Source organism: Chiloscyllium plagiosum, unplaced genomic scaffold (assembly GCF_037043375.1).
Source record: "Chiloscyllium plagiosum isolate Xiang-an unplaced genomic scaffold, Cpla_swu_hap1 HiC_scaffold_27, whole genome shotgun sequence".
Classification (NCBI taxonomy): Eukaryota; Metazoa; Chordata; class Chondrichthyes; order Orectolobiformes; family Hemiscylliidae; genus Chiloscyllium; species Chiloscyllium plagiosum.
The window spans coordinates 81,324,202-81,396,290 of record NW_028270165.1 but is presented as its reverse complement, the minus strand read 5'-3'; the positions used below and the strand labels follow the sequence as shown (position 1 = coordinate 81,396,290).

General features: G+C 46.5%; 1 protein-coding gene and 1 long non-coding RNA gene across 3 annotated transcripts; one reads left to right on the top strand and one right to left on the bottom strand.

Moving 5' to 3' along the window:
* The first annotated feature begins 40,787 nt into the window (after positions 1 to 40,787).
* On the top strand, positions 40,788 to 50,863 carry LOC148144690 (uncharacterized). Of its 2 annotated transcripts, none has more exons than XR_015751583.1 (3): positions 40,788 to 41,054; positions 46,558 to 46,662; positions 50,254 to 50,863. It is a non-coding gene; the product is annotated as an uncharacterized LOC148144690 (long non-coding RNA). The 2 variants fall into 2 exon arrangements; XR_015751584.1 differs by having other exon boundaries at positions 40,813 to 40,911.
* Positions 50,864 to 62,724: 11,861 nt separating this feature from the next.
* On the bottom strand, positions 62,725 to 67,723 carry LOC148144689 (uncharacterized). Its single transcript, XM_087975043.1, has 3 exons — positions 67,367 to 67,723; positions 63,850 to 64,879; positions 62,725 to 63,778 (listed from the first exon to the last, which is right to left on the bottom strand). The coding sequence occupies exons 2-3, from the start codon at positions 64,470 to 64,472 to the stop codon at positions 63,181 to 63,183; spliced, it is 1,221 nt and encodes a 406-aa protein (XP_087831169.1). The 5' UTR covers positions 64,473 to 64,879; positions 67,367 to 67,723; the 3' UTR covers positions 62,725 to 63,180.
* Positions 67,724 to 72,089: the final 4,366 nt, after the last annotated feature.

The window sequence follows — 72,089 nt, the reverse complement described above, 5'->3', positions numbered from 1 at the left end:
TCTGGCAGCTCATGCCATCGCTCAAGCGACTCCGCGTTGAAAGCGTCAGGTCTGGTGCACCAGATGACATCAGGATAATCTTAGATCATTCCAGATCGCTTCGATACTCAAGTCAGTGGCTTTTCCGATCAGGATGTTGTACGTGGTCAAACAGGTCAGTGGGTAGGCGATCCCCCACCTCTTAGTTCAAGTATCTCTACGGGAAACCCACTTGCTGGAGGGTCCCTTGGAGACACTTCAACTGGACTTCATTGAGTTGGAGAAATGAGTTGAGTTGCTATCAATATGTTTTGCTTATTGTTGATGTCTTTTCTAAGTGGATTGAAGCCTACCCTCCTCCTAACACTACTGCTGAGACTGTGGTGAAGATTTTGTTTAAGGAAATAATTCCCCACTTCAGTGTACCTGCGTACATTAGCTCGGACAATGGACCACACTTTGTAGGTAATATTAACGGAGAACTCTGTTCCTAGCTTTGTATTTGTCGGCAACCGCATGGTGCTTATCCTCAGGCGGCCGGCCTTGTTGAATGTTTTAACCAGACTCAAATCTAAACTTGCCAAATTAATGGCCAAGTCTGGCCTCTCCTGGTTATGCTAATCCCTGTGGCCTTATTCCAGATGCAAACCATGTCTGCAGGCAAGATGCTACTGTCTCCAGCTGAGAGTCTCTCTGGTCACCCCCTCCGTACCCCTTGGAATGATTCAGCTCCCTTCTCAGTCCACGTCCACCACATGACCAAAGCAATGATTGGTTATGTTCTTGCTCGAACTAGTGTTATGCGTGCCTTTCACTCCCAGGAGCGTGCGGCCTACGGCGATGTTCCCTCCCTTTCAGCCTCGTCACAGGTAGAGCCTGGTTCATTGGTGCTCATCAAGAACTGGACTGGCAAAGGTCTCCAACCTCGTTGGAATGGCCCCTTCGAGGTTTTATTTCCCACCCCTACAGCGATCACAGTCGCTGGGCGCTCAGCTTGGGTCCAACTGCACCATTGTAAAGTAATTGACCGCACCAATCAAAAAAGGGGGGGGGGGGGGAAAAGAGGAGGAGAGAACCCTGGAATCCCAACAAAAGGAGTGGACCCTGTCCAGTTGGGTTTTTGAATTTTGCTGTTGTTCTAATGTTAATCTTATTACAGATACTTGAACTAAGAGGAGGGACATGTGGGGGATCGCTTATCTCCTCACCTTTCTGGTCACGTCCAACATCCTGATGGGGAAAGCCACTAAGTATGGATGCGACCAGGAATGATCAGAGATTATCCACCACCCATGCTGAAGAGATGTCGTCCAGTGCACCGGACCAGACGCCTTTGACGTGTGGAACGTGATGAAGATTGATTATTGCAATGGACTCTTACATCAGAAAGACCAGATGGTCCATCTGGACAGTAGAAATCAGTGAGAGTTACCATGTTTTTTTGATTTTACCTGCAGACGCAAGCCTAGTGAGGATAAAACTGATCCATTCCGTTTTGTGGTAAATATTTTAAGGGCGCCCAGGAACACCATCCCTTTTTGCAGGACGGACCGACTCGAGAAAACGGAAGCCTGATAGGCGAAACTCCTCAATCCACAAACAACTTATTTATACAGGCCCACAGAACGCTCTTCACCCCAGAGGCAGTAGTATGTTACTCCTCTCTATCGGGAGATGACTTACTTGCCCCGTCCCCAGTCCCCGATTCCATTCTATTCATCAGACTCCCTACTGCCGACCCTCCGCTGAGAAATACAGTATCACTTTCCAACACCACATGAGCCTCCTGCTACCTGTTTGCTGACATCTTTTCACTCTACTGCATGGTCATATGAGAATTGCTTTAATGGAACCGGCTATGGGTGTGCAATTGTTTATGTTCCACATAACATCACCTGCCTACTTGAGACCTGTCACGCCCACTCGTGCAAGACAAAAGGAGTCTTATACCTCCTGCCCATGTACAAAGATGGCTTGCGTTCCACCGGCTGGGGAACAACAGGCCTTATGCATCATAAGTAACTATACCCATCTCCATGTACACACCTGGAACGGAACTCTTCCCTTGCGCATTTATAGGTCTTTTCTCATTTCAGAATGTGATACTGTCACCACGACCATGTGCAATAGAGTTAAGGGTGAGCCTAATGGGAACAGAATTCTGAGGACCATTGTCTACCAGATGTACAGCACAGAAATAGTCCCTTCGGTCCAACTCATCCATGCCGATCAGATATCCACAATCACTAGTCTCATTTGACAGCACTTGGCCCATATCCCTCTAAACACTTTCTGTTCATATACCCAGCGAGATGCCTTTTAAATGCTGGAATTGTACCAGCCTCCACCACTTCCTCTGGCAGCTCATTCCTTCCATGCACCGCCCTCTGAATACAAGAGTAGGGCCCTTTTAAATCTCCCCCCAACCCTAAACCTATTACCCTCTAGTTCTGGACTCCCCCATTCCAGGGAAACACCTTGTCTATTTATCCTATCCATGCCACTCATGATTTTATAGAAATCTGTAGGGTCACCCCTCGGCCTCTGGTACTCAAGGGAAAACAGCCCCATCCTGATCAGCTCAAACCCTGACAACATCCTTGCCAATCTTTTCTGAACCCTTTCAAGTTTCACAACATCCATGACTCTATGACATCCTTCCTAAAGCAGAGAGGCCAGTACTGCACACAATGTCTTGTACAGCTGCAACATAATCTCCCAAATCCTGTACTCAGACGATTGGGGAAGTTTTCAAAGCCCACAAAAGACAACCAGGAAAACATTGAGGTATCAACACCGGGGGGGGGGGGGGGGGGGGGGTAGTGGAGAAGGGAAAGGAAGCCAAAAGTGCTGGAGCCAAGGCAGAGGAAGAACAGAGGATGCACAGCCGGCTTGAAGCTGCATGTGCTGTATTTATACCTGTTGCATTTACTTGTGGAAATCGGGTGCATTTTGAAAAGGAAAACAGAAAAGATATCTACTCCTCCCAATCTCTGTCCTCCTCACCTGGTAACTAACTCCCATACCTGAGTTGACAGGGTCTGCTCCCTCCCTGGAATCACTCCCGTTGCTACAAGTGAACAGATTTTCCCGCCCCAGGATTAGCCCAGACGGAGGGATTTTCATTCAATCAGTGTCACTTCCGCGTTGTGACGTCACGAAAGGAGCGGATGGGCGGGGCCAGGCCGGGGGCACGACCTGCGCCTGCGCTGTCCTGCACCGTTTGCAAATATCCCTTCGCTTCAGAGAATCCCCACAGTATGGGAGCAGGCCACTCGGCCCAACGAGTCCACACCGACCCTCTGAAGGGGAACCCACCCAGACCCATTCTCCTACCGCTCTACATTACCCTGACAAATACACCTAACCTGCACATCCCTGGGCACTATGGCCAATCCCAATCAAGGCCAGTGAGCAATGTCGTGATGTGGGAAATGAACATCACAGAATGATGGAGACAAGGAGAGTAAATGTACCAGCAATTAAAACTGGATTGCAAAGATCAGAAAAATGTAAACCGAAAACAGTGTGTCTGCATGTGTGCTGCTCTGTTACAAAAGTGAATGAATTGACTGCACACATTGAAGAGAATAATTATGATCTGAGACTCCCTACAGAGACATGGCTTCAGGACGACAAGGATTGGATCTTGAATATCGAGGGGGTAGTCAAACGGGAAGCTAGGTGAAGGTAGAGGGTTGGCATTGCTAATGGAAACACTGATCACAGTAATCCGGTGTCAGGTCGGATTTCAGGTCCTGGTTTCTCTGTCCTCTGTTGATCTCCTGTTCCCACAGAGTAAGATGTTGGTCTGTTCTCAGCTCTGCTGAAGTTTTGATTCTCCAACACCCCACCCCCCAACCCTTTACACCTTCCAGAACAATACAACATACAGTCAATCGAAACCCAATCCACTATCTCCCAGCCTGACAACCGACAAGACACAGAGTGTCGTCATACCAGGGAATCAAACAAGAAAAGTGAAACAAAAAAATAGAAATAAATAGGTGCTCATGCTTAATGTTTGTCAATAGGAAGTAAACCAGAAATAGGGGTCTCCCAGGATAGTGCCCTACTTGAGGAATTCGCTTTGCTTTATATCTTACTATTAGTACCCAGCCATGACTTACAACAATAGTTATGCCAACAGAAATAAAGCATCTGTTACCAAATAGACAGAGATACACAGCACGGACATAAACGTTTTAGCTGTAAGCACACACAAGTCCATGGGGTGAATTTGCATTTGCAGAATTATATTTTCAAATAAATTCTATTTTGCTCAAAAATACACAATCTGCAAGCTGTCAGAACATGTTGTATTTTATAAATTCCTACTTTAGAAACAGAACTAGTCAGATTCAAGGTGGGGATAAAGACAGACTCTGACTTTTAACGCATTGTCTGAGCTGAGATTGGATTAGATTCCCTACAGTACGGAAACAGGCCCTTTGGCCCAACAGGTCCACACCAACCCTCCAAAGAGTAACCCACCAGGCCCCATTCCCCATATTTACCCCTGACCAATGCATGTAACAGAATGGGCAATTTAAGCATGGCCAATTCACCTAACCTGCATGTTTTTGGATTGTGGGAGGAAACCGGAGCACCTGGAGAAATCTCATGCAGACACGGGGAGAATGTGCAAACTCCACACAGACTGTGGCCAGTGGCTGGAATTGAACCTGGGTCCCAAGCGCTGTGAGGCAGAATTAAGAACCACTGAGCCACCATGCCACCCAGATGTTGTTACCTTTTGTGATAAAACCTTATGTTATCGAGATTTACATATGAATGATAGTTGCAACCCACTGTACAAGATGAGAGGTGTAACAATCCAGGTTTGTTCAATATATCATTTCAGTGGCAGGACACTTTAATCTTCTTCCATAAATTCTGTGCCTTATGATCTTGTACTCCACAACCACCTGATGATGGAGCAGTGCTCCGAAAGCTAGTACTTCTTGGTGTTGTGTGATGTTTAACTTTGTCCAGGTTCGGGTGGATTGACCATGCTAAATTACCCAGTGTTCAGTGTTGTGCGGATTCGGTTGGATTGGCTGTGCTAAATTACCCATGGTGTCCAGGTAGGGTGCAGGTTAGAGTGGATTCGCTATGTTAAATTACCCATAGTGCCCAGTGATGGGTTAGCTGTGGGAAATAGTTTCACAGTAATAAAAGCAGGAGGAGAGAGTGAGGTCTGCAGATGCCGGAGATCAGAGCCGAAAATGTGTTGCTGGAACAGCGCAGCAGGTCAGGCAGCATCCAGGGATCAGGAGAATCGATGTTTCGGGCATAAGCCCTTCTTCAGGAATAAAAGCAGGAGTCAGCCATTTTGCCCATCTAGCCTGCCCCGTTCTTCATTGCGATCATGGCCGATCTATCCATCGTCTCAGCTCCTCCTCGCAGCATTGCCCCAACTACCCTTAATTCCCCAACCATGCAAAAACCCATTTTGAACATATTTAATGAAGAGAATTCCATAGATTCACCAGGAAAAGCAGTAGTCCTCACTTTCTCCTCCTCATCTCTGTCCTAAATCTACTCCCCCTAGTCTTGAGGTCTGGTCTCACCCACCAGCAGAAGTGACTGGATAGGGTTCGGCTTCATCCCCACAGTGCAATGAATTCCCATTTTTTGCCAAAATTGCAGATGTACTCCCTTTACCCAGTCGCTGTCTCACAAATGCAAGATTTCATTGTAACTTCTTCTGCTCCCAGGAAGGACAAAACATCTTTGAAAGCTGCTCTGAAAGTCCAGTCTTCACAACCACACTTCTGCTTTCTCCAAAGACGATTAGTGTCATACAGCACTGAAACAAACCCTTTGGTCCAATTCATCTGATCAGATATCCAAAACTAATCTAGTCTCATTTGTCTGCATGTGGCCCATATCCCTCTGAACCCTTCCTATTCATATCCCCATCCAGATGCTTTTCAAATGTTGTAATTTTATCAGCCGCCACCACTCCCTCTGGCAGCCCGTTCCATACATGCACCAATCTCTGCGTGAAGTTGCCCCTCAGGTCCCTTTGAAATCATTCCCCTCTCACCTCAAACATATGGCCTCAAGCTTTGGACTCCCTTACCCTGGCCAAAAGACCTTGGGTCTTCACCATATCCATGCCTCTTACAAACATCTATAAGGTCACCCCTCAGACTCTGATCCTTCAGGTGAGGATCTAAAATTTGAATTTAGGTTATTGTCACATGCAACAAGTACATGTAGATTTTTACTAACCACAAAATGGCTTTTCAATTTAAAATAATACAACAAAATGGCCGAGAATAATGATCGAACTCTGTGAACGTGTCCTGCTGTTTTGCAGAATTAAGCTAAAATCCAAAGATAAGAGGACAATGGAGTTTGTTTAAAATGAACACTGACACATTAATTGACCAATTGAACTAACCTTGAGCTGCTACCATGCATGATGATTTACGTAATTAAGACTCCTTTCCCAGGAAATATCATTGGATTAACCTGCTGTGAATCATGTCACCTTATTATATTTGATTGATATTTTCTTGAAATTAAGGCTGTACTGTGTCTTAAAAAAAACTTAAATAAATCATGTGTAATTTTTGAATGTACTTGCACAACTTCACCATGGAACACAGAAGCTTTAACCGCTGTGTTGCTGGACAGAATTGTGTCAAGATGCCTTATTAAACTGATAACCTTGCTTTGTACAGACGCATTCCATTGATTCTTTAGACCAATCGCGAACCAAAAGGCTCCTTCACTCTGGATAAGTTAGTCTGGCCAATTAACCCTAACCTGCACATTCCTAGGCACTATAGGTAATTTAGCATGACCAATCCATTCCTGGACACGATGTGTAATTTAGCACAGCCAATTCACACAAACCTGCACCTCCCTGGACACAGTGAGCACTTTAGCATGGTCAATCCACCCTAACCTGTACAAAGTTAAAAAACATCTCACACACCCAGGTTATCGTCCAACAGGTTTATTTGGAAGGACCAGCATTTGGAGTGCTGCTCCTTCATCAGGTGGTTGTGGAGAATAACATCATAAGGCACAGAATTTATAGAAAAACAGTAGTGTCCTGCCACTGAAATGATATATTGAACAAACCTGGATTGTTAAGCCTTTCATATTTCAGAATGGGTTGCAGGTATCATTAATATGTAAATCCCAGAACTTCCTGTAAGACACTTTCTTGAGATAACTTAAGGTTTTATAACAAAAGGTGTCATCTCAACTTAGACAATGCATTAAAGGTGTGAGGTTTGAGTCTGTCTGTATCCCAATCTTGAATCAGACAGGTGGTATTTCCAAAGTGGAATTTACAAAATATGACTGGATTGACTGCCTGCATGAACTGCCGAGTCTCATCCACCAGCTGAAATAACTGGATAGGGTAGGGCTTCATCCCCATAGTGCAATGAATTCCCATTTTTTGCCAAAATCACAGATGTACTCCCTTTACTCAGTTGCTATCTCACAAATGCAAGATTTCATTGTATTCTTCTGCTCCCAGTAAGGGCAAAACATCTTCGAAAACTGCTCTGAAAGTCTAGTCTTCACAACCACACTTCTGCTTTCATCAAAGACGATTAAGAGCCATACAGCATGGAAACAGACCCTTAGGCCCAACTTGTCCATGATGACCAGATATCCAAAATTAATCTAGTCCCGTTTGCCAGCATGTGACCCACACGGTTTCAAACCGTCCCGATTCATGTACCCAGCCAGATGCATTTTAAATATAATTGTACGAGCCTCCACCAATTCCTCTGGCAGCTCATTCCACGCATGCACAACTGTCTATGTGAAAAAGTTGTCCTTCACGTCTCTTTTAAATCATTCCCCTCTCACCTCAAACATATGTCCTCTAGCTTTGGAGTCCCCTACTCTAGGGAAATTCCTGATGAAGGGCTTTTGCCCGAAACGTCGATTTTCCTGCTTCTCAGATGCTGCCTGACTTGCTGTGCTTTTCCAGCACCACTCTGATCTAAACTCTGGTTTCCAGCATCTGCAGTCCTCCATTTTGCCTAGGTCGAACCCTTTACCTGTCTACATCTATCCCCACTTCACCAACCAGCACACCCTTTATCTGCATCGCCCCCTGAACCCATCCCCAATCCTGAAGAAGGGTTACACCTGAAACGTTGACTTCTCCACCTCCTGATACTGCCTGGCTTGCTGTGTTCTTCCAGCCACCTACCTGTGTATTTTGCCAATTGAGACACAAACCTGGCGCAACGTTTCCAGAGTCTGTCCGAATCCCGACTCACTCTCTTTCCTTTTAGTTGCTGCAAGTCAACAATTGAATCCCAGAATGAAAAAATAAATGGAAAAGGTGGCAAGAGAAGAGTGCCGTACTCATAGATAATGGACAGAGGAAGGAATGTGCAGTCTGGGATGAAGCTCAATGTTCATTCAGACACGAGCAGCAACAGCTTCAGAACCTCATGGTCCAACTTCTGCATTCAGACAATGGGGTGCCTCTCATTGGCAGGAGGACAAATGTCCTTCCGGTCCTCCTGTGCTCTCTATTGGTCAATCAAAAGAAGGTCCCGCGCCTCTTTTGCCAATAGTGATTAGCATGCGCACTATTATTTGCTGACACCAGCGAGCATGCGTACTGCGTTGCTGACACTGGCAAACATGCGCAGTATGCTCTTTGAGGCTGCTGCTGTTATTGACAGATTTTAAGTGTCCAAATGCCAACAGGGAAAAAAGGGGTGGAGCCACAATTTTTTTTCCCTGTGGTTCGACATTTTATTGCTTCTGCATTTTGTCTGGTTACTCCACTTTTGTATGTCTTTTGCCCTTGTTGAGAGAGAGTGTGCCCCAGTGAGCTGTCTATGGGATGGAGCTGTAACCAGTTACACAGACTGAAGTAATATTATAGTATTCGCAGCAGGGAGTAACTGCACACATTTCCTGAGTGTGATCACAGTTTCAATTGTTCATCAAAATCCGGGAGCCAAAAGGACACCAGAACGACAGAGAAGTCGTGGAAATGCGGGGAGTGTGCTAACGGATTCCATTCCCTGTCGGTACATGAGATTTATCAGCTCAGTCGCAGTTGGGAGAGGCAGTTCTTCAAAACATTATTACAACATTATTTCCCGTTGACAAAAACACATTCACGCTGCCTGAACTTATACAAGTGCCCTGTCATCACATCTTTAATCATAGCTTTGAACATTTTCCCTATGGCATATGTTAAGGTAAATTGTCTGCAGTTTCCTGTTCTCGGTCTGCCTTTTTGAAGAAAGGAGTTTTCCAATCTACAGAAACCTTCCCAGATACTAATAAGGTTTGGAAAATTAAAACCAATGCATTAACTATATCACTAGCTAATTTTTCTTTAAGGGTCTAGAATGAAGTCCTTTGGACCCCTGGGACTTGTGAGCTTGTAGTTCCAACAGTTTACTCAGTACTACTTCCCTGGTAATTGTAATTGTCTTCAGTTCCTCCTTCCCTTTCAGTTCCTGATTTCCAGCTAGTTCTAGGGTGTTACTTGTATCCTCTCTACTGAAGACAGATTCAAGCTCTTTTCAATTCATCTGCCATCTCTTTATCCTCCGTTATTGAATCCCCAGACTCATTTTTTACAGAACCAACACTTAGCTTTTCTTTAAAAAGTTAACAAAGTGACAAAACTTTCCTTCCTGTTTTTATACTTTTGGCTAACTTTCTAACTCTAATTGCTGTGCTCCTGTCTCCATTATTTCTGATGTTTGTGCCAGCTCTTAACCAAGGTCAGTTCCATAGAATATGCAGTCAGGTTGATGCGAGAGTTAAGTGTTGCAAAATACACAAGGGCAAATTTTTCATCTCCAGAAAGTCTTAGTACTGAACACGATAACATTCACTTTGAAATATTGTTCATTCAAGCTTCACAAGCACACCCTCTAGATTCAAAATCCCACAATGACACCAAGTTTTGTTATGACCTTTAATTTTGAAGAGAAATTTGAATATTCAGTGATTAACTGGAAGAACTGTTCATGAAATTTTCACATTTTTAAGCAAAAAAAATCAACTGAATTAATTTAGCAGAATAGCATGTATGACCTTAAATTGTAAATCTAGTTTTGTTTTGAGTGACGGAGCAGATCCACACCAGATGAGGATCTAATACCTAGGTTTAGGCTGTTGTCAGGAGCTTTTATTAAACACAAAATGGCATCTCAATATAAAGTAATATAAAACATGTCTTCAGGCTGCAAATTAACACTGTGTTTAAAATGGCTAAAAGCTGCATTTCTGCATTCCTGAGCTAACTGAATCACAGATTAAGCAAACAATGCCTTCTTCATAGTATGGATCTAATTAAGCTAGATAGGACATTACTGACCATCCTAGCTAACCTTGAAGCACAAGTATGAGGAGATAATGCGTGTGAAACAACATTATTTCCCAGGAAATATCATTGGGTTAATCTGTTGTCTATTATGTAATTTTATTACATTTTATTGGATTACTCTGTAATTAAGGCTGTACTGTCACCTAAGAAACATATGAAAATTGATATTTTATTCCAAGTTAATCTCACAGTTTCTCCAAGGAACACAGAATCTTTTAATATCTGTCTTGCTGGACAAATCTTTGCCCGGCTATTACAAATTAAAGCGTGAAACCTTGCTGAAGCTTGCTGTTGATTTGACCAATCACAGAACTGAGAGAGCCCTGCTGGGGGTTGAGATCATCAACTCTTACTGTGCTTTTGGTGTGACCCATGATTACAGAGACTTGTGGGAACATAGAGGATTTGTAACCCCCACGGGGCAGATGAATAGTAATGCTGTTTTGTCCAATCAATCTGGCAGCTATCAAGATGTTCAGCTCATGCTGAGGCAATGGATACAGTCTCCAAAGGAATGAGCAGATGGATGCTGCTGCCAAGCAGGCAGCCTGACACCCCAAACCTTTGGTCCCATTGGGTCCCCAGCAAAACCCGGATAGAGACAATATGGGGACAGGTATGCCAGGCCTGGGTAAGGGACTGAAATCACAGAGGAAGCCCCCTCCTGAGCAGCACAAACTATGGCCTCAAATAGGGTACTCCCTCGATACTCAAACCGAAATGTGGGTGAACCCTGATAGACTGGTTTGTGTTCCTTCTTTGCTGCTGCCTTTTTCAATTGATTATGTGCATTATTGTGTACACATGGGCAAGGAGGGAATGGTTAATACTGTATTACAAACCTGGTGTCACCCAGATTTCCAGAAAGCAGCTAGGAAAAGAGCTGAAGCCTGTTTAATTTGTAAACAAACAAGATGCATAGTTTAAGAGGGATGCCCTGAGGTTGTTAACCACCTCCTTGCCTGGTCAGCCTTTTTACTTGTCTACAACTTGTTTTTAGAGTCATAGAGATGTACAGCATGGAAACAGACCCTTTGGTCCAACCCGTCCATGCCGACCAGATATCCCAATCCAATCTAGTCCCACCTGCCAGCACCTGGCCCATATCCTTCCAAACCCTTCCTATTCATATACCCATTCAGATGCCTTTTAAATGTTGCAATTGTACCAGCCTCCACCATATTCTCTGGCAGCTCTTTTCATACACATACCACTCTCTGCATGAAAATGTTGCCCCTTGGGTCACTTTTATATCTTGCCTCTCTCAGCCTAAACCTATGCCCTCGAGTTCTGGACTCCCGACCCCAGGGAAAAGACTTGGTCTATTTATACTATCCATGCCCCTCATAATTTTGTAAACCATTATAAGGTCACCCCTCAGCCTCCGACGCTCCAGGGAAAACAGCCCCAGCCTGTTCAGTCTCTCCATGTAGCTCAGATCCTCCAACCCTGGCAACATCCTTGTAAATCTTTTCTGAACCCTTTCAAGTTTCACAATATCTTTCTGATAGGAAGGAGACCAGAATTGCACGTAATATTCCAACAGTGGCCTGACCAATGTCCTGTGCAGCCGCAACATGACCTCCCAACTCCTGTACTCAATACTCTGACCATTAAAGGAAAGCAGACCAAATGCCTTCTTCACTTCCAATCACGATCCTATTCTTCACTACCTGCGACTCCACTTTCAAGGAGCTATGAACCTGCACTCCAAGGTCTCTTTGTTCAGCAAGACTCCCTAGGACCTTACCATTAAGTAAATAAGTCCTGTTAAGGTTTGCTTTCCCAAAATGCAGCACTTCACATTTATCTGAATTAAACTTCATCTGTCACTTCTCAGCCCATCGGGTCCAGACCCTGTTGTAATCTGAGGTAACCCTCTTCGCTGTCCACTACACCTCCAATTTTGGTGGCATCTGCAAATTTACTAACTGTACCTCTTATGCTCGCATCCAAATCATTTATGTAAATGACAAAACGTAGAGGGCCCAGTACCGATCCTTGCGGCACTCCACTGGTCACAGGCCTCCAGTCTGAAAAATAACCCTCCACTGCCACCCTCTGTCTTCTACCTTTGAGCCCGTTCTGTAACCAAATGGCTAGTTCTACCTGTATTCCGTGAGATCTACCCTTGCTAATCAGTCACCCATGGGGAACCTTGTTGAATGCCTTACTGAAGTCCATATAGATCACATCTACTGCTCTGCCCTCATCTATCCTCTTTGTTACTTCTTCAGAAAAACTCAATCAAGTTTGTGAGACATGATTTCCCATGCACAAAGTCATGTTGACTATCCCTAATCAGTCCTTGCCTTTCCAAATACATGTACATCCTGTACCTCAGGACTCCCTCCAACAACTTGCCCACCAATGACATCAGGCTTACTGGTCTACCACCCTTCTTAAACAGTAGAACCATGTTAGCCAAGCTCCAGTCTTCCGGCACCTCACCTGTGACTATTGATGATAATATCTCAGCAACAGGCCCAGCAATCACTTCTCTCGCTTCCCACAGAGTTCTAGGCTACAGCGGATCAGGTCCTGGGGATTTATCCACCTTTATGTTTCAAGACATCCAACACTTCCTCTTCTGTATTTTAGGGTGTAGGTTAGGGTGGATTAGCCATGGGAAATATGGAGAAAGGGGTTAGGTATGGATGGGATGCTCTTCAGAGGGCCAGTGTGTAATAGATGGGCTGAATGGCCTGCTTCCACATTGTTGGGATTCTATGACCCTCCCCACAAAGGAGCATTTTATTGGCATCTATCCTGTCAAGCCCCTTTCAGAATTCTACTGGTTTCAATAAGATCACTTCTGGTTCACAGAGGTAGACAGCACAGAAACAGACCCTTCGGTCCAACCCGTCCATGCCGACCAGGATTCCCAAAATAACTAGTCCCACTTACTTACATTTGGCCCATATCCCTCTAAACCTTTCTATTCATGTACCCATCTGAATTTCGCTTAAATGTTGTAACTGTACCTGCATCTACCACTTCCTCAGCAAGTTCATTCCATATGCAAACCACCCTGTACCAAAACGTTGTCCCTCAGGCTCCTTTTAAATTTCTCTCCCCTCACTTTTAAAAATATGCCTCCTAGTTTTGAGCACCTCTACACTAAGGAAGAGCCCTTTGCTATTCACCTTACCTCCACTCCTCATGGTTTTATAAATCTCAATGACATCACCACTCAACCTCTTGCACTTCAGTGAAAAGTGTCCCAGTCTCTCCTTATAACTCAAACTCTCCAGTCCTTACAACATCCTGGTAAATCTTTATTAAACCCTCTCTAATAGTATTCTTCCTATTACAGGGCCACCAGAACTGTACTCAGTACTCTGAAAGTGGTCTCACCAACATCCTGTACAACCTCAACATGATGTCCCAACCCCTATACTCAATGGTGTGAACAATGAAGGCAAGTGTGCTAAACACCTTCTTAACCACCCTGTCTCCCAGTGATGCAGCTATGCACCTGAATCCTCCCATGTCTCTGTTCTCCAACAATGCTCAAGGCCCTACCATTACCTGTATAGGTCCACCCTTCCTTGTTTCAGCAAAATGCAACCCCCTGCTTTTATTCATACTTCTCTCATACATATACACACACATACACCCCCCAACACTCTCACAGGCTTATACTCTATACCAAGCATGCACACAAACTCACATGCACACACACAAATAACTCCAAGAAGTGAATTTGAATTGGCAGAATTATTTGCAAGTACATTCTACTTTGCTCAAAAAAGTGCAGAAACTACAGGCAGTCAATCCATGTAATATTTTATAAATTCCTACTTTGGAACTAGAACCAGTCTGATCCAAGATTGGGGTGTGACAGGCTCGAACCTCACACCTTTAATGCATTGTCTGAGCTGTAAGCATTTTTAAAAATAAAACCTTAAGTCATCTCAAGAACGTAACTTAAAAGATGTTCTGGGGTTTACAGATTAATGAACCAAAACCCACAATCCATTCTCAAAGATGGAAGACTGAACAGCAATCTAGGTTTGTTCAGTATATCCTATTAGTTGCATGACACTGTGAGCTTTTGCTATCAATTCTGTGTCTTTTGATCCGGCTCCACAGCTACCCGATGAAGCAGCAGCGCTCCGAAAGCTAGTGCTTCCAAATAAACCTGTTGGACTATAACCTGGTGTTGTGTGATTTTTCACTTTACCCAGGCCAAGTCCACCACCGGCTCCTCCACATCGTTTCCACTGAACACAGCCCACACCTCCCGATGCTGCCAGTAAACTTTACAACGCCGATGAAATGATGCACTCTACAATCCTGAAAAACTTACAATTTCTAATGATAATGGCTCATTCACTGCTCCATCTGATAGACAACATTGGAAGCTTAGTGCAGGAGGCTGAAAGAAATGAGCAGCTTTAAAACAAAACCTCTTGGAGCTCAAAGCTTTCAATGAGAGTCTGAGCCCGGCGGTAAGTTCAGATAACTTTTATTGCAACCCAACTTTGTTACAGCTTCAGATCCCCCTGCAAAAAGGCAGAGAAAAAGTTGCTGCTTTTTAAACAGCTCAAGGTCAAAGTACATACATTTCCCCCCCCCCCACCACCTCACATTCTTTACTATTGGTTAGCACCCAGTCGTCCCTTTGTAATTGGATCCTTGGTCCAGCTGTAACCCAGAGGAAGTGTTGCCTCACTCAATAATTTCAATCCATACTCTGTCTCCAAGTAAGTTTCTCCCCTCTCATTTGCTGAGTGAGGAGGGGTGGGGCAGTGTAGAGTCAACCACACTGCTGTGAACCTGGAGTCATGTGTCGGCCAGACCAGGTAAAGGATGCAACTTGGCCATCACTGTTTCAATTCCCCTACAGGTGAACTCGCTGGTGCCTCCGCAGGGCAGAGGAGCAGGTGTAAGACTTCCTGCACTGACAGCAGGTGAATGGTCTCTCACCTGTGTGGACCCGCCGGTGGGTCAGCAGGGTGGAGGAATTGTTGAAGGCCTTCCCACACTTGGGGAAGGGAACGGCCTCTCCCCGGTGTGGCTGCGCCGATGAGAGTCCACGGTAGATGGGAAACAGAAGCTTTTCCCGCAGTCATCACACTTCCATCGTTTCTCCAAAAGGTGGGATTCCTCGGGTTTCTCCATGGCCGACGCTTCAGTTACACGCAAACACGCATACAGCCCCTCCCTGGCATCAATTCCTCTTTCCAGGCTGTATAGCGGTTACACGCTCCACACTCAGTGCGCTGTAGGGTCTCTCATCCAGTCCCACTGACGCTGAAAATGTACCCAAACAGGAACCAAAAAGCTTTGCTCCTTCTCGCAGTATTACAGTTGAAAATTGTTGCGGTCCGAATGTCTGTCAGACATTGATGTCAAAGTGAGGACTGCAGACGCTGGAGAGTCAGTGTCGAAATGTGTGGCATTGGAAACTCACAGCAGGTCAGGCAGCATCCGAGGAGCAGGAGAGTCAATGTTTCAGGCATAAGCCCTTCATCTGTTGACTTTGAATCTTCTGACTTCAGATTTTCAAATACTCTGCAAAAAGAGATTACAAAAGTCATCGCTATCAGTGCAGGGTAGAAATTCAGAACAAGCAATTCTACTTCCTGTGGAATATTCTTTTGTCATTCCACAAAATTGAAAGCACCATCCCACACCCTCTTCCCCCTCTGTTCTCACTCCGCTCTAACTAATTCCCCTTAAGGTGCTGATTCAGGATCTTACAGGGGCAGAAAAGCAAAAACATCAAGACTGACATCTCTCTGAATTTTGGATACCTCCATCTGAAAGTTAATATCTTTCACAACACTGGGATCCTGCTGAGAGTGAGCAGGTCTGATTTTGGGAAGTAAACAAAAAGTGTCAATTCAGGGTGAACCTGCAACGCAGCTTCTTGAGGAAGGACCAGATGCAAAATGGTCAATGACCCCAGGAAGGTGGGAGCAAACGGAGACATCAAGGCATTAACACCGACACACTTCAGTCAAACTCTTCTGCTCCCAGTCAGGGCAAAACATGCTCTGAAAGTCCAGCCTTCACACCACAATTCTGCTTTCACCGAGGACATTTAGAGTCACACAGCACGGAAACAGACTCATTGGCCCAATCTGCCCGAGCTGCCCAGATTTCCTAAATTAATCTAGTCACGTTTGCCAATACTTGGCCCCTATATGGGCCGGGTGCTGACAGCTGGGACTAAATTGGGTTGGCTACCTTGTCAGCAAGGACGGGTTGGACTGAAGGGTCTGTTTCTGTGCTGTACATCTCTATGACTCCAGTCACATTTGCCATCACTTGGCCCCGATCCACTGAACCCTTTGTATTCATACACCCATCCAGATGCCTTTTAACTGTTGGAATTCTAACAGTCCCCACAACTTCCTCTGGCAGCTCATTCCATAAAAGCACCACCCTTTTCATGAAAAGGTTGCCACTGAGGTCTCTTTTACATCTCCCCACTGCCCTCACCCTGAACCTATGACGCTCCAGTTTGGGACTTTCCCATCCCAAGGGAAAGACCTTGTCTATTTACCCTATCCATACCCCTCATGATTTTATAAAAGTCTCAGACTCTGGCGCGATGGGGAAAACAGCCCCACCCCATCCTTCTGTCCCTCCTCGCCCAGGTAATTAAGACACATACCTGCCTCCTTGGATTCACTCCAGTTGCCACAAGTGAACAGATTCCCCCCACACCCTCCCAGGATGAAGAATTGCCGAGAGGGAGGGAGTTTCATGCAAACTGACAGGGCCACTTCCGCGTTGTGATGCCTTCAATGGGTCAGGGGTGGGGTAGGGAATGGGAAAAGGGACGAGAGGAAGGGGTGGGTCGCGGCCGACCGGCTGGCTAGCCCGCACTGCCCTGCATAGTTTGCAGGAATTCCTTCCGTTCACAGAATCCCCACAGTGTGGAAGCAGGCCACGCGGCCCGACGAGTCCACACTGACCCACCCACATCTCTCCACCTGTTGCTCTACTCTCTGACTATCACACCTAACCTGCACATCCCTGGGCACTATGGGTAATTTAGAGGAGAAAGTGAGGTCTGCAGATGCTGGAGATCAAAGTTGAAACTTTATTGCTGGAACAGCACAGCAGGTCAGGCAGCATCCAGGGAACAGGAGATTCGACGTTTCGGGCACAGGCCCTTCTTCAGGAATGAAGAAGGGCCTGTGCCCGAAACGTCGAATCTCCTGTTCCCTGGATGCTGCCTGACCTGCTGTGCTGTTCCAGCAATAAAGTTTCAACTATGGGTAATTTAGCATTGCAATTCCCCCCTAACCTGGACAAAGTTAAAAATCACAACACCACGTTATAGTCCAACAGGTTTATTTAGAAGCACTAGCTTTTGGAGTGCTGTTCCTTCATCAGGTGGTTGTGGAGAATAAAATAATAAGACACAGAATTTATAGAAAAACATGACAGTGTCCTGCCACTGAAATGATACATTGAACAAACCTGGATTGTTAAGTCTTTCATCTTTTCAAAAGGGTTGCAGGTATCATTAATATGCAAATCCCAGAACTTCCTGGAAAGCACCTTATCAAGCGAACTTAAAGTTTTAGAACAAAAAGTGACATTTGAGCTCAGCTCTGCAAATGTGCATTTATTCCCGTGAACTTGTGTGTGTGTGTGCGTGCACATGAGAGAGAAAATGTCTATTTCCATCATGTATATATCTCTCTGTCTATTTGAGAACAGGTGCCTTACTTCTGTTGGTGTAAATATTGTTGTAAATCATAGCTGGGTACTAATAGTTAGATGTAAGGGAGAGAGAATTCCTCAAGTAGGATAGTATAAGAATCCTGGGAGAGCCCCATTTGTGGTTCACTTTCTCATGAACAAACATTAAACACGAGCACCTAGTCATTTATAATTTGGTTTCATTTTTCAATGTGTGCAGTCAATTAATTCAATTTTGTTACAACGGCACACGTTCAGACTCACCGTTTCAATTTTTGTGATCTTTAGAATCCTGGTACATTTTGCTGGTACATTTACTCTCCTTGTCCCTTTCTCTAATGTTCATTTCCCACATCACCTTGATTTGATTTGAATTGGCCATGCTAAATTGCCTACAATGATGACGGATGTGCAGGTTAGGTGGGTTAGCCATGGGAAATGCAGGGTTACACAGTTACACAGTAATAGAAGCAGGAGAAGGCCATTTGGCCTGTCAAACCTGCTCCGCCATTCATTAAGATCAGGGCTGATCTATTCATCATCTGAGATCCTCCTCCTTGCATTGTCCCAACTACCCTTAATTCCCCTACCATTGCAAAAACCCATCCAACTGTGTCTTGAACATACTTAATGAAGCTGCCTCTACTGCTTCCTGGGGCAGAGAATTCCATAGATTCACTACACTCCAGGAAAAGCAGTTCCTCCTCATCTCTGTCCTGAATCTACTCCTCCTAATCTTGAGCCTGGTTTCATTCACCAGCAGAAATGACTCAATAAGTAGAGCTTCATCCTCACAGTGCAATGAATTCCCACTTTGCACCAAAACCTTGGATTTACTCACTCACTCAGTTGCTGTCTCACAAATGCAAGATTTCATTGTAACTTCTTCTGCTCCCATTAAGGGCAAACATCTTTGAAAGCTCCTCTTAAACTCCAGCCTTCACAATCACACTTCTGCTCTCACCAAAGATGATTAGAGTCATACAGCACAGAATCAGACCCTTTGTCCATTCACATATCATTCCTGATGAAGTACTCGGGACCGAAATGTCGACTCTCCTGGTCCTCAGATGCTGCCTGACCTACTGCCTTTTTCTAGCACCACACTTTGACTCTGATCTCCAGCATCTGCAGTTCTCACTTTCTCCACATCCCAAAGTATCACCATTTAAATAATACACTGTCTTTCTGCTTTTTTTTCCATAGCAAAGGCTATAACTTCACATTGTGGGACAGCATTTGCCACGTGTTTGCAAATTGTGGTCTTCTCTACTTCGGGGAGACCGAGGGTAAACTTGGGGAACGGATTGGCGAGCATCACAGCTGGGTCCGCAGAGGCTGACCAGACCTCCCAGTCACCATCGATTTTAATTCCCCTTCCCACTCCCTTTCTGACAAGAACATCATAGGCTTCCTCTATTGCCACAACGAACCAAACTGCAAATTGGGGAACAACACCTCATCGTCCGCCCGGGCAGCCTACAGCCTGCAGGACCCAACCTCGAGTTCTCCAAATTCAAGTAATTTCCCTTTCCATCCCCCGACTCCCTTCTCAGCCCCGTGCCCCTCACTACCACTCCTTCCTGCCACCAACCTGATTTCTTTCGCCCACTGACTAATCAGGCCGTACCCTCTCCCTATCTTCACCTATCCCCATTTTAGCCCCAGCCCCATCCCCAGTCCTGAGGAAGGGTTACACCCGAAACATCGACTTCTCCACTTCCTGATGCCGCCTGGTTTGCTGTGTCCTTCCAGCCTCCTGCCTGTCTATTTTGCCAATTGAGACACAGACCTGGACCACGTTTCCAGAGTCTGTTCCCTCCCTGGGTTCACCCCATTTCCTTTCAGTTGCTGCAAGTCAACAATTGAACTCCGGAAAGAAATAGAAATGGAAAAGGAGGCGAGAAAAAAAAAGTGCCGTACTGACAAATCTCAGACAGAGGAAGGAGTTTGCAGTCTGGGTGAAGCTCAATGTTGATTCAGAAAGAGAGGAGCAAGAGTAGCAGCTTCAGAAACTCATGGTCCAACTTCCGCATCCAGACAATGGGGTGGCTCTGATTGGCAGGAGGACCAGTCTCCTTCCGGTCCTCCGTGGTTCCCTATTGGGCCATCAAAAAAAGGTCGCGCGCCTTTTTTTGCGGAAAGCAATGAGCATGCCCAGAGTTTTGCTGACACCGGTGGGCGTGTGCGCTGCGTTGCTGACACCGGAAAACATGCGCAGTATGTTCACTGGGGATGCTGGTGTTTCTTGGAGAAAGTGAGGACTGCAGATGCTGGAGACCAGAGTTGAAAAGTGTGGTGCTGGAAAAAGACAGCAGGCCAGGCAGCATCCGACGAACAGGAGAATCGACGTTTCGGGCATAAGATTCCTGAAGAAGGGCTTATGCCCGAAACGTCGATTCTCCTGCTCCTCGGATGCTGCCTGGCCTGCTGTCTTTTTCCAGCACCACACTTTTCAATGCTGGTGTTTCTGTCAGATGTTAAGAGTCCAAATGCCAATAGGAAAAAAGGGGTAGAGCCACAATTTGTTTTTCCCTGTGATTCGACATTGTATTACTTTTGCATTCTGTCTGGCTGCTCAACTTTGGTATGTCTTTTCCCCAGGTTTACCCCGAGTCCAGAAGTGGAGGGCATGGGTTTAGGGTGAGAGGGGAAAGATTTCTGAGGGGCAACCTTTTTGCACAGACGCTGGTGCGTGTCAGCCAGAGGAAGTGGTGGAGGCCAGTACAATGATAATATTTAAAATGCATCTGGATGGGGATATGAATAGGACAGATTCAGACGGATAAGGGGCCAAATACTGGCAAATGGGTCACTAGATTATTTTAGGATATCTGGTCAGTATGGACCGAAGGGTATGTTTCTGTGCTCTGTGATGCTATTTCTAGATAGTTGGAACCAACTTCACAAGATGAGGACTAGGCCATTCACCCCTTACAGTCAAGATCAGAGTGGTGCTGGAAATGCACATTAGGTCAGACAGCATCCAAGGGAGCAGGAACATCAAAGTTTCAGGCAAAAAGCCTCGAATGCTGCCTGACCGGCTGTGCTTTTCCAGCACCACTCTAATCTTGACTCTAACCTCCAGCATCCGCAGTGCTCACCTTCGCCCATTCACCCCTTCCAGCCTCTCCTGAGCAGTGGCCTGACTGCGCTTATTTCAGTGAAAGTTTCAGAAAGATTTCAGCAGCTCTTTTAAAAAACTTGAACGTGCTTTTTGACTTTAATGATGTTTCTGAATATATCATTTTCGGTATTCTCAATTTTGAAGATCAGCCATTTCTCACCCCTCCCGACTCCCAGGCAGAGTCATTACGATCCATTATCTCCCTCTCCCTGTCCTTTGAAGGGTTTGATACAGTGGTCAAAGATGGTTCGAGGCTTGAGAAAGGACGGGTGTGGTGGGGGCTGGGGAGAAAAGAGACCGAATGGATGGGGGAACAGAGAGAGAGAAAATGGACAGGTGGCAGAGGGTGGGGGTAGAGAGAGACTAGGGGGTACAGAGAGAGAGAATGAGTGGGGTTGATAGAGAAATTGGGTGGGGGAGAGAGAGTGGGCGTAGCGGAGAAGTGGGAGATGGCACAGGACAGGGTGACACTAGGCACACGGATACACAAGATGGCCACTGAGCCATCAGTTGGCCAACTTGACACACAAGATGGCCGCCGGATCACAATATGGAGAGAAACAGCAGAGCAGATACAGACACTGCCTGGGGCCACCAGAATACCAGCACAATGGACTCACAACCCAGGTGATTAGTTTAAGGCGGTGGGGGGAGAATACACATGAGTAATGAACACTGCCCGCCGAAGTGTCTGGGTCCAGCCAACACCTCTTATAGAAGTGCTAACAGCTTGATACAGACTCAATACCAAATGCTAATAGCCAGGGCTGCAGGAATCCTCCTTCTCAGGAAGAGCAATTAGCGCCCATTACTACAACAATGGATTTCCATGCAGACATTGAAATGGACAATGTCTGCACTGAAACTGACAACGACTGTGCGGAAATTAACAAAGGCTGTGCTGGAACTGACAAAGACTGTACCGAAACTATCAACGATTCTACATTGATTACCATAAACAAATCATGTTACAAAGACAATAATCTCATCCCTGACTGATTGTATCATAAGATGTATAAAGGTTTCTTGACGTGTGCTCTGGGTCGAGAGAAGTCTCGCAGCTGACACTGTGCTGTTGGTGTCTTTCTCTCCCCTCATCCTGATGGCCACCTTTGTGTGTGGCTGCATCAAGCTGTGCGTGGATCCCTGGTATGCAAACACCAAGTGTCACTACGTATTGAGGTTCTACCTGTCCCCGGTGTTGCGAAGGTTGGGCCTGGCCTCGCTGCCACGGAACACTCCGAGTAGTTGGACCGTTCCGTATCACCTGTCCTTCGTGGAGAAGTTTGTGAAGAAAAACACCTTTGACCACAAGTCCATCAGGAAGTGGTCAGCACGTAGTGTCCTTGAGACCCTTTGAGAAAAGGAGAGGGCGGATTCTATCGAGCGGTTCCCTGAGTAGACTGTCAAAGCCATTTGGCAGAATGCCTCATCGCCAGAACTTTCCAACAAGCACCAAGACATGGCTTGGCTGGTGGTGAGAAGGGCTCTGCCTGTGAGATCCTTTATGCATGCCCAGACTCTCAGCCGCACCGCACGCTGCCCTCGAAGCGGCTGCGGGGGGGACGAGACTGTCACACACTTCCTTCTGGAATGTGCATACGCAGAAGAAGTCTGGAGAGGAATGCAGTGGTGTTTGTCGAGGTTCGTCCCGAGCAGCGCCATGACCCGGGATTCCGTGCTCTACAGCCTGTTCCCAGGGACACACACCGAGACGAACATCAACTGTGCCTGGAGGATCATCAACTCGGTGAAGGACGCTCTCTGGGTGGTCCGAAACCTGTTGATCTTCCAGCTGAAGGAGTTGACCCTGTCTGAGTGTTGCAGACTGGCACATTCCAAGGTCCAGGAATATGTGTTGAGGGACGCGCTGAAGCTTGGGGCAGCTGCCGCCAAGGCGCGGTGGGGAAAGACCACCGTGTAACATCTGCCTGCCTAAAGAAGAACAGGGGGCCCATACAGTCATTTGGGCTCTGCTGACGCCTCAGCTAAAAATGTAATCATACAGACCTGTAAACAGGAATGATTACTCTGTTTTCGGAATGCAAACAAATGGAATGTTTACATATGTATGGCATGTCCAGTTGTACAGATCACCAAAGTATTTTATGAACAAAGTATATTTTTGAAATAAAAAAAAATTCTGTTCTTAACAGGGCACCCACTCAGTAGGTGGGTCCTGCTGAAGCCACAGCTAAATAATAAGAGACTGGATGGTTAATAAAGGGAACTGTAAATAGGATAACTGTAAATTCGATTAATTTAATCTGTTCTTTGTAATGTGAAGACATGCAATGTATATATCTATGAACGACATGACAAATTGTACAAGTACCAAAGATTTATTTCTATGAATAAAGTATATTTTGAAATAAAAAAAAGTGTTTCTCTCCCCGGAGCCCCGGTATTTCCTTGTGCAATAAACTCTGTCATTGAACCCCAATTCTGACTCCGAGCCTGGTGTATTTCAGGGGAGAGAGAATGGGTGGGGTGGCAGATGGTGGGGGGAGCGAGAGAGAGAGAATGGATGGTGGGGGCTGGAAGAATGGATATGGACAGAGGGTGGGATGAGAGAGAATAAATGGGTGTAGAAGGTGGGGAGATGGACTGGAAAGGGGCTGAGGAATGAAACGACAGGGGTACAGAGAGTTGCATGAGAGAGAATGGACAGGGTGTTTGTAGTATAGAGGGAGAATGGGCAAGAACCTGGGGATGGAGAGAGAATGGACAAGGGGCGCTGTGGTTGGCAGTGGGAATGGACAGGGGGAGCTGTGGGTGGTGGGAGGAAAGAACGGGGGTGCTGTGAGTGGTGAGGGAGAATGGATAGGGGGCGCTGGAGTGGCGGGGAAGAAATGGACAGGGAGCGCTGTGTGTGTGGCGGGGGCGAATGGACAGGGGTAGGTGTGTGTGGCCAAGATCAAAAAGGTTGATGACAGTCAACACTTATCAGATTGTTTCCCGAACAAAAAAACTTGCACTGGAGACTCCCAGAAGAGGGGTGTTGCATCTGTATTCCTTCAATTAGTTTTGAAATATTGTTGTGTATCTGAATTGTTCAGGGATACCTGGTACATAGAGAGATGGCTTTGGTTGTTGGAGGTCAGTCATCTCAGTTCCAGAACGTCTCTGCAGGAATTCATAGGGTAGTGTCTTCTTAGGCTCAACCATCTTCATCAATGACCGTCCTCCATCATAAGGTCAGAGGTGGAGATATTCGCCAATAATTGCACAATGTTCAGCACGATTCACAACTCCTCACAAACTGAAGCAGTTCAGTTTGAAATGCAACAAGATCTTAACAATATCCAGTGGGCTCAGGAGTGGCAAGTAAGATGTATGCCATGCCAATGCCAAACAATGACTCATCCCCAAAAGAGAGAATCTGACAACTGCCCCGTGATATTCAACAGTGTTACTGTCACTAAACACCCCACTATCAACATCCTTGGGATTTACCATTGACCAGAAACTCAACTCACAGACACAATGACAACAAGAGCAGGCAACAGGTCAGGCATACCGTGACTCCCCAAACCCTGCCCATCTTCTACAAATCACAAGTCTGCAGTGTTATAGAATACTCTCCCACCAGCTTGGATGGGTGCAGCTTCAACAAAATTCAAAAAGCTTGATACCATCCAGGACAAATGCTTGATTGGCACCATCTCCACATACATCCACTCCCTCTGCCCCACTGTTCAGAAGCAGGAGTGTGTACGATCTACAAGACACAACACTGAAATTCACTAAAGATCCTTAGAAAATGCCTTCCAAACCAACAACTACTTCCTCTAGAACGACCAGGGCAACAGATACTTGGGAACACAACCTCTTGCAAGTACCCCTCCAAGCCACTCACCATCTTGACTTGGAAATATATTGCTGCTCCTTCAGTGTTTCTGAGTCTAAATCCTGGAATACTCTCCGTAAGGACATTATGGGTCACCGTACAGCGTGTGGACCACAGCAGTTGAAGAAGGCAGGTCACCATCACCTTCTCAAGGGGAACTAAATGCTGGCCAGCCAGCAATGCTCATGTACCACGAGTAACTGTTAATAAATGATTGAAACGGAGGATTGGAAACTGCAAACTAAAAAAAAACAACCTTCAGGTGGAGCAGACGTCGGGCTTTGATTCGGTCCTTATTTGAGGACAGATAAAGAGCGATATACTGACACTGAACTGGAAATAGAGAGTTAAACACCTGTAGTGTTTCACTCAGTGTATTAATCGAAAATCGATTAAAGATTAGCTCTTGACGTGTTCGTCATTAACACATAAAAAAGGACGGTTAAGAAGGCATATGGGACTCTTGATTTTATCTCTTTAATGGCTATTGTAGGACCCACAATCCCATGCGATCCAGAAACCGCTCTTTGGGCCGAGAGCAGTGTTCATAGTGCGCATGTGTGAGCTCGGAATGGGGCCCCGCCCCTCGTCGTTCGGATGAACGGGGAGACCAATCTTTGGGAAACCCTATAGGACCGGAAGGGGCCTGGTCCTCCTGCCAATCAGAGTCCCCCCCGGCATTGTTTGAATGCGGAAGTTCGACCATGAGCTTCTGAAGTTGTTGTTGCTCCTCTCTCTCTGAATGAAGATTGAGCTTCAGCCCAGACTGTAACTTCCTTCCTCTGTTTAACATCTGGGAGTACCGCACTCTCTTTTCTCGCCCTCTTTCCCATTTCTTTTCTCATCCTTGGGTTCAGCTGTTGGTTTGTAGGAGCTGAGGGAAAAAGAAAGTCAATCGAGGTGAAGGGACAGACTCTGGAAAAGGTTGGTTTCGATCTGTGTCTATTAATGTTTGACAGGCTTTGTTTCCTGAGCTTGACACATTTACTTGTCTGGCAAAAAAGGATGGCGTCTTGATCCATGATGGGGATGGAAGTGGATTATGCTGTGGGTGACTTACTCGTAGTAGACCAATAAGTATTAGATAAGTAATCATGACACACAAACCTTGGGTTATTGACTGTCTATTTGGGAGCTCACAAGTCACTCCGACGAGTAACAGAGAGTTGTATGATTATATAGGTTACAATCATTGAACAATTAGCAAACTGTTAATTGCAGGATATTGAGCAACCTAAGTCACTTTGCCCAGCGACACAGTGTCTGGATAGTGTTGGCTAGTAGCTGATAAGTGTACAATAGGTCCTTGCAAAGAGAAGGATATTCCCACGCAAGGAAATAATTTGTTTATCAGGGAGCAGGACAGCTGCAAGGCTTAGTGTCTCTGTTAAGTCAGGGAATTAAGGGTAGTTGGGATAATGCAGGGAAGAGGAGCTTAGACAATGGATGCATCAGCCCTGATCTTAATGTAGGCTGAAAGGGCCAAATGGCCTACTCCTGCTTCTATTACTATGAAACTATAACCCTGCATTTCCCATGGTTAACCCACTTAACCTGCATATCCCTGGGCACTGTGGGCAATTTAGCATGGCCAATCCAAATCATGGCCGGTGAGTAATGTAGTGATGTGGAAAATGAATATCAGAGAACAATAGAAAGGGACAAGGAGAGTAAATATACCAGCAATGAAAACTGGATACTAATGTCACAAAAACTGAAATGATACATGGTGAGTCTGAACGTGTGCCACATTGTAACAAAAGTGAATGAATTAATTGCACTCATTGAAATGAATAATTATGGTCTGAGACTCCTTACAGACACATGGCTTCAGGATGGCAAGGATTGGATCCTGAATATTGAGGGGGGAGTCAGATGGGAAGCTAGGTAAAGGCAGAGGGTTGGCACTGCTCACCAAAGCACTGAGCATACGGCAGTCTGGTGTCAGCTCGGGTTTCACGACCTGATTTCTCTGTCCTCTGATCTCCCTGTTCCCACTGAGTAAGTCCACTCGTGGCTGAAATAATTATACCCTGGCGTTAGTTCATTTACCTTGCAGAAGCAATTATGGTTGCAGAAGTAACACTGCTTTACCTATATCCCACAGGGGTGACCCTACAACCTTGTATAAAATAATGTGGGGCATGGCGAGGGTAAATAGACAAGATCTTTGATCTGGGATTGCTCATAGGTTTAGGGTGAGGCTGAGATTTAAAAGAAACCTCAGGGGCAACTCCTATATACAGAGGGTGGTGTGTGTAAAGAATGAGCTGCCAGAGGAAGTGGTGACTGCTGGTACAATTACAACCTTTAAAAGGTATCTGGATGGGCATATGTTGGGAAACATTTAGAGGGACATGGGCCAAGTGCTGGCAAATGGGACTAGATCGATTTAGGATATCTGGTCAGCATGGACTGAAGGGACTGTTTGTGCTGTACATCTGTGATTCTGGCTTGCCACAAATGTTTGTCACGTCTGTATGTTCAGTTTCTCCCTGGTATTGGTGTTAATGCCTTGGTGTCTTATTTTGCTCCCCACATTCTGGGGACATTAACCGTTTCCTATCTGGTTGTTCTGAACTGCTGTCCGGATCTTCGGATTTCTGGGATTGGTCAATAAACACACCTGGAAATGACTCTTTTGTCAATCATGCAAGCAATAGTTTATTCTTTGATACAGCCGGGTCAGTAGACTCTGATCAGCCCAGAAGGATTAGATTAGATTCCCAACAGTGTGGAAACAGGCCCAAGGCCCAACCAGTCCACACTGACCCTCTGAAGAGTAGCTCACCCAGACCCATCTCCCTCTAACTAATACACCTAACATTATGGGCAATTTAGCATGGCCAATTCACCAGACTGTACATCTTTGGATTGTGGGAGGAAACCAGAGCACCTGGAGGAAACCCATGCAGACATAGGGAGAATGTGCAAACTTCACACAGCCAGCCCCCGGAGGCTGGAATTGAACCTGGGACCCCTGGTGCTGTGAGGCAGCAGTGCTAACCACTGGGCCACCGATGAGTACTCCTAGAGTGCCAAAAGAATCTGCCAACCTTTGCAGAGTTTGTATAGAACTTATGTACATTGTTTAGAGTCAGACATTGAGCATGATCACATAGATTAGATTAGATAGATTAGATTAGATATAGTGTGGAAACAGGCCCTTCGGCCCAACAAGTCCACACCGACCCGCCGAAGCGTAACCCACCCATTCCCGTACATTTACCCCTTTACCTAACACTACGGGCAATTTTAGCATGGCCAATTCACCTGACGTGCACATCTTTGGACTGTGGGAGGAAACCGGAGCACCCGGAGGAAACCCACGCAGACACGGGGAGAACGTGCAAACTCCACACAGTCAGTCACCTGAGGTGGGAATTGAACCCGAATCTCTGGCGCTGTGAGGCAGCAGTGCTAACCACTGTGCCACCGTGCTGCCCAAACATAGTAACAACCAATCAGATCCCGCAAGGTCCTCGTGCATTTTTGACTTGGCCTAGGGCGGCACGGTGGCTCAGTGGTTAGCACTGCTGCCTCACAGCCCCAGGGTCCCAGGTTCGATTCCAGCCTTGGGTGACCATCTGTGTGGAGTTTGCACGTTCTCCCCGTGTCTACGTGGGTTTCCTCCGGGTGCTCCGGTTTCCTCCCACAGTCCAAAGATGTGCAGGTCAGGTGGATTGGCCATGCTAAATTGCCCATGGTGTTAGGTGCATTAGTCAGACGAAAAATGGTTCTGGGTCGGTTACTCTTCAGAGGGTCAGTGTGGACTGGTTGGGCCGAAGGGCCTGTTTCCAAACTGTAGAGAATATAATCTAATCTATCATAATTTCTTGTAGACAACCTGTTCTTGGAATTGTATTTGTCCTGTCTGGTGGTTAGGATTAAACCGTTACTTCTGCGATTGATGGTTAGGTTCACATTTGTTACTTCTGCATTTGCAGTTTTTTTCACTGGATTGACATCAGTCTGTGGTTTCTTGTTTGTTTTGAGTCGTGAGTATCTGCCTGACTCAGACCCACTGAGTTAGCCAAGCAGAAGCCATTTTGTCCTACCTCCCATGTTAAAGTGGAGATTTGAGGTGGCTGTTTTAAAAAATTCTCAAGGTCAGGTTCGTAGGAGAGTAGTCTGACACAGAACAAACGACCAAGAGGCGAGTCTGCTAGAATATGGGCATTTTATTCCCCGCAGCGTCGCCACAACGGGTCTGGCTTATACTCACTCTACATGTTACCGGAACTGGGAGCCGTCAGTTCTCGTAGAGCGGTTGCCAACAACCCACGCTCGGCGGTTAAACGTAACCCCGGAGCAGACTCGCCTCTTGGTCGTTTGTTCTGTGTCAGACTACTCTCCTACGAACCTGACCTTGAGAATTTTTTAAAACATTTGGCGTAGTCGAGCAGGGTCAATCGCAATTGAGGAGAGATTTTGATACAGAACAATGTTTTGGAAAAAGACTAAGAAACCAGAAGAACAAACTGTGGAGGTCCCGACCGTCCCGGGATGGCATGGATGTGGGCATGTACGTGGCAGTTTGTTTGAGAGAGGATCCCAGTCCTGCCGAAGAACCCCTTGCCTGGGGTACAGCGGAGGATGTGGGCATGTAAGTGGAGTTAACAGAATTGAATGGGATTGAACTGAACTGAACTGAGTGGAACTGAAGTGAATCAAATTGAACGGAACAAAATGGAACTGAGCTAAATTGAATTGAAATGGACGGAACTGAATTGAACACAATTGAATTGAACTGAACAGACCTGAACTGAGCTGAATTGAACTACACTGAATTGACTGAACTGAAATTAACTGAAACGAATTGAACTGAATTAAGCATAATGTAACACATGTATTGGGCCAAGCAGTGGAATGTGGTGTAAAATTCCAAGCAGTGGAATGTGGTGAAACGGTTAAAAATTATGTCCCAATACATGTGTGAATCTAACCGGAATGGAGGTGTTGCTTAGTCCCGTGTGAATCTTATTACACACCTCCCCGTGTGAATCTTCTTATCTGTATGTAACCAGAATGGAATGTGTTTTTTAGCCTTGCTCTGCTGTTCACATGAATGTTTATATCTGGAAAAGAGTATATCAGCTGGAAAAGTCTCCAGTTCGGTGAGTCTGCTCCGGGGTTACGTTTAACCGCCGAGCGTGGGTTGTTGGCAACCGCTCTACGAGAACTGACGGCTCCCAGTTCCGGTAACATGTAGAGTGAGTATAAGCCAGACCCGTTGTTTGGACCTGGTTGTGGCGACGCTGTGGGGAATAAAATGCCCATATTCTAGCAGACTCGCCTCTTGGTCATTTGTTCTGTGTCAGACTACTCTCCTACGAACCTGACCTTGAGAATTTTTTAAAACAGTGGCCCAGGGAATCCTTTGAGAACTCAGACCTGTAAAGCCTCTCTCTTGGTTTGTCCTGGAGATCATACTCTTTGGAAACCTGGAATAAAAACCTCTCATCATAAAGTCCAAAATGCAATTCAATTCGATCCATAGCAGATAAGAACTAAGAGTTAATTCTCTATGGGATTCAACAGCCTCAGCAATAAAATGGTCTCTCTCTCTCGTGTCCTTTTGAACTCTCAAGACAGCGAAGATTTATTTTGTGAATGCCCCGCTTGCAAAGGGTAGTAAGAAACCATTATAATGGACAAGCTCCACCCATTAATTACAAAGCTATGGATAGTACCGAGTCTTGTTTCAGGGTCAGATTCAAAGACTATCATTAATTTCACAAGGGAACGGCTGTGAATGTTATCACTTGGTGTCCTGTTCACACAGATTCACCGATGATAAAGTAAACGTTCTTAATTGCCTTACAGCATCCTGTTATCACTTGGTGAGCCCAGGAGTCCCTATCTTTAAGTTCTCTCCTCTTTCTGAGCCTTCCTGCCTGTTTATTTTCTAGTGCAGTAAATGTATTCAATAATTCAGCATTACATTTTAGTCTGAATGTTTAAAGACAAGTTTTAAGGCTATAGACTTTATCACCCAGATGCCCACACCCTCATTCCTCCCTTTGATTGCACCGCGATCACTGAAAGAGAAGGCTAGTCCAAACGAATGCCCTTCAAGGTGGTCCAGCCATCAACATCCTGCAGAGCGGCACCACCATCCTCGCAGCTCATCTGGTCATATTTATCATCGCCATCAACACGTGTGGGTGAGCCATCGGATCGCAAAAGGAGCATCTTCTGGGGCAAATCTATATCACTAAGGGACCTCATAAGCCTAGCAATTAAATACCTAACAACACCAATACCGACAAACAAACATAGCTAAATTGCTAAGCCAATTGTACCATGAGCCCAATCTGCAGTTTCCCCAACTGGTCCCTTCAGTCATTCTGTCAAGGAATACCTGGATCTCTTCTTGTATCTTAGTTAATATTGCCAGTGAGATCGGGAATGCCCACAGTGCATTTATCTTGGACAATGGTGCAGACCTCACCCTCCTGGGGGAGTATATAGTTTAAGGCATACCGATTCTGCACAGAGTAAAGACACAGGTCTGATAATCCCAGTTTACACTGTTTCAAAGCCTCTTTAGTCTTATTTCCTCGAAAGGTCAGGCCGCAAAAGAGGGAATTGCGGTTCTGTTGACTTGTCACCCCTGCCGATCCTTCCAACCTCAGGGTACTCTGGATTCCCCAGGCTATCGGGTGCCCTGTATTGTCACCCTTGGGATCCTTCCAGTTGGAGCAAGGTTGGCTGAGACTGACCTCTGCATCCTCCTCAGATGGAGGTTTCATCAACTTGTCCACTGGCCAGGACAAGGTACTGTTGTGGGAACAAGGGCTCCGATAGTGACCTTATGAGGGACATCTTTGCCATTCAGGACAAGGAAATTGGTAGCTTTACCTTAGCTGAAGAAATAATAGTCTGGTTTGGTGTATATTAGGGAGAGTTTGTCAAAATAGGTTACTGAAATGTTACAGCAGGGGGTCTGGTCAGGTCGACAGGAGGAAAGGGTCGACGTTTTGCAAGAGGAGGTGCTTGAGCTCTGTTAAAAAAAAAAATGGGCCAAGTGACTCGAGCACTCGCACTGTATGGGAGACAATGGTCCTCAGAATGCTGTTCCCATTGGGCTCTCCCTTAGCTCTATTGTACATGGTCTTGGTGACAGTATCAGATTCTGAAAAGAGAAAAGGCCTATAAATGCACAAGGGAAGGGTTCCGTTCCAGGTCCATGTGCCGCATAAGGCCTGCTGTACCCCAGCCAGTGTTACACCAGTTGTTTGTATACACAGACCGGAGGTATTGGAAGTGATATTTCTCTTCGCAGGATCGGCAGTAGGAAGTCTGACGAATAGAATGGAATCGGGGACTGGGGACGGGGCAAGTAAGTCATCTCCCGATGGAGAGGAGTAACATACTACTGCCTCTGGGGTGAAGAGCGTTCTGTCCGCCTGTATAAATAAGTTGTTTGTGGGTTGAGGAGTTTCCCCTATCAGGCTTCCCTTTTCTCGAGTCGGCTCGACCTGCAAAAAGGGATGGTGTTCCTGAGTTGATCATTTTTATCCTGACTAGGCTTGCGTCTGCAGGTAAAATCAAAAAAACATGGTAATGACATGATAACTCCCACTGATTTCTACCGTCCAGATGGACCATCTGGTCTTTCTGATGTAAAAGTCCATTGCAATAATCAATCTTCATCACGTTCCACACGTCAAAGGCGTCTGGTCCGGTGCACTGGACGACATCTCCTCAGCATGGGTGGTGGATAATCTCTGATCATTCCTGGTCGCATCCATACTTAGTGGCGTTCCCCATCAGGATGTTGTACGTGATCAGAAAGGTGAGGAGATAGGCGATCCCCCACATGTCCCTCCTCTTAGTTCAAGTATCTGTAATAAGATTAACATTAGAACAACAGCAAAATTCAAAAACCCAAATGGACAGGGTCCACTCCTTTTGTTGAGATTCCAGGATTCTCTCCTCCTCTTCCCCACTTTTGATTGGTGCGGTCAATCATTTTATAATGGTGCAGTTGGACCCAAGCTGAGCGCCCAGCGACTGTGACCGCCGTAGGGGTGGGAGGTAAAACCTGGAAGGGGCCATCCCAACAAGGTTGGAGACCTTTGCCAGTCCAGTTCTTGACGAGCACCAACGAACCAGGCTCTACCCGTGACGAGGCTGAAAGGGAGGGAACATCACTGTAGGCCGCACGCTCCTGGGAGTGAAAGGCACGCATAACATTAGTTAGAGCAAGAACATAACCAATCATTGCTTCGGTCATGTGGTGGAAGTGGACTGAGAAGGGAGCCGAATCGTTCCAAGGGGTACGGAGGCGGTGACCAGAGAGACACTGGAGTCAGTCGTGTCTTGCCTGCAGATATGGATCGCATCTGGAATAAGGCCACAGGGATTAGCATAACCCAGAACCAGCACAGAAACAGACCCTTCGGTCCAACTCATCCATGCCGACCAGATATTCCAATCCAATCTAATTCCCCCTGGCAGCACCCAGGCCATATCCCTCCAAACCCTTCCTATTCATGTACCCAACCAAATGCCTCTTAAACATTGCAATTGTACCCACCTCCACCACTTCCTCTGGCAGTTCATTCCATACATGCACAACCCTCTGCATGAAAAGTTGTCCCTTAGGTCCCTTTCAAATCTTTCCCTTCTCACCTTAAACCTATGCCTTCTAGTTTTCGACTCCCCCATCCTGGGGGGAAAAGACCTAGGCTATTTGCCCTATCTATGCCCCTCATGATTTTATAAACCTCTCTACGGTCACCCCTCAGGCTCTGATGCTCCAGGGGTAAAATAAATGCCCCAGCCCCTCTCTGTCTGTGTAACTGGTTAAAGCTCCTTCCCATTGTCAGCTCACTGGGACACACACACTCATTCTGTGTAACCACTTAAAGCTCAGTTCACTGGTAGTTCCTCTTTGAAGCAGGTCGAATGGATTTCTCTTTCCAGATTCAACCCCCCAATGATATTGAGTGACCCTGTCAGATCTTGTTATGGAATTTCTTCCAAGATTTCTGTCTGCAGATCCTCCCCTTCTGATACCCTGTTAGCAAGTTGAAATAAATCATCACTGTCTCTACCGAGTAGAAAATCTGATTTTCTTGTATGTGTCTGTGTATTTAAAGTACTAACCCAGGAACATACAAATGTTATTATTGATTTAAAATACATAGGAGACATGAGGAAGGAGATGTTAGGACCTGGCACTCTCTGAACCCTAACAGGATTTTCCAAGTGGTAGTGCAAACATTTCAAAATGAAGTGGATGGCCATAGAGCTGTACAGCACAGAAACAGTCCATCTCGTCCATGCTGACTAGATATCTGAAATTAATCTATCTTATTTACCAGCACTTGGCCCATATCCCTTTAAACCCCATGTATTCACATACCCATCCAGCTGCCTTCCTCATTCCCCGTTTTACTTGTACTGATACCTTTGGGGATCTCTGAACTTGGACAGTAAGGTCCCTTTTTTCCTCAGCACTCTGTAGGGGTCTATTATTTATTGCTTACTTCCTTCTCTATTAAGATGAGGGTTGTCCCTCCAGTTTGCGGTTTGATTCGTTGTGGCAATAGAGGAGGCCAAAGATGGTAATGTCAGAAAGGGGGTGGGAAGGAGAATTGAAATGGGTGGTGACTGGGAACGCTGGTCGGCTCAGTGGACCCAGATATGATGCTCAGTGAACCATTCCCCAAGTTTGCGCTCGCTCTCCCCGATATAGAGAAGACCACAACTGGCAAACACATGGCAAATGCAGTACCACAATATGAAGTTATAGCCTTTGCTGTGGGAAAAAAAGTAGAAAGGAAGTGCATTGTTTAAATGGAGATGTATTTGGATGTGGAGAAAGTGAGAACTGCAGATGCTGGAGATCAGGGTCAAAAAGTGTGGTACTGGAAGAGCAGTAGGTGAGGCAGCATCTGAGGAGCAGGATAGTTGGCTTTTTGGGCACGAGCCCTTCATCAAGAATGATGTGTGGATGGATAAAGGAGCCCCAGCGTCCTCCTACACCAGTCACTGCCAGTTGTCAGACAGGTGCAGCAAGCAATCAGCAAGGCAAGTGGTATATTAGCAAGAGGAATTGAGTTCAGAAGTGGGGATGCCTTCCTGCAGTTAGGGTGTCATTGAATATATTCAAGGCTGAGTTCATCTGATTTTTGAACAACAAAGAAGTGAATGTTTGTGGGGGAAGGCAAGAACATGATTTTAAGACCAGTACAGAACAGTTCCAGAGTCATACAGCACAGAAACAGACCCTTAAGTCCAACTAGTCATAGAGATATACAACATAGAAACAGATCCTTCGGTCCAACTTGTCCATGCCGACCAGATATCCCATCGCAATCTAGTCCCATCTGCCAGCACCTAGCCCATATCCCTCCAAACTCTTCCCATTCATATACCCATCCAGATGCCTTTTAAATGTTGTAATTGTAGCAGCCTCCACCACTTCCTCCTGCAGCTCATTCTATACATTTACTACCCTCTGTGTGAAAAGGTTGCCCCTCAGATCTCTTTTGTTTCTTTCCCCCCTCACCTTAAACCTATACCCTCTTGTTCTGGACCTCCCCTTCCCCCCACCGCAGGGAAAAGATTTTGCCTATTTATCCTATCCATGCCCTTCATGATTTTATAAACCTCTATAAGGTCACCCCTTAGCCTCCAACGCTCCAGGGAAAACAGCCCTAGCCTCCCTTTAGCTCAAATCCTCCAACCCTGGCAATATCCTTGTAAATGTTTCTGAGCCCTTTCAAGTTTCACAACATCTTATTGATAGGAAGGAACCAGAATTGTGCTCAATGTTCCAAATGTGGCCTAACCAATGTCCTGTACTGCGACAACACAACTTCACAAATCCTATACTCAGAGGATTGGGAAAGTTTTCAAAACTTACAAAAGACAACCGGGACAGAATGGAGGGAAAAACCGAACCTTTGAAGGTCAGCTTGGAGGCATCAAGGTCTCAGGACAGGAGGGTGGGGATGACCCCAGCTATGGGCCACGTGTGAGCAAACGGTTCCAGATTGATTTACGATATCTGGTCGGTACAGACGAGTTGGACCGAAGGGTCTGTTTCTGTACTGTATACCTCTATGACTCTGGCTTTCCACTAATGTTTGCCATGTCAGTATATTCAATTTCTCTCTGGTGTCAGTGTTAAGACCTTGATGTCTCATTTTGCTTCCCCTTCCCAGGGACGTTAACCATTTTGTGTCTGGTTGTTCCTCAAGAAGCTGTGTGGCAGCTTCATCCTGAATTGACACACATTGTGTTTGCTTCCCAAAATCAGACCTGCTCACTCTCAGCAGGATCCCAGTGTTGTGAAAGATATTAACTTTCAGGTGGAGGTATCCAAAATTCAGAGAGATGTCAGTCTTGATGTTTTTGCTTTTTCTGCCCCTGTAAGATCCTGAATCAGCACCTTCAGGGGAATTAGAGCGGAGTGAGAACAGAGGGGGAGAGAGAGTGGGATGGTGCTTTCAATTTTGTGGAATAATAAAAGAAAAGAATATTCCACAAAAGTAGAATTGCTTGTTCAGAATTTCTACCCTGCACTGACAGTGATGGCTTTTGTAATCTCTTTTTACAGCGTATACGAAGATCTGATGGCGGAAGTTTCTCAATCAACAGATGAAGGGCTTATGCCCAAAACATTGACTCTCCTGCTCCTCGGATGCTGTCTGACATCCCTGTGCTTTTCCAGTGCCACATTTTTCGACTGACTCTCCAGCATTTGCGATCCTCACTTCGCTGTCAATGTCTGACACTCACTCAGTCCACCAGGACCGCAACGATTTTCGACTGATTTCTGTGAGAGGGATCAAAGCTTTTTGGTTCCTGACTGAGTGAGTATGTTTTCAGCATCACTGGGACTGGACGAGAGACCCCACTGTTGCAGCGCACTGTGCGTGGAGCGTGTAGCAGCTATACGACCTGGAAAGAGGAATTCACGACAGGAAGGGGCTGGAAATTCGATTGTGTTTGGCTGACGCTTCATCCATGGAGAAACCTGAGGAATCCCGCCCCGTGGAGAAACCGTGGAAGTGTGGCGACTGTGGGAAAGGCTTCCGTTTCCCGTCTGCCCTGGAGACTCATCGGCGCAGTCACACCGGGGAGAGGCCATTCCCCTGCCCTGTCTGTGGGAAGGCCTTCAGACATTCCTCCCACCTGCGGGACCACACAGGGGAAAGGCCCTTCAGCTGTCCCGATTGTGGGAAGGCCTTCATGTTTTTCTCTGCCCTGTTGGCCCACCAGCGGGTCCACATGGGGGAGAGGCTCTTCAGCTGCCCAGAGTGTGGGAAGGCCTTTACTCGGGTCTCCCCCCTGCTGACCCACCAGCGGGTCCACACGGGGGAGAGGCCCTTCAGCTGCCCCAAGTGCGGGAAGGCCTTCAGCACATCTTCCTCCTTGCTGAGGCACCAGTGGTCCACACCGAGGAGAGGCCGTTCACCTGCTCTCAGTGCGGGAAGGGCTTCACCTGCTCCTCCCACCTGCGGAAGCACCAGCGAGTTCACGTGCCATCGCAGGGGGATTGAAGGAGTGATGGCCGAGTGCCATTATCGATTGGACTATCAATCCGGTTCCGGGGACTCCCGGGTTTGAATCCCACCACGACAGATTGCAGAGGGAGTGTGTGATGCGGGGGAGAAAGCCCCCATCTGATTCACTCTCTCCCTTGTTAGGAAAGGGAACCGCCATTGTGGGAGAGTATTCATTCAGTCGTTCCATCTGCATCCTTCACTCGGTCTGGCCTACACATGACTCCAGACCCACAGCAGTCTGGTTGACTCTACACTGCCCTCTCCCCACTGGCAAATGAGCAGGGAGAAACTTACCAGGTTACAGGGTATGGGTTGAAATTGCTGAGTGAGGCAATACTTCCTCCGGATTATGGCTGTAACAAGGATCCAATTACAACCTGGTGCTGCCCAATAGTAAAGACAGTGGGGTGTGTGTGGGCTTTGATCTTGAGCTGTTTAAAAAGCAGCTACTTTGTCTATGCCTTTTTGCAGGGGGGAATCTGAAGATGTAACTAAGTTGAGTCACAATAAAGGTTACCTGAACTTACCGCCGGGCTCAGACTCTCATTGAAAACTTTGAGCTCCAAGACGTTTTTAGTTTAAAGCTGCTCCTTCGTTTCAGCCTCCTGCACTGAGTTTCCAATGTCATGTATCAGATGGAGCAGTGAATGAGAAGCTAGTATCGTGAGAAATTGTAAATCTTTCAGGTACTGTGTTATTTCATCAGCATTGTAAAGTTTACTGACAGCACCAGGAGGTGTGGGCTGTGTTCACTAGAAATGATGTGGAGGTGTCGGTATTAGTCTGGGTTGATAAAGTTAAAAAGAAATCACCCAATACCAGGTTGTTGTCCAACAGGTTTATTTGGAAGCACTAGCTTTCTGAGTGCTGCTCCTTCATCGGGTAGCTGTGGAGCCGCATTGTAAGACACAGAATGTATATCAAAAGATCAGTATCATGCAACTGATGGAATATATTGAACAAGCCTAGATTGCTGTCAAGTCTTTCATCTCTTCGAATGGGTGTAGGTTTTGGTTCATTAATGTGTAACTGCCAGAACATCTCTTAAGTCACATTCTTGAGATGACTTAAGGTTTTATAAAAAAGATGACATCTCAGCTCAGACAATGCATTTAAAGGTGTGAGAATTGAGTCTGAAAATGTGTTGCTGGAAAAGCACAGCAGGTCAGGCAGCATCCAAGGAGCAGGAGAATCGATGTTTCGGGAATAAGCCCTTCTTCAGGAAAGGGCTGAAGAAGGGCTCATGCCCGAAATGTCGATTCTACTGCTACTTGGATGCTGCCTGACCTGCTGCACTTTTCCAGCAACACCTTTTCAGCTCTGATCTCCAGCATCTGCAGTCCTCACTTTCTTCCTGAGAATTGAGTCTGACAGCATTCCAATCTTGAGTCAGACTGGTTCTATTTCCAAATTCATAAAATATTACATGGATTGACTGCCTGGAAATTGTGTGCTTTTTGAGCAAAATTGAATACATCTGCAAATATAATTCTGCCAATACAAATTCACCCCATAGAATTGTGTGTGGGTGCATGTGAGTTTGTGCGTGAGAGTGTGTACATGCTTGGTAAAGTGTGAGTGTGATGGAGTATAAGCCTGAGAGAGTATTGGGTGTGTGTGTGTGTGTGTCTGAGGGGGAGCATTTGTGAGAGAGGTATTAATACAAGCAAGGGGTTGCATTTTGCTAAAACAAGAAAGGGCAGGACTTGTACAGATAATGGTAGGGCCCTGGGTCATGTTATAGAACAGACAGACATGGGGGAGTGGTGTTCAGGTACATAGTTCGTTAGAAGTTGCATCACTGATAGACAGGGTAGTTAAGAAGGCATTTAGCAGCATAGCATTCATTTTCACACCATTGAGTACAGGGGTTGGGACATCATGTTGAGGTTGTACAGGATGTTGGTGAGGCCACTTTCAGAGTACTGTGTACAGTTCTGATGGCCCTGTAATCGGAAGTATACTTATCACAGAGGGTTCGGTAAAGATTTACCGGGACGTTGCCAGGACTGGAGGGTTTGAGTTATAAGGAGAGGCTGGGACTTTATTCACTGGAGGAGAGGAAGTGAGAGGTTGACATCATTGAGATTGATAAAATGAGGAGTGGAGGTAAGCTGAATAGCAAAGGGCTCTTGCTTAGCGTCGGCGAACTCAAAACTTGGGGGCATATTACTTAAGGTGAGGAGAGAGATTTAAAAGGAACCGGAGGGGCAACATTTTGAAAGAGGGTGGCTTTGTATGTGGAATGAACTTACTGACAATGTGGTAGTTGCCGGTACATTTACAACGTTTAAACAGCATTTGGATGGGTAGATGAATACAAAGGTTTAGTGGGATATGGGCCAAATGCAGGCAAGTGGGACTGGTTTAGTTTGGAATCCTGGTCGGCCTGGACGAATTGGACCGAAGTGTCTGTTTCTGTGCTGCATACCTTTACTGAAACCAGTAGAATTCTGAAAGGGGCATGACAGGATAGATGTAGATAAAATGCTCCTTTATGGGGAGGGTCATACAATCCCAACAATGTGGAAGCAGACCATTCAGCCCATCTATTCCTCTCTGGCCCTCTGAACAGTATATCAACCATACCCAACCCCTTACTGCGTATTCCCCATGGCCAAGCCACCCTAACCGGTACATCCCTGGTCACTATGGGTAACTTAGCACGGCCAATCCTCCCGAACCTACACCCGAATCTATAACTTACCTTCTCAAGAATGTAATTTAAATGCAGAACTTTTCTAAGAAAAATGTCAGTCTGACTCAACATTGGGACACAGACAGAATTCACACCTATTGTCTCTACTTATAAATAGGGCAACGTCTCTTCGAAATGTAGATTCATTTAGATATAACTGCGTCACTTTACATATGAAGATATCCCTTTGAATGTGCCCATATCCCTTTGAAATGTAATCTCGTCTATTTAAACCTCTTTATTTGCAGAAGTAGCCCGTTAAAATGTCCATGCCCCTTTAAAATGCAGATTGCCCCCTTTCGATATGACGCCGTTCCGTTAGATGTCGGAATATGTGTTTAAATTGAGCCGTGAGCTTTCCCAATGTAGACAGGGCTCCTGGAAACGTGGCAGTGTCCCCCCTGCAGCTGCAGAGCGAGACAGGAGAGTTTGTTTTTGTGAATGAGCAGTTGTAGCGCGAGGTGGCTGTTGCTTGGTGACGGTGAGGCCCGGCCTGGCCTGGCCCCGCCCATCCCCCCGTGCAGACGTCACGCGGGGGCGAAGGCGGTTGGGAGGAGAAGTCGCTCGAGCGGGGAAGCGGCGGGAGGGCGGCCGTTAGGAAAATGGCGCCGTGCGGCCCGGGGCAGACACCCGTCACTGGGCACCGCCGCCTTCCTGGCGCAGCTGCTGTGTCACGGCCACACCGGCCGGCTGTACAGCAGGCAGGAGCCGGTGAGCATTCTGGAGGCGGATGGGGTTAAGGGCCTGCTTGGGAACTCGTCGGCCGCCTGGGTGGTGGAGTTCTACTGGTCGTGGGGCGGCCCCTGTGTCAACTATGGGGCCACCTGGAAGGTACTGGGCCCGGGAGGTGAAAGGTGAGGCAGGTTGTGGGGGGACGGAGGGGAAGGAATGTGGGGCCTGTCCTGTCATAGTGATATTTTACACTCACTTTCCATCTGCTTTTACTGGCGCTTGTGCTGTTTACCCCTCACTGTTTGTTGAATCCTTGTGCTGTTTGCCCCTCACTGTGTGTTTAATCCTTGTGCTGTTTTCCCCTCACTGTTTGGTTTAATCCTTGTGCTGTTTGCCCTCAACCACACTGCTGTGGGTCTGGAGAACTCAGTGTTGAATCCTCCGGGCTGTTGACTGCTCAGACAGAAGATGAGGTTTTGTTCCTCCAATTTGTGGTTTGGTTTGTTGTGGTAATGGAGGAAGCCAAAGATAGTCATGTCAGAAGGGGAGTGGGAAGGGGCATTAAAATGGGAAGTCCGCTCAGCCTCTGCGGACCCAGCTGGGATGCTCAGTTCCCCAAGTTTACGCTCGCTTTCCCCAATGTAGAGAAGACCACAATTGGCAAAGCACAGCAGGTCAAGCAGCATCCGAGCAGTAGGACAGTCGAAGTTTTGGGCACGAGCCCTTCATCAGGAATGATGCGTGGATGTTCAGAGGGGCATCAGTGTCCTTCTGTGCCAGTTGTCAGACAGGTGCAGCAGGCAATGAGCAAGGCAAGTGGTGTATTAGCAAGAGGAATTAAGTTCAGAAGTGGGGATTTCTTCCTTCAGTTAGGGGGTCATTGGATATATTCAAGGCTGAGTTCATCTGATTTTTATGTGAATGTTTATGGGGAAGGCAAGAAAATGGTTTTAAGACTAGTATAGGACCGAGTTACAGAGCCATGCAGCACAGAAACAGACCCTTCAGTCCAACTAGTCCATGCTGACTATGTACTCAAACTAAACCAGTCCCACCTGCCAGTGTTTTGGCCCATATCCCTCCAAACCTTTCATATTCATGAACTTATCCAAATGTCTTTTAAACGTCGTTACTGTACCTGCATCCATCACTTCCTCTAGACATTTAGTCCGCATGTGCACCACTTTGTATAAAAAAAATTGTGCCCTTCAAGTCTTTTTAAAATCTTTCTCCTGTCACCATTAAAATTTGCTCCCTAATCTTGAAACCCCAACCCTAGGGGAAGGACACCCGTCGTTCACCTCATCTCTCCTCTCATGATTTTATAAACCTTGATAAGGTCACATCTCCACCTCCTATGCGCCAGTGAAAAAGTTCCAGCCCATCCACCTAGATGCAGGTAGATCCATATCCAGTCATGATCGGTTCAATGCTGGTCCCAATTCTCTCGGTGTCCAGGACAGCAAGAGACCACAAGACATAGGAGCAGAAATTAGGCCACCAGGTCTGCTCATTCCATTCAATCGTGGCTGATAAGTTTCTCAGTTACATTCTTCTGCTATAAGCAAAGTGAAAATGGAGGGAGTGAGTGTGGGATGGAGATTTTTAGCTTCCAGGGAATGAGAGGAAAGAGTTCACTATAAATTGGAATTTATGGGATCGGCTGATGAACCGAGGAGTGTCAGTTGGAGTTTAATTTAGAGAAATCAGAGATTTGCATTTTGGTCAAGCGATCCAGGCAGGACTGACACAGTTAAGGGGAGTGTTGCAGAATAAAGAGACCTTGGAGTGCTGGAGTCTCAGGTGGACAGAGTAGTGAAGGCGGCGTTTGGTTTGCTTTCCTTCATTGCTCATAGCATTGAGTATAGAAGTTGTGAGATCATGTTATACACACTTCCCACTCGAACGTGTTATCTAACTGCTTAACTGTTTTTAGTGAATATAATGCACACCTCCCGCTGCTGCCATAACGTGGTTTGTTTGGAAGCCCTAGCTTTCGGAGCGATTAGATTTATTTTAGATTTTATTACTTAGTGTGGAAACAGGCCCTTCAGCCCAAACCGACCCTTCGAAGAGCAACCCACCCAGACCCATTCCCCAACATTTACCCCTTCAGCTAACACTACAGGCAAATTAGCATGGCCACTTCACCTAACCTGCACATCTTTGGACTGTGGGAGGAAACCCACGCAGACACTGGGAAAATGTGCAAACTCCACACTGACAGTTGCCCGAGGTGGGAATTGAACCCGGATCTCTGGCATTCTGAAGTGCTGCTGCTGCTTCAGGTGGTTGTGGGGAATAAGATCATGATTAGACTATTTATAGCCAATAGAGTCCAGTTCATGGAGATGTGATACATTAAACAATTTAGATTAAATCTTTCATCTTTTAGAATGGGGTTCTGTTCTTTGGTATGTTAATCCCAGAACCTGTTTTCAGTAACTTTCTCAAGAACGTAATTTAAATGCAGAGCTTTTCTATCAAAAAATGTCAGGCTGACTCGACATTGGGACCCAGACAGAATTCACACCTATTGGTGGGTAGGCTGGGACTTTTTTCACTGGAGCACAGGAGGTTGAAAGGTGAAGGTATTGGGGGCCTCATTAGCAAGTTTGCAGATGACATTCAGATTGATGGAATATCAGATAGTGAAGGGGACTGTCAGACGATACAGCAGAATGTAGATTGGAGTGTTGGGAAGAGAAATGGCAGATGGAGTTCAATCCAGACAAATGCAAGGTGATGCATTTGGAAGATGCAATTCAAGAGCGAGCTATACAGTAAATGGAAAGGTCCTAGGGGAAATTGATGTACAGAGAGATCTGTGTGTTCAGGTCTATTGTTCTCTGAAGGTGGCAACGCATGTCAGTAGAGTGGTCAAGGCAGTATACAACACGCGTTCCATCATCGGACGGATTGAGTAAAAGAGCTGGCAGGTCATGTTAAAGTTATATAAGATTTTGGTTTGCGCATTTGGAATACTGCGTACAATTCCGGTCGCCAGATTTCCAAAAGGATGTGGATACTTTTGGAGAGAGTGCAGAGGAGGTTCACCAGGATGTTGCCTGTTATGGAGAGCGCGAGCTACAAGGAGAGATTGAGTAGATTAGGATTATTTTCATTGGAAATAAGGAGGTTGAGGGGGGGGGGGTCCTGATTGAGGCCTAAAAACCATGAGGGGTGTAAACAGGGGTGGATAGGAAGAATTATTTTCCCAGAGGGGAAGACTTAATTACTCAGGGTCACGAGTTCAAAGTGAGGGGGGAAAGGTTTGAGGGAGATATAAATGGAAAGTTCTTTACACAGGGTGGTGGGCGCCTCGAATGCATCGCCAGTGGAGGCAGTAGGGGTGGGATCCTACTGTCCAGAGGAAATAGTGGATGCTGGTTGTGTAACAACGTTTAAAAGACATTTGGATAAGTACATGAATAGGAAAGGTTCAGAGGAATATGGGCCAAACACAGGCAGGTGGGACTAGTTTAGTTTGTGAATATAGTCAGCATGGACTAGTTGGGCTAAAGGGTCTGTTCTGTGCTGTATGACTCTAACTGTTCTGTACTGGTCTTAAAACCATTTTACTTGCCTTCCCCCATAAACATCCACTTCATGGTTGTTCCAAAATCAGATGAACTCAGCCTTGAATATATTCAATGACCCTCTAACTGCAGGAAGACATCCCTACTTCTGAAATCAATTCCTCTTGCTAATATACCTCTTGCCTTGCTGATTGCTTGCTGCATCCGTCTGACAACTGGCAGTGACTGGTGTGGAAGGATGCTGAGGCCACTTTTTACATCCACACATCATTCCTGAGGAATGGCTCGTGCCTGAAACGTCGATTCTCCTGCTCCTCGGATGCTGTCTGACCTCCTGTGCTTTTCCAGTGCCACACTTTTTGACTCTCATCTCCAGCATCTGCAGTCCTCACTTCCTCCACATCCCAATATGTCACCATTTGAACAACGTACCTCCTTTTGGCAGTTATTTTTTCATAACCGAGGTTATAACTTCACACTGTGGGACTGCATTTGCTGTGCGTTTGCCAATTGAGACACAGACCTGGACCAACGTTTCCCGACTCTGTCCCCTCCCTGGATTCACTCGCTTTCTTTTCAGTTGCTGCAAGTCAACAATTTAACCCCAGAATGAAAAAATGAAATGGTAAAGACAGTGCCGTACTCACAGATGGCAGATAGAGGAAGGAAGTTGCAGTCTGAGGTGAAGCTCGATCTTCATTTGGAGAGAAGCAGCAGCTTCAGAACCTGATGGTCCATCTTCCGCATTCAGACAATTGGGGAGTTCTGATTGGCAGGAGGACCAGGCTCCTTGTCTGGCTTCTCATTGGTCCATTTGAAGAAGGGTTTGCACTGTTTCTGAAGACAGAGAATGCGCAGCTTTTGCTGAACCAGCATAGAGTCAGAAATGTACAGCATGGAAACAGACCCTTCGGTCCAACCCGTCCATGCCGACCAGATATCCCAACCCAATCTAGTCCCGCCCCTCAACACCTGGCCCACATCCCTCCAAACCTTTCCTATTCAGATACCCATTCAAATGCCTCTTAATTGTTGCATTCGTACCAGCCTCCACCACTTCCTCTGGCAGCTCATTGCATACACGTACCACCCTCTGTGTGAAAAAATTGCCCTGTAGGTCTCTTTTATATCTTTCCCCTCTCACCCTAAACCTATGCCCTCTAGTTCTGGACTCCCCAACCCAAGGGAAAAAACTTGGTCTATTTATCTTGTCCATGCCCCTCATAATTTTGTAAATCTTTATAAGGTCACCCCTCAGCCTCTGACACTCCAGGGAAAACAGCCCCAGCCTGTTCAGCCTCTCCCTCTAACTGTACCTCTTATGCTCGCATCCAAGTCATTTATGTAAATGACAAAAATAGAGGACCGAGCACCGATCCTTGTGGCACTCCATTGGTCGCAGACCTCCAGTCTGAAAAACAACCCTCCACCACCACCCTCTGTCTTCTACCTTTGAGCCAGTTCTGTATCCAAATGGCTAGTTCTCTCTGTATTCCTTGAGATCTCACCTTGCTAATCAGTTTCCCATGGGGAACCTTGTCAAACGCCTTACTGAAGTCCATATAGATCACATTACTGCTCTGCCTTCCTCAATCCTCTTTGTTACTTCCTCAAAAAACTCAATCAAGTTTGTGAGACATGATTTCCCACACAAAAAGCCATGTTGACTATCCCTAATCAGTCCTTCCCTTTTCAAATACATGTACATCCTGTCCCTCAGGATTCCCTCCAACAATGTGCCCACCACTGATGTCAGGCTCACTGGTCTAAAGTTCCCTGGCTTGTCCTTACCACCCTTCTTAAACAGTGGCACCACATTAGCCAACCTCCAGTCTTCTGGCACCTCACCTGACATGCACAGTATGCTCTATGGAGATGCTGTTCCTGATGGATTTAAAGTGTCCAAATGCCACAATTTCAACCCCCCCAGTCACTTGACATAACCGTGCAGGGTCCTCGCTATTTTTGATGCTCATGTTACCTAGAACCCTCATGATTATATCAATCTCAATGAGGTCACCCCTCAACCTCCTGTGCTCCAGTGAAGAGAGTCTCAGCCTCTCCTTATAACTCAAACCCTCCAGTCCTGGCAACATCCTGGTAAATCTTTACTGAACCCTCTGTAATCGTATTCTTCCTATTACAGGGCCACCAGAAGCGTTCTCAGTACTCTACAAGTGGCTTCACCAACATCCTGTATAACTTCTAAATGATGTCCCAACTCCTTTATTCAATGGAGTGAACAAATAAGGTAAGTGGGCTGAATGCCTTGTGAAGCACCCTTCCAACCAGTGATGCAACTTTCAATGAAGTATGTACCTGAACCCCTCCCTCTCTTTCTCTCCCTCCCCCCCCCCCCCCCCCCAATATCCCTCTGTACAAGTCCTGCCCTTATTTTAGGGAAATGCAACCCCTCACTTTTATCTATACCTCTCTCATACGTACGCTCTCTCTCAGATGTGTACACACCCTCTCACAGGCTTTTCCTCCATCACACTCCATTTACAAAGCATGTGCACACACACACGCGCGCACACACATATAACGATGGGGTGCATTTGCAGAATAATATTTACAGATATATTCAATTTTGCACAAAAAGCGCACAACATGCAGGTAGTCAGTCCATATAATATTTTATAAATTCCTAGTTTGGAAATAGAACCAGTCTGATTTAAGATTGGGATACTGACTCACCTTTCATGCATTGTCTGGGCTGAGCTGTCACCTGTTTTTAAAAAAAACCTTAAGTGATCTTGAGAATACGACTTAATAATAGTTCTGCGATGTACACATTAATGAAATAAAACCTGCAACCCATTCTAAAAGATGAAAGACTTAACAGCAATCTACATTTGTCAATATATCATATCAGTTGCATGACACTGATCTTTTGCTCTTAACTCTGTGTCTTATGATCCTGCTTCACAGCTACCCGATGAAGGAGCAGCACTCCGAAAGCTAGTGCTTCCAAATAAACCTGTTGGACTATAACCCGGTGTTGTGATTTTTAAACCTTGTCCCACCTAGTCTAACAGCAGCATCTCCACCTCCTTTCTAATGAACACAACCCATACTTCCCAGTGCTGCCAGTAAACTGCCGATGAAACGATGCAGTGCCTGCACTCCCGAAAAATTTAAACTTCTAACGAAACCAGCTACTCAGTCACTGCTCCATCTGATACACAACATTGGAAACTTAGTACAGGAGGCTGCAAGAAATGAGCAGCTTTAAAACAAAAACCACTTGGAGCTCTAAGCTTTCAATGAGAGTCTGAGTCAGGCAGAACGTTCAGGTAACCTTTATTGTGTCCCAACATTGTTACAGCTTCAGATGCCCCCAGCAAAGATCACTTTTATCTAAGTCACAATGTTTAAACCCAAATGGAGCAATTAAGTGCAAAGTTACTTTCAACCATTGAATAAAACACTGCAAATTTTATTTCATATGAAAATACATTCATTTTATAATTTGGATAAGATCTTTACAAAGGAAATATACTAAACAAAATAGCTTTCCTGGGTATCAATATTGACGACAGTTATGCAGCTATTATTTGGCAATTGACCAACTAATTGAAATAATTTCAGAATAAATGAGCTGCTTCATTATTATACATTGAGATATTGCATATCTTGGCTCTCACCCAAGTATTCTCTGAAGAAAAAAATGCATCTGGATGGGGACATGAATAGGAAGAATTCAGAGGGATATGGGCCAAATGCTGGCAAATGGGTCACTAGATTAATTTAGTATATCTGGTTGGCCTGGACTGAAGGGTTTGTTTCTGTGTGCTCATTACAGACGCCCCTCTTCTGGGATCCCCATACCAGCTGTTATTTTCATGAAATAATCTGACAATTGTTGACTTCCATCAACCTATTCCATCCAGAGAAATTTCCTCTCCCTGCAAAGTGTGGTTCACGTTGGCAAGTTCAATCCTCCTCCAGTCCTCAGGAACACACTCTATAATGCGCAATGTTCTCAATACCTGTTTAACGTTCAGTGGGGAAACTATTTTCAGTCCAACAGGTAAACAGAATTCCTCCGAAATGTTTTTGGCAAATGCTCTGCTCCCACGAGAGCTCATGGGCCCACAGTTCAAAGCTTTCAACAGCTTTTTTTCTCATTTCCCCGCCTTCCCAGGATGCAGAATTTCTCCCACCAGAAATTGTTTGCCCTGAAAAAAATCCAGCAGGAACATGATTATGGAGCTATCAGTAAAAATGCTTCATTTGGCTCACCAAGGTTGGAAATGGAAGAACATTTCTGTTCAAAGTTACTGTTCGTTTGCCCTTTCAAAATTCCTTGAATTTAAGGTGTTCCATTGTAGCATTTATTTATGATCCATTAAAAGCAGTATCCAGTCTCATCTGAGTGAGGAACCGACTCAACAAGCGAAATAACTTTTCTGTCTGCTCTTTAGATGTGACAACCTCTCCCTCTCTGTTGATGCAACAGGATTACCAGAGCTGGGAGTACCACTCTCGGAATATAATTGCTGATTGACAGTTTACTTGAACTGTTTAACATAAGGATTTAAAAGCTGCTAGCCCGATCTCGCACAAAGCACTAAAACAAACTGTTCACCCGTGCCTGTGCAGAGGAGAAATTTCACTTGGAATAGATCACAAAATAAGAACTCTTACCAGACCCACAACTCATGTGTTTCCCACGGACAAAGTTAAACATCACACAACACCAGGTTATAATCCAGCAGGTTTGTTTGGAAGCACTAGCTTTTGGAGCGCCGCTCCTTCATCAGGTGGTTGTGGAGAATGAGATCATGATCATAATTTATATCCAAAGGAGTCTAGGGTCATGGAAATGTGACACATCAAACAATTTTAGATTAAATCCTTCATCTTTTAGAATAGGTTTCTGCTCTTTGGTTTGTTAATCCCAGAACTTCTTTTTTGTTACCTTCTCAAGAATGTCATTCAAATGCAGAGCTTTTCTAACAATAAGTGTGAATTCTGTCTGCACCCGAATGTTGTCGGACTAACATTTTTCTTAGAGAAAAACTTGACATTTAAATTACATTTTTGAGAAGTTAATTTATAGATTAGGGTGTAGAGGTCAGGGTGGATAGGCTGTGCTAAATTACCCATAGTGACCAGGGATGTGAAACTGAGGGTGGATTGGCCATGGGAAATATGGAGTAAGGGGGTGGGTATGTGTGGGATGCTGTTCAGAGGGCCAGTGTGGAATAGATGGGCTGAATGGCCTGTTTCCACATTGTTGGGATTCTATGACTCCCACCACAAAGGAGCGTTTTATCTGCATCTGTCCTGTCAAGCCCCTTTCAGAATTCTCCTGGTTTCAATAAGATCACTTCTGGTTCAGAGAGGTAGACAGCACAGAAATAGACCCTTTGGTCCAACTCATCCATGGCGACCAGGGTTCCCAAACTAAACTAGCCTCACTTGCCTGCGTTTGGCCCAAATCCCTCTTAAACCTTTCTATTCATGTACCCATCCAAATGTCGTTTAGACTTTGTAAACGTACCTGCATTGACCACATCCTCAACAAGTTCATTCCACGTGTAAACCGCCCTCTGTCAAAACGTTGCCCCTCGGGTTCCTTTTAAATCTCTCTCCTCTCACTTTAAAGAAATATCCCCCCTAGTCTTGAGCTCCCCAACGCTAAGGAAGAGCCTTTGCTATTCACCTTACCTCCACTCCTCATGATTTTATCAATCTCAATAATGTCACCCCCCCAACCTCCTGTGCTCCAGTGAAAAAAGTCCCAGCCTCTCATTATAACTCAAACCCTCCAGTCCTGGCAACATCCTGGTAAATCTTTACCGAACCCTCTCTAATAGTATTCTTCCTATTACAGGGACACGAGAACCATACTCAGTACTCTGAAAGTGGCCTCACCAACATCCTGTACAACCTCAACATGATGTCCCAACTCCTTTACTCAATGTGGTGAACAATGAAGGCAAGTATGCCAAATGCCTTCTTAACCACCCTGTCTCGCAGTGAAGCAACTTTGAAAGAACTGTGTACCTGAACCCCACCATGTCTCTCTCTTACAGCATGACACAGGGCCCTACCATTAACTGTACAAGTCCTGACTGTCCTTGCTTTAGCAAAATGCAAGCCCTTGCTTTTATTCATACCTCACTCATACACACGTGCTCTCTCAGACACGCACACATACACCCCCAACACACTCACAGGCATACACTCCATCACACTCTTATGTGCACTCATGCATAAACTCACATATCACTTTTTGGGCAAATTTGTATTGGCAGAATTATGTTTGCAGATACATTCAATTTTGCTCAAAAAGTGCACAGTCTGCAGGCAGTCAATCCATGTAATATTTTATACATTCCTACTTTGGAAATAGAACCAGTCTGATTCAAAATTGGGACATTGACAGACTCGAACCTCACACCTTTATCGGGGCTGTCTGGGCTGAGTTGTCACTTTTTTTTAAAAAAAAACTTAAGTCATCTTGAGAATGTGAATCAAAAGATGTTCTGGGATTTACATATTAATGAACTGAAACCTGCAACGCATTCTAAAAGGTGAAAGACTTAACAGGATATATTGAACAAACCAAGATTGCTATCAGTTGCATGACACTGTGATCTTTTGCTATAAAATCTGTGTCTTATGATCCTCCTCTACAGCTACCCGATGAAGCAGCAGTGCTCCAAAAGCTCACATTTCCAAATAAACCTGTTGGACTATAACCTGGTGTTGTGTGATTTTTAACTTCATCCAGGCGAGTCCACCACCGGCTCCTCCACATCATTTCTAGTGAGCACAGCCCACACCTCCCAATGCTGCCAGTAAACTTTACAACGCCGATGAAATGACACACTATGCACTCCTGAAAAATTCACAATTTCTAACGAAACTGGCTGCTCATTCACTGATCCATCTGATACGCCACATTGGAAGCTTAGTGCAGGAAGCTGAAAGAAATGAGCAGCTTTAAAACAAAAACCTTGGAGCTCAAAACTTTCAATGAGAGTCTGAGCCGGGGGTAATTTCAGGTAACTTTTATTGAGATCCAACTTTGTTACAGCTTCAAACCCCCTCAGCAAAAAGGCAGAGAAAAAGTAGCTGCTTTTTAAACAGTTCAAGGTCAAAACGCACACGCTACCCCACCACCCCCCTACCTCACTTCTTTACTATTGGTCACCACCAAGTTGTCCCTTTGTAATTGGATCCTTGGTACAGCCTTAACCTGGAGGAAGTGTTGTCTCACTCGGCAATTTCAACCCATACCCTGTATCGCACCATCTGCTGCAGTTGGATTCAAACCCGGGATCCCCTGGAACTGGGTTGGTAGTCCAGTCGATACTGGCACTCAACCATCGTGCCTTCAATCCCCCTGCGATGGTACATGAATTCCCTGGTGCCTCTGGAGGTTGGTAGAGCTGGTGAAGCACTTCCCGCACAGGGGGCAGCTGAAGGGCCTCTCTCCTGTGTGGACCTGCTGGAGGGTCAGCAGGTTGGAGGCCTTGGTAAATCTCTTCCCGCACCCGGGGCAACTGAAGGGCCTCTCCCCCGTGTGGACCCGCTGGGGCCTCAGCAGGGTGGAGGAATCGCTGAAGGCCTTCCTGCACACTCTGGGCAGCTGAAGGGCGTCTCCCCAGTGTGGATCCGCTGGTGGGTTAGCAGGGTGGAGGAAGTGCTGAAGCCCTTCCCACAGATGGGACAAGGGAACGGGCTCTCCCTGGTGTGGCTGCGCCGAGGAGTCTCCAGGACAGATGGGACACAGAAGCTTTTCCTGCAGTCGCCACACTTCCATCGTTTCTCCACAGGGCTGGATTCCTCGGGTTTCTCCATGGCCGAAGCTTCAGTTACACACAAATGCGTGTGGAGCCCCTCCCCACCGTGAATTCCTCTTCCCAGGCCGTATAACTGTTTCAGGCTCAACACTCAGTGCGCTGCAACAGTCGGGTCTCTCATTCAGTCCCACTGATGCTGAAAACGTACTCAAACAGGAAACAAAACGCTTTGCTCCTTCTCACAGAATCATAGTTGAAAATCATTGCGGTCCCGATGGATTGAGTGACTGTCAGACATTGACGTCAAAGTGAGGACTGCAGACGCTGGAGAGTCAGTATCGAAAAGTGTGCCGCTGGAAAAGCACAACAGGTCAGGCAGCATCTGAGGAGCAGGAGAGTCAATGTTTCGGGCATCAGCCCTTCATCTGTTGATTTTGAAGCTTCAGTCTTCAGATCTTCAAATACACTGTTAAAAACAGATTACAAAAGTCATCACTATCAGTGCAGGGTAGAAATTCAGAACAAGCAATTCTATTTTGTGGAATATTCTTTTCTTTTGTTGTTCCACAAAATTGAAAGCACTCCCACACCCTCTTCCCCTTCTGTTCTCACTCTGCTCTATCTAATTCTCCTGAAGGTGCTGATTCAGGATCTTAAAGGGGCAGAAAAGCAAAAACGTCAAGACTGACATCTCTCTGAATTTTGGATACCTCCACCTGAAAGTTAATATCTTTCACAACACTGGGATCCTGCTGAGAGTGAGCAGGTCTGATTTAGGGAAGCAAAAAAAAAGTGTCAATTCAGGGTGAACCTGCAACGCAGCTTCTTGAGGAAGGACCAGACACAAAATGGTTAACGACCCTGGGAAGGTGGGAGTAAAATGAGACATCAAGGCATTAACACCGACACACTTCAGTCAAACTCTTCTGCTCCCAGTCAGGGCAAAACATGCTCTGAAAGTCCAGCCTTCACAACCACACTTCTGCTTCCACTGAAGACAATTAGAGTCACACAGCACGGAAACTGACCCTTTGGCCCAACCTGCCCAGATATCCTAAATTAATCTAGTTACGTTTGCCATCACTTGGCCCCTATATGGGCCGGGTGCTGGCAGCTGGGACTAAATTGGGTTGGCTATCTTGTCAGCAAGGACGGGTTGGACCGAAGGGTCTGTTTCTGTGCTGTACATCTCTATGACTCCAGTCGCATTTGCCATCACTTGGCCCTGACCCAACTGAACCCTTCATATTCATATGCCCATCCAGGGGCCTTTTAACTTGTCATCGTATCAGCACCCACCACTTCCTCTGGCAGCTCACGCCATCGCTCAAGCGACTCCATGTTGAAAGCGTCTGATCTGGTGCACCAAATGACACCAGGATAATCTCAGATCATTCCAGATCGCATCGATACTCAGTCAGTGGCTTTCCCGATCAGGATGTTGTACGTGATCAAACAGGTACATGGGTAGACGATCCCCCACCTCTTAGTTCAAGTATCTCTACGAGAACTCCCTTGCTGGAGGTCCCTTGGAGACACTTCAACTGGACTTCATTGAGTTGGAGAAATGAGTTGAGTTGCTATAAATGTGTTTTGCTTATTGTTGATGTCTTTTGTAAGTGGATTGAAACCTTCCCTCCTCTTCATGCTACTGCTGAGACTGTGGTGAAGATTTTGTTTAAGGAAATAATTCCCTGCTTCAGTATACCTGCGTGCATTAGCTCGGTCAATGGACCAACTTTGTAGGTAATATTAACGGAGAACTCTGTTCCCAGCTTTGTATTTGTCAGCAACTGCATGGAGCTTATCCTCAGGCTGCCGGCCTTGTTGAATGTTTTAACCAGACTCAAGACTAAACTTGCCAAATTAATGGCCGAGTCTGGCCTCTCCTGGTTATGCTAATCCCTGTGGCCTTATTCCAGATGCGATCCATATCTGCGGGCAAGACATGACTGTCTCCAGCTGACAGTCTCTCTGGTCACCGCCTCCGTACCCTTGGAACGATTCGGCACCCTTCTCAGTCCACGTCCACCACATGACCGAAGCAATGATTGGTTATGTTTTTGCTCTAACTAATGTTATGCGTGCCTTTCACTCCCAGGAGCGTGCGGCCTACAGCGATGTTCCCTCCCTTTCAGCCTTGTCACGGGTAGAACCTGGTTCTTTGGTGCTCGTCAAGAACTGGACTGGCAAAGGTCTCCAACCTCGTTGATGGCCCCTTCCATGTTTTACTTCCCACCCCTCCTGTTCCCTGGATGCTGCCTGACCTGCTGCGCTTTTCCAGCAACACATTTCCAGCTATTATTTCTTAAGGTAAAGGTAAAGCTACCAATTTCCTTGTCCTGGATGGCAAAGATGTCCCTCATAAGGTCACCATCGGAGCCCTTGTTCCCACAACAGTACCTTGTCCTGGCCAGTGGACAAGTCGATGGAACCTCCATCTGAGGAGGATGCAGCGGTCGGTCTCAGCCAACCTTGCTCCAACTGGAAGGATCCCAAGGGACTGGGTGACAATACAGGACACCCGATAGGCTGGGGAATCCAGAGTACCCTGAGGTTGGAAGGATCGGCAGGGGTGACAAGTTAAAAGAACCGCAATTCCCTCTTTTGCGGCCTGACCATTCGCGGAAATAAGACTAAAGAGGCTCTGGAACAGAGTAAACTGGGATTATCAGACCTGTGTCTTCACTCTGTGCAGAATCGGTATGCCTGAGACTATATACTCGCCCGGGAGGGTGAGGTCTGCACCATTGTCCAAGATAAATGCACTATGGGCATTCCCGATCTCACTGGCAATATTCCTCAGATACAAGGAGAGATCCAGGCATTCCTTGACAGAATGACTGAAGGGACCAGTTGGGGAAACTGCAGATTGGGCTCATGGTACAATTGGCTTATCAATTTAGCTATGTTTGTTTGTCGGTATTGGTATTGTTGGGTATTTAATTGCTAGGCTTATGAGGTCCCTTAGTGATATAGATTTGCCCCCGAAGATGCTCCTTTTGCGATCCGATGGCTCACCCACACGTGTCGATGACGATGATAAATATGACCAGATGAGCTGTGAAGATGGTGGTGTTGCTCTACAGGATGTTGATGGCTGGACCACCTTGAAAGGCATTCGTTTGGATTAGCCTTCTCTTTCAGTGATCGCAGTGCAATCAAAGGGAGGAATGAGGGTGTGGGCATCTGGGTGAGAAAGTATATAGTCTTAAAACTTGCCTTTAAACATTCAGACTAAAATGTAATGCTGAATTGTTGAATACTTTTACTGCACTAGAAAATAAACAGGCAGGAAGGCTCAGAAAGAGGAGAGAACTTAAAGATAGGGACACCTGGGCTCACCAAGTGATAACAGGATGCTGTGAGGCAATTAAGAACGTTTGCCTCAGCATCGGTGAATCTGTGTGAACAGGACACCAAGTGATCACATTCACAGCCATTCCCTTGTGAGACCATTTTAGTGCTGAGGCTGTTGAATCCTGTAGAAAATTAACTCTTAGTGCTAATCTGCTATGGATTGAAATGAATTGCATTTTGGGACTTTATGATGATATTGAGTAGCCATTACTGGTTATTAAATACAAACTCTGTAAAAGGAAATATTGATAAAGCTTAACCTTACTTGCTGCAGCCGACGCTCCAGCGGAGGAAACAGGCCGCGGGCACACTTCCGGCTTCGGGATGGCCACGCCCCCTGGCCCTGGTCCCGCCCCCTCCTCCGCCAAGGCGACGTGTAAGCCCCGCCCCTTCAGAACGCAGATCGTAAACCCCGCCCACCCAGGTGTATTTGGAAGCACTGGCTTCTCCAGCGCTGCTCCTTCTGCGGGTAGCTGTGCTGCAGGATCATAAGACACATATTAATTGCAAAACATCACAGTGTCATGCAACCGATGCAATATTTGGAACAAACCTGGACCGCTGCTTTGCTTTTAGAATGGGTTGCAGGTTTCAGTTCCTCAATATATAGATTCCAGAACTTTAGATCAGATTCCCTCCAGTGTGGAAACAGGCCCTTCGGGCCAACAAGTCCACACCGACCCGCCGAAGAGCAAAACACCCAGCCCCATTCCCCGTCACCAAACACTACGGAGCAATTTAGCTTGGCCAATTCACCTTAACCTGCACGTCTTTGGACTATGGGAGGACACCCACGCAGACGCGGCCGGGCGGGGGGGGGGGGGAGGGAATTGAACCCGGGGCTCTGGTGCTGTGAGGCAGCAGTGCTAACCACAAAAAAATGAGGAATAGGGATGCAAGGCAGGATTTCAGGGAGCTAGGGTGGAAGCTGAGGGCTAGAACAAACAGAGTGGTTATCTCTGGTTTGTTGCTTCCTTTCCCAGGTATCTGACCCTTGTCTTTCGTGTCCTCCCGTACCCTTCCTGTTAGCCCTTGACCCCAGTCTCCTTTTTGTTATTTCTTCTACTGCCTCCACCATCATTTTGGCTTTCTGTTTCTGCTTCTCGTCTTCCCTTTTTACATACACTTTCTGTGCCTCACGTAACAGCTCTTCCATCTGTCTTTCACTCCATCCATCTAATTTCTGTAATTTCTTTTGTATGTCCGGCCATGATTTCGTTACAAACTGGACCTTTAAGAGTCCCTGTGCTATCTGATTATCGGGATCCATTCCCAAACACTTCCTCCTGTCCTCCTTGAGCCTTTTAAGAAATGCAGAAGTGGTTCCATCCTTCTTTTGTCGTACTTCAAAGGCCTTAACAAAGTTTTATGATCTTGGTGCCACCTCTTTAATTCCTAATATTCCCATTTCTCATAGATCCCGCATTGACTCCCTATCTTCTCTGTCATTATTTTCCAAATGAGGGTCAACATTTGGGAATTTCTGTTCTGCTGGGGCCCCTTCTTCCCCAACTGGGTGCCTCTTTTCCAATTCCTATAAAGCTGCTCTCCTAATTATACCTCGTTCTTCCCCTGAAAATAACGTTCCTAAAATTGCCATCAGTTCTCCCCAGGTATATAAATTAGGCCCTAGGAATTGCTCTAATTGTTCGGCTCGTCCAACCGGATCCTCTATTAAACTTTTCATTTCCTTTGTAAAGACCCTAACTTCACTGCTCGTTAAGGGAGCGTTTACATATCCGATTGTACCTTCCCCAATCGGAACCTCTTGTAAGGGACATAATTTTACATTTTCCAATATCTCTGCCCCTCCTTTACATGTGGTGGCTCGAGTGACTCTGCCCCCCCCCCCCCCCCCCCCCCCCCCAGGTTCTGCATCTTTTAGTTCAGAGTCCGTTCTCATTTCTGTGTCTGGACACGGTTCTACTTCGGGAGCTGTAGGCTCGTTCCGGGGAGTAGTATATGGGGGCGGCAAACACATCAACGGATCCCATTGTGGCTTCCCTTGTTCATTCTTTTTCTGTTCTTTCCCTGATTCCTCCCTATTCATGGGACATAATTTTACTCCCGCGCTCCCTATCCAACAAACCGCATAATCAGACTCTTTTTGACTGTACGCTTCTTTCCGATTGACATATATATTAAGATCTTGACACAGCCAATCCTCATCGGACCCATATTTGGGCCAAAAAATACCAGGCGCCTTAATATTTTATCTAGTCCAGAAAAAACAACAATAGTTTACCATTGTAGCCTTATCTTTCCCCCACGTCCGGGAGTTGTGTTCCCAATTTCCCAACATTCTCCCCAAAGGACTGTCGGGTGAAATATATTCCCCTTTAACGTTATTTACAGATCGATCGTTACCCAGCCAACTCCCCGTGCCTCCCATTGTTGCTAATTTAATTAATCTTAATAAGGTCCGGTGTCACCTTCTTCCACACCCCCTTCAGGGTCCTGACTAGACACCTTACTCGTCCGATTAATCTGACCAACTATATGCTTTTTGAGACTTCAACTGTTCTCCATAAATCACTTTTATGTAAGGATAAAAGAGATTAGTTAGAAACTGATAGTAAGGCAGTCATGACCTGTAAAAAGAACAGGAGTTAACACTTTATTTCATTATCTGTAAAATCCTTAACGATAAGAGAAATCATGTTAAAATTTCCATAGTAGAAATCAGATTCAAAACCGTCCCGGATCTTAAGCTCCAGGGAACAAAGCAGAAACATTCAATCACCAACAAACAAATGTGCATTCAAACCAAATCACACTGGGTTAAACTTTCTAGTTGCTGTACAGCTCTTTCTCTCTCACACACACACAGACAGACACCGTGTCTCACAGACACTTTGAGCTTTCCGCAACGACTCCTCTAGCTTTTGAATATTCATCTGGACGTCTGGTCATAAGTTAGTTATGAAGGGCATCCTCAGTAGCCCTTCAACTACTAGCCCTTCTGACACTGGCTGTTTTCCATTGACATATGCTTAATTTTATATATCACCAATTCCCCATACTTTTATATGTCCTGACCACCAAGGCAAGACATAAAAGGTCTCTCTTCTGACCTTGGTCTGTGCACAGAGTTACCTGGTCATTTCGGTGCACCCCGTCCCGCAGCAATTCTTGCAGCAAATACCGCTGCCCCCGGTCACCCGGATATATCCTTTAAGACCTTTCCCTACCCGGGTCCTGTGCACAAGAGCTGCTCGACCTAACCCGCCGCGTCTGCCCGCCTTGTTTCCAGGGTCTCCCAGTCCGGATCGTACTCGCCCAAACCGCGAACGACAAGCAAGGGAGTCGGAGATCACCGAAATCGGCGAGGTGCACCTCCCCGGTCATCCCAAGAGTGTCGAGCGGTCTGAGTCCTGGATCCCGGAATGAGGCCCCCAATTGTGAGGAACAGAACTCACTCACAAATCAATCAGCCTGAGACAAAGCCTTGGAAACAAGAACAATTTATTACAGTCTTCTAAGTACTGGACGCTTCTGCAATCAAGCAGAAATGCGCGCCAAAACAGAGCATGTTAGCTTTCTTATTCAGTTTACAAATTGCGGAATCACTTTATTGCTGAATCAGTATACTTCAGCTTTATTGTGAAATACCCCTGCTGCTTCTTTTTGTGGTCCACTACAACACTTTAAAGTTATTCCCTAGCTTAAAACTATTTTCTTTAATAGACCCTCTCTATTCATTAAAGTCGTAGCCTTATGTATGCTACATGCTACAAGAATTCCGCTTCCCTTCCCCCTACTACACCCCCTCACCCATCTGCAAAAACAACATTTCTAATCTCCCACAGAAAGAGGGATAGGGATGTAAGGCAGGATTTCAGGGAGCTAGGGTGGAAGCTGAGGGCTAGAACAAACAGAATGGTTATCTCTGGTTTGTTACCCATGCCACGTGATAGCAAGGCAAGGAATAGGGAGATATATCAGCTGAACACGTGGCTGCAAGGATGGTGCAGGAGGGAGGGTTTCAGGTTTTTGGATAATTGGTGCTCATTCTGGGGAAGGTGGGTCTTGTACAAACAGGACAGTCTTCACTTGAACCAGAGGGGTACTAATATCCTGGGTGGGAAATTTGCTGGTGCTATTCGGGTGGGTTTAAACTAGCTCAGCAGGGGGATGGGAACCGGGGGGTGTAGCTGCAATGCACAGGAGGATGAGAGTAGGAAGGACAGGGACTGGATTTCAGGGTCTCAGGAATGTGCTGGTAGACAGTGAAGTGATTTGAAGTGTGTGTCCTTCAACGCCAGAGTTTCCGCAATAAGGTAGGTGAGCTTGCAGCACGGATAGGTACCTGGGACTTGGATGTTGTGGCCATTTCGGAGACATGGAGAGAGCAGGGTGAGGAATGGATGTTGCAGGTTCCAGGGTTTTGATCTTTCATTAAGACAGCCAAGGCGGTAAAAGAGGGAGAGGCGTGGCCTTGTTAGTCAAGGATAGTATAACGGTGGCTGACAGAACTTTTGATGAGGACTCATCTACTCAGGTAATGTGGGCTGAGGTTAGAAACAGGAGAGGAGAGGTCACACTGCTTGGAGTTTTTTTATAGGCCTCCGCAGAGATCCAGGGAGGTGGAAGAGGGGATTAGCAAAATTATTCTGGGTAGGAGTGAAAGGAACAGGGTGGTCATTATGGGGGACTTTAACTTCCCCAACATTGACTGGAAATGCTTTCACTCTAGTACGTCGTATGGATCAGTTTTTGTCCAGTGTGCGCAGGAGGGCTTTCTGACACAGTATGTCGAAGGCCGACAAGAGGGGAGGTCACTCTGGATCTGGTGCTTGGCAAATGAACCAGGCCAGATGTTTGATTTAGTGGAAGATGAACACTTTGGAGAGAGTGACCATAATTCAGTTAGGTTTCATTTAGCGATGTAAAGGGATAGGAACATGCCGCAGGTCAAGAGTTATCGATGGGGCAAGGGCAATTATAATGCAATTAGGCAAGACTTAGAATGCATAGAATAGGGTAGCAAAATGCAGGGAATGGGAACAATTGAAATGTGGAGCTGGTTTAAGGAACAGATATAGTGTGTCCTTGATAGGTATGTCCCTGTCAGGCAGGGAGGAAGTGATAAGGTAAGGGGACCGTGGTTTACAACAGAAATTGCATCTCTTGTTACAAAGAAGAAGGAGGCTTATGTGTTGATGAGGCAAGATGGTTCAGATGAGGCGATGGAGAGTCACAGATTAGCTAGGAAGGATTTCAAGAGAGAGTTAAGAGCAATGAGAGGACATGAGCAGTCCTTAACAAATAGAATAAAGGAGAACCCTAAAGCTTTCTATAGGTATGTGAGGAATAAAAGGATGATTAGGGTAGGAATAGGGCTAATCAAAGACAGAAGTGGGAAGTTGAATGTGGGCCCTGTGGAGATTGGAGAGGTGTTAATGAATATCTCTCATCGGTCTTCACTCAGGAAAAGGAGAATATTGTAGAGGAGAAGAATGAGGTACGAGATATTAGACTCGAAAGGATCAAGGTTAGTTGCACACAGGTGTTATCAATTCTAGAAGGAGTGAAAGTAGACAAGTGCCCTGAGCCCAATGGGATTTATCCGAGGTTTCTCTGGGAAGCGAGGGAGGAGATAGCAGAGCCTTTGGCTTTGATATTTGAGTTGTTATTGTCTACAGGCTTAGTACCAGAGTGGAGGATTGCAAATGTTGTGCCCTTGTTCAAGAAGGGCAGCAGAGATGACCCAGGTAATTATAGACCAGTGAGCCTTACTTCTGTTGAAGGAAAGCTTTTGGAAAGGAATATTAGAGATCGGATTTATAATCATCTAGCAAGCAACAATTTGATTTCAGATAGTCAACATGGTTTCATCAAGGGCAGATCGTGGCTCACAAACCTTATTGAGTTTTTTGAGAAGGTGACCAAGCATGTAGATGAGGATAGGGCAGTTGACGTGGTGTACATGGACCTCCGTAAAGGTTCCACATGGTAGGATGTTGGAGAAAATGCAGAGGCATGGGATTGAGGGTGATTTAGCAGTTTGGATTAGAAACTGGCATTCTGAAAGAAGGCAGCGAGTGGTGGTTTATGGAAAATATTCAGCCTGGAGTCCGGTTACTAGTGGTGTGCCACAAGGATCTGTTTTGGGACTACTGCGGTTTGTCATTTTTAAAATTACTTAGGTGCAGGCATAGGTGGATGGATTAGCAGAATTGGGCTGAGAGGTGGCAAATGGAGTTCAATGCAGCTAAATGTGAGGTGATTCACTTTGGGAAGAATAACAGGAAGCCAGTGATCTTGGAGTCCATGTGCATAGATCCCTGAAAGTTGCCACTCAGGTGGATAGTGCTGTGAAGAAGGCATACAGTGTGTTAGGTTTCGTTCGTAGAGGGATTGAGTTCCGGGGAACCGCAATATCACGCTGTAACTATACAAAACGCTTGGAATATTGTGTATAGTTCTGGCCCCCATATTTCAGGAAGGATGCGGGATGCATTGGAAACGGTGCAGAAGAGATTTACCAGGTTGTTGCCTGGTCTGGAGGGAGGGTCTTATGAGGAAAGGCTGAGAGACTTGGGTCCGTTCTCATTGGAAAGAAGGAGGCTAAGAGGTGATTTGATAGAGACATATAAGATGATCAGAGGATTAGATAGGGTAGACAGTGAAAGACTCTTTCCTAGGATAGTGACGTCAGCTTGTACGAGGGGGCATAACTACAAATTGAAGGGTGATAGATTTAAGACAGATGTCAGAGGCAAGTTCTTTATGCAGAGAGTGGTAAGGGTGTGGAATGCCCTACCTGCTAAGGTAGTCAACTCAGCCACATTAGGGAGATTTAAACAATCCTTAGGTAAGCGCATGGTTGATTTTGGGATAGTGTCAGGGAACGAGCTGAGAATAGTTCACAGGTTGCGTAACATCGAGGGCTGAAGGGCCTGTTGTGCGCTGTATTGTTCTATGTTCTTTGTTCTATGTTCTAAACTTAGTGCAGGAGGCTGAAAGAAATGAACAGCTTTAAAACAAAAACCTCTTGGAGCTCAAAGCTTTCAATGAGAGTCTGAGCCCAGTGGTAAGTTCAGGTAACCTTTATTGCAACCCAACTTTGTTACAGCTTCAGATTCCCCCCCAGCAAAAAGGCAGAGAAAAAGCAGTTGCTTTTTGAGTACCTCAAGGTCAAAGTGCACACACCACACCTCCCCTGTCCCACCCCCCCTCACTGTCTTTACTATTGGCCAGCACCAAGTTGTCCCTTTCTAATCGGATCCTTGGTACAGCCGTAACCCGGAGGAAGTATTGCCTCATCAGCAATTTCAACCCATACCCTGTCTCCAAGTAAGTTTCTCCCCGCTCATTTGCCAGGAAGGGGCAGTGTAGTGTCAACCAGACTGCTGTGGGTCTGGAGTCACGTGTAGGCCAGACCGGGTAAAGGATGCAGCTGGAACGACTGAGTGAATCCTTTCCCACAATGGCGGTTCCCTTCCCTAACAAGGGAGAGAGTGAATCAGATGGGGGCTTTCTCCCCCGCACCACCCCCTCCCTGAAACAGTCTCATCGTTAGATTCCGAACTCCACATTTCTGACCGAATGCCAATTCTGCCATCTGTCGTGGGGGGATTCAAACCCGGGAGTCCCCAGAACCGGGTTGATGGTCCAATCGATAATGGCTCTCGGCCGTCACTTCTTCAATCCCCCTGCGATGGCACGTGAACTCGCTGGTGTTTCCGCAGGTTGGAGGAGTAGGTGAAGCCCTTCCCGCACTGAGAGCAAGTGAACGGCCTCTCTCCGGTGTGGATCCGCTGGTGCCTCAGCAGGGTGGAGACCTGGGTAAAGGCCTTCCCGCACTCTGGGCAGCTGAAGGGCCTCTCCCCCGTGTGGACCCGCCGGTGGGTCAGCAGGTGGGAGGAATACCTGAAGCCCTTCCTGCACTCAGGGCAGCTGAAGGGTCTCTCCCCCGTGTGGACCCGCTGGTGGGCCAGCAGGGTGGAGGAATTCCTGAAGGCCTTCCCGCACTCGGGGCAGCTGAAGGGCCTCTCCCCCGTGTGGACCCGCTGGTGCCTCAGCAGGGTGGAAACCTGGGTAAAGGCCTTCCCGCACTCTGGGCAGCTAAAGGGCCTCTCCCCCGTGTGGACCCGCTGGTGGGTCTGGAGGTTGAAGGAGCAGGTGAAGCCCTTCCCGCATTGAGAGCAGGTGAATGGCCTCTCCCCCGTGTGGATACGCTGGTGGGTCATAAGGGAGGAGACGTGGGTAAAGGCCTTCCCGCACTGAGAGCAGCTGAAGGGTCTGTGTGCTGGTGCCTCAACAGGGCGCAGGAATTGCTGAAGGCCTTCCCGCACTTGGGGCAGCTGAAGGGCCTCTCCCCCGTGTGGATACGTTGGTGGGTCCGCAGATTGGAGGAGCAGGTGAAGCCCTTCCCACACTGAGAGCAGGTGAACGGCATCTCCCGCGTGTGGACATGCCGGTGACTCCGCAGGGTGGAGGAATCGCTGAAGGCCTTCCCGCATTCAGGGCAACTGAAGAGCCTTTCCCCCATGTGGACACGCTGGTGCCTCAGCAGGGTGGAGACCTGGGTAAAGGCCATCCTGCATTCAGGGCAACTGAAGGGCCTCTCCCCCGTGTGTACATGCTGGTGGGTCAGCAGGGTGGTCGAATTGCTGAAGGCCTTCCCGCACTTGGGGCAGCTGAAAGGCCTTTCCCCCGTGTGGACCCGCTTGTGCCTCAGCAGGGTGGAGGCCTGGGTAAAGGCCTTCCCGCACTCTGGGCAGCTGAAGGGCCTCTCCCCCGTGTGGACCCGCTGGTGGGCCAACAGGTGGGAGGAATGTCTGAAGGCTTTCCCGCAGTCGGTGCAAGGGAATGGCCTCTCCCCGGTGTGACTGCGCCGATGAGTCTCCAGGGCAGACGGGACACGGAAGCCTTTCCCACAGTCGTCACACTTCCACGGTTCCTCTACAGGGCGGGATTCCTCAGGTTTCTCCATGGCCACAGCTTCAGCTGCACACAAACACGTGTAGAGCCCCCCCGTGCCATGAAATCCCCTTTCCAGGCCGTATAACTGTTTCAGGCTCCACACACAGTGCGCTGCAACAGTGGGGGCTCTCGTCCAGTCCCACTGATGCTGAAAATGTCCTCAAACAGGAACCAAAAAGCGTTGGTCCCTCTCACAGAAATCACAGTCAAAAATCGTTGCGGTCCCGATGGATTGAGTGACTGTCAGACATTGACATCAAAGTGAGGACTGCAGACGCTGGAGAGTCAGTCAAAAAATGTGGCGCTGGAAAAGCACAGCAGGTCAGGCAGCATCTGAGGAGCAGGAGAGTCAATGGTTCAGGTGTAAGCCCTTCATCTGTTGATTTTGAAACTTCAGTCTTCAGATTTTCAAATACTCTGTAAAAAGAGATTACAAAAGCCATCACTATCAGTGCAGGGTAGAAATTCAGAACAAGCAATTCTACTTTCTGTGGAATATTCTTTTGTTGTTCCACAAAATTGAAAGCACCATCCCACTCTCTCTCCCCCTCTGTTCTCACTCCGCTCTAACTAATTCCCCTGAAGGTGCTGATTCAGGATCTTACAGGGGCAGAAAAAGCAAAAACATCAAGACTGACATCTCTCTGAATTTTGGATAACTCCACCTGAAAGTTAATATCTTTCACAACGCTGGGATCCTGCTGAGAGTGAGCAGGTCTGATTTTGGGAAGCAAAAAGAAAGTGTCAATTCAGGGTAAACCTGCAATGCAGCTTCTTGAGGAAGGACCAGACACAAAATGGTTATCAACCCCGGGAAGGTGGGAGCAAAATGAGACATCAAGACATTAACACCGACACACTTCAGTCAAACTCTTCTGCTTCCAGTCAGGGCAAAACATGCTCTGAAAGTCCAGCCTTCATAACCACACTTCTGCTTTCACTGAAGACAATTAGAGTCACACAGCACGGAAACAGACCGTTTGGCCCAACCTGCCCAGATATCCTAAATCAATCTAGTCACGTTTGCCATCACTTGGCCTCTATCTGGGCCGGATGCTGGCAGCTGGGACTAAATTGGGTTGGCTATCTTGTCAGCAAGGACGGGTTGGACCGAAGGGTCTGTTTCTGTGACGTACATCTCTATGACTCCAGTTGCATTTGCCATCACTTGGCCCTGACCCATCTGAACCCTTCATATTCAGATGCCCGTCCAGGAGCCTTTTAACTTGTCATCGTACCAGCACCCACCACTTCCTCTGGCAGCTCACTCCATCGTTCAAGCGACTTCACGTTGAAAGCGTCTGGTCTGGTGCACCAGATGACATCAGGATAATCTCAGATCATTCCAGATCACATCGATACTCAGTCAGTGGCTTTCCTGATCAGGATGCTGTACGTGATCAAACAGGTTAGTGGGTAGGCGATCCCCAACCTCTTAGTTCAAGTATCTCTATGAGAACTCCTTTGCTGGAGGGTCCCTTGGAGGCACTTCAACTGGACTTCATTGAGTTGTAGAAATGAGTTGAGTTGCTATAAATGTGTTTTGCTTATTGTTAATGTCTTTTCGAAGTGGATTGGAGCCTAACCTCCTCCTAATGCTACTGCTGAGACTGTGGTGAAGATTTTGTTTAAGGAAGTAATTCCCTGCTTCAGTATACCTGCGTGCATTAGCTCAGACAATGGACTACACTTTGTAGGTAATATTAATGGAGAACTCTGTTCCCAGCTTTGTATTTGTCAGCAACTGCATGGTGCTTATCATCCTCAGGAGGCTGACCTTGTTGAATGTTTTAACCAGACTCAAGACTAAACTTGCCAAATTAGTGGCAGAGTGTGGCCTCTCCTGGTTATGCTAATCCCTGTGGCCTTATTCCAGATGCAATTCATGTCTGCGGGCAAGACACGACTGTCTCCAGCTGAAAGTCTCTCTGGTCACCCCCTCCATACCCCTTGCAACGATTCGGCTCCCTTCTCAGTCCACTTCCACCACATGACCGAAGAAATCATTGGTTGTGTTCTTGCTCTAACTAGTGTTACGCGTGCCTTTCACTCCCAGGAGCATGCCACCTACAGCGATGTTGCCTCCCTTTCAGCCTTGTCACGGGTAGACCCTGGTTCATTGGTGCTTGTCAAGAACTGGACTGGCAAAGGTCTCCATCCTCGTTGGGATGGCCCCTTCCAGGTTTTACTTCCCACCCCTATAGCGGTCACAGTCGCTGGGCACTCAGCTTGGGTCCACCTGCACCACTGGAAATTGATTGACCGCACCAATCAAAAGGGGGGAAGAGGTGGAGAGAATCCTGGAATCCCAACAAAAGGAGTGGACCCTGTCCAGTTGGGTTTTTGAATCTTGCTGTTGTTCTAATGTTAATCTTATTACAGATACTTGAACTAAGAGGAGGGACATGTGGGGGATCGCCTATGTCCTCACCTTTCTGATCACGTACAACATCCTGATGGGGAAAGCAACTAAGTATGGCTGCGACCAGGAATGATCAGAGATTATCCACCACCCATGCTGAGGAGATGTCATCCAGTGCAGACCAGACGCCTTTGACATGTGGAACGTGATGAAGATTGATTATTGCAATGGACTCTTACATCAGAAAGACCAGATGGTTCATCTGGACAGTAGAAATCAGTGGAAGTTACCATGTTTTTTTGATTTTACCTGCAGACGCAAGCCTCGTGCGGATAAAAATGATCAACCCAGTTATTATGGTAAATATTTTAAGGACGCCCAGGAACACCATCCCATTTTGCAGGTCGGGCCAACTCGAGAAAACGGAAGCCTGATAGGGGAAACTCCTCAATCCACAAACAACTTATTTATACAGGCCCAGAGAACGCTCTTCACCCCAGAGGCAGTAGTATGTTACTCCTCTCTTTCGGGAGATGACTTACTTGACATGTCCCCAGTCCCCGATTCCATTCTATTCATCAGACTTCCTACTGCCGACCCTGTGAAGAGAAATATCACTTTCCAATACCTTCGGTCTGTGTATACAAACAGCTGGTGTAACACTGGTACAGCAGGCCTTATGCGGCACATGGACCTGGAATGGAACCCTTCCCTTGCGCATTTATAGGCCTTTTCTCTTTTCAGAACCTGATACTGTCACCAAGACCATGTACAATGGAGCTAAGGGAGAGCCCAATGGGAACAGCATTCTGAGGACCATTGTCTCCCATACAGTGCGAGTGCTCGAGTCACTTGGCCCATTTTTTACAGCGCTCAAGCAACTCCTCTTGCAAAACATCAACCCTTTACTCGTGTAGACCTGACCAGACCCCTTGCTGTAACATTTTAGCAACCTATTTTGACAAACTCTCCCTAATATACACCAAACCAGATTATTATTTCTTCAGCTAAGGTAAAGCTACCAATTTCCTTGTCCTGGATGGCAAAGATGTCCCTCATAAGGTCACTATCGGAGCCCTTGTTCCCACAACAGTACCTTGTCCTGGCCAGTGGACAAGTTGATGGAACCTCCATCTGAGGAGGATGCAGTGGTCGGTCTCAGACAACCTTGCTCCAACTGGAAGGATCCCAAGGGACTGGGTGACAATACAGGACACCCAATAGGCTGGGGAATCCAGAGTACCCTGGGGTTGGAAGGATCGGCAGGGGTGACAAGTCAACAGAACCGCAATTCCCTCTTTTGCGGCCTGACCATTCGAGGAAATAAGACTAAAGAGGCTCTGAAACAGAGTAAACTGAGATTATCAGACCTGTGTCTTTACTCTGTGCAGAATCGGTGTGCCTTCGACTATATACTTGCCGAGGAGGGTGAGGCCTGCACCATTGTCCAAGATAAATGCACTATGGCCATTCCCGATCTCACTGGCAATATTACTAAGATACAAGAAGAGATCCAGGCATTCCTTGACAGAATGACTGAAGGGATGGAAATGTGTTGCTGGAAAAGCGCAGCAGGTCAGGCAGCATCTAGGGAACAGTAGAATCGACGTTTCGGGCATTAGCCCTTCTTCCTGAAGAAGGGCTAATGCCCGAAACGTCGATTCTACTGTTCCCTAGATGCTGCCTGACCTGCTGCGCTTTTCCAGCAACACATTTCCATCTCTGATCTCCAGCATCTGCAGACCTCACTTTCTCCTCAAAGAATGACTGAAGGGACCAGTTGGAGAAACTGCAGATCGGGCTCATGGTACAATTGGCTTATCAATTTAGCTATGTTTGTTTGTCAGTATTGGTATTGTTAGGCATTTAATTGCTAGGCTTATGAGCTCCCTTAGTGATATAGATTTGCCCCAGAAGATGCTCCTTTTGCGATCTGATGGCTCACCCACACGTGTCGATGGCGATGATAAATATGACCAGATGAGCTGCGAAGATGGTGGTGCCACTCTGCAGGATGTTGATTGCTGGACCACCTTGAAGGGCATTCGTTTGGACTAGCCTTCTCTTTCAGTGATCGCGGTGCAATCAAAGGGAGGAATGAGGCTATGGGCATCTGGGTGATAAAGTCTATAGCCTTAAAACTTGCCTTTAAACATTCAGACTAAAATGTAATGCTGAATTATTGAATACATTTACAGCACTAGAAAATAAACCGGCAGGAAGGCTCAGAAAGAGGAGAGAACTTAAAGATAGGGACACCTGGTTTCACCAAGTGATAACAGGATGCTGTGAGGCAATTAAGAACGTTTACCTCAGCATCGGTGAATCTGTGTGAACAGGACACCAAGTGTTCACATTCACAGCCGTTCCCTTGTGAGACCATTTTAGTGCTGAGGCTGTTGAATTCCGTAGAAAATTAACACTCAGTGCTTATCTGCTATGGATTGAAAAGAATTGCATTTTGGGACTTTATGATGATATTGAGTAGCCATTACTGTTTATTAAATACCAACTCTGTAAAAGGAAATATTGATAAAGCTTTACCTTACTTGCTGCAGCCGAGGCTCCAGCGGAGGAAACGGGCCACGGGCACACTTCCGGCTTAGGGATGGGCACGCCCCCTCCTCCGCCAAAGCGGCACATAAACCCCGTCCCTTCCGGACGCAGCTCGTAAACCCCGCCCCTTCCGAACGAAGCTCGTAAACCCCGCCACTTCCGAACGCAGTTCGTTCACTCCGCGGACCCCGCGCGAGTCAAACCACGCCCCCTGCCTTCACGCGCAATCGTCCACAGAGCCGCGCGCCTCCAGGATAGATGCCTCGCCCCGCCTACTAGCCCGCGACTCTTTCACGAGACACGCCCCGCCCATGTGCTCCGCCCGCCCTCCAATCTAAACCCCTCACCTTCTGGTAAACCCCGCCCACCCAGGTGTATTTGGAAGCACTGGCTTCTCCAGCGCTGCTCCTTCTGCGGGTAGCTGTGCTGCAGGATCATAAGACACATATTAATTGCAAAACATCACAGTGTCATGCAACCGATGCAATATTTGGAACAAACCTGGACCGCTGCTGAGTCCTTCATCTTTTAGAATGGGTTGCAGGTTTCAGTTCATCAATATATAAATTCCAGAACTTTAGATCAGATTCCCTACAGTGTGGAAACTGGCCCTTCGGGCCAACAAGTCCACACCAACCGGCCGAAGAGCAAAACACCCAGCCCCATTCCTCGTCACCTAACACTACGGGGCAATTTAGCTTGGCCAATTCACCTTAACCTGCACGTCTTTGGACTATGGGAGGATATCCGCGCAGACGTGGGAGGGGGGGAGGGGAATTGAACCCGGGGCTCTGGCGCTGTGAGGCAGCAGTGCTAACCACAAAACAAAGAGGTATAGGGATGCCAGGCAGGCCTTCAGGGAGCTAGGGTGGAAGCTGAGGGCTAAAACAAACAGAGTGGTTATCTCTGGTTTGTTGCCTCCTTTCCCAGGTATCTGACCCTTGTCTTTCGTGTCCTCCCCTACCCTTCCTGTTAGCCCTTGACCCCAGTCTCCTTTTTGTTATTTCTTCTACTGCCTCCACCATCATTTTGGCTTTCTGTTTCTGCTTCTCGTCTTCCCTTTTTACATACACTTTCTGTGCCTCACGTAACACCTCTTCCATCTGTCTTTCACTCCATCCATCTAATTTCTGTAATTTCTTTTGTATGTCCGGCCATGATTTAGTTACAAACTGGACCTTTAAGAGTCCCTGTGCTGTCTGATTATTGGGATCCATTCCCAAATACTTCCTTGTAGCCTCCTTGAGCCTTTTAAGAAATGTAGAAGTGGTTCCATCCTTCTCTTGTCGTACTTCAAAGGCCTTAACAAAGTTTTATGATCTTGGTGATGCCTCTTTAATTCCTAATATTCTCATTTCTCATAGATCCCGCATTGACTCACTATCTTCTCTGTCATTATTTTCCAAATAAGGGTCAACATTTGGGAATTTCTGTTCTGCTGGGGCTCCTTCTTCCCCAACTGGGTGCCTTTTTTCCCATTCTTATAAAGCCGCTCTCAGAATCATACCTCGTTCTTCCCCTGAAAATAACGTTCCTAAAATTGCCATCAGTTCTCCCCAGGTATATAAATTAGGCCCTAGGAATTGCTCTAATTCTTCGGCTAGTCCAACCGAATCCTCTATTAAACTTTTCATTTCCTTTGTAAAGACCCAACCTACACTGCTAGTTAAGGGAGTGTTTACATATCCGATTGTACCTTCCCCAATCGGAACCTCTCCTAAGGGACATAATTTTACATTTTCCATTATCTCTGCCCCTCCTTTACGTGTGGTGGCTCAAGTGACTCTGTCCCTCCCCCCCCCACCCCCCCCACCCCCCCCCCCCCCCACCCCCCCCACCCCCCAGGTTCTGCATCTTTTAGTTCAGAGTCCGTTTCCATTTCTGTGTCTGGACTCGGTTCTACTTCGGGAGCTGTAGGCTCGTTCCGGGGAGTAGTATATGGGGGCGGCAAACACATCAACGGATCCCATTGTGGCTTCCCTTGTTCATTGTTTTTCTGTTCTTTCCCTGATTCCTCCCTATTCATGGGACATAATTTTACTCCCGCGCTCCCTATCCAACAAACCACATAATCGGACTCTTTTTGACTGTACGCTTCTTTCCGATTGACATATATATTAAGATCTTGACACAGCCAATCCTCATCGGACCCATATTTGGGCCAAAAAATACCAGGCACCTTAATACTTTATCTAGTCCAGACAAAACAACAATAGTTTACCATTGTAGCCTTATCTTTCCCCCGCGTCCGGGAGTTGTGTTCCCAATTTCCCAACATTCTCCCCAAAGGACTGTCGGGTGAAATATATTCCCCTTTAACGTTATTTACAGATCGATCATTACCCAGGCAACTCACCGTGCCTCCCATTGTTGCTAATTTAATTAATCTTAATAAGGTCCGGTGTCACCTTCTTCCACACCCCCTTCAGGGTCCTGACTAGACACCTTACTCGTCCGATTAATCTGACCAACTATATGCTTTTTGAGACTTCAACTGTTCTCCATAAATCACTTTTATGTAAGGATAAAAGAGATTAGTTAGAAACTGATAGTAAGGCAGTCATGACCTGTAAAAAGAACAGGAGTTAACATTTTATTTCATAATCTGTAAAATCCTTAAAAGAAATCATGTTAAAATTTCCATAGTAGAAATCAGATTCAAAACAGTCCCGGATCTCGAGCTCCAGGGAACAAAGCAGAAACATTCAA

Bases quoted from the DNA above. Each gene is read 5' to 3' on its own strand.
- LOC148144689 (XM_087975043.1), bottom strand. From the start codon at position 64,472: ATGGAGAAACCTGAGGAATCCCGCCCTGTAGAGGAACCGTGGAAGTGT. The intron at 63,779-63,849 runs GCCCTTCAGCTG...ACCAGCACACAG, and splicing joins CGTATCCACACGGGGGAGAG to ACCCTTCAGCTGCTCTCAGT.